The following is a 63,118-nucleotide window of genomic DNA, read 5'->3' on the forward strand; positions in this document are numbered from 1 at the left end:
TTTTGTAGATCCTTTTCTTCAACTGCCTCAAAAGGTTGTGACAAGTTACGATGTTTTAATTCTGTTGTGGGAAATAAAAGAATTCGCCTGAGAGTGACTACTGAGGTCTCTGTTTAAGGAGGAGAGGGTATTTAGACTGCCCCTTTTTGGCAGTGAGCCAAGTACCAGCTCCTGGGTGGTGATGTAGTGGAGTCCCCTGCAAAAGAGTCCAGGGCTGGTAGATGGATGTGACTGGGTGACCAAAGCTTGTGTTTTGGAAGTTGCCAACAGCCCAGCACTTCCCTAAGGTCACACCTAGAGCGTAGTTGTTCTGCTGGACACCCTGCTTCTGCAGAGCAATTGTTGCCCTTTTCTCAAAGGAGGCACTTCAGGGTAGCACAGCTGCTTTGAACTGTTTGGAAGGTACTTGGTACTTGCCTTCCTCAGGGCCACAACTTGAGCACCTTGTTCCGGGAATGATGCAGTCTCTGAATAGTTCTCTTGTCATCTCCCTTGTCTTGACTTGTATGGTCTGTCCTGTCCCTTCTCTAGCACAATCCTGACTTTAGCATGGTTCATGGCAGGGTTGTGTTTGAGAAATTTCCGTTTTTTGGGAAATGGTTTTGCTCCATTTACAGCAGTGGGCTTGTAACCAAGACGTCATTGGTGGTTTAGGGGTTCTGGTCGTAAGGCACGTCGTAACGCTAGGTGGCACTATCTACTGCCAGCAGGTTCTGTAAACACCTGCAAGTCCTTTTAACCTTGAAAGGGGAGCCTCTGCTTCAAAACAAACCAATAAAACTATAAAGATAGAGCATGATTTGGACCAGAATTCAGACAGACTGAAACAAAATAATTTATGTTCTATGCAGTGACTGTATTGATAAGCTGTGTTGTATTGTGTTTCTAAAAAATCCTATAGATAACAGGTTTTGATATTTGTAGAGTTTGTTTTCTCTGTATATGTGTGGTTTTGTGTTTTTTGTTTTGTGTTCCCGCTCTCTTCCCCCTCTCCCCACCTTTCTCTTTGTTTCAGGTTCTTTTCTCTGAATTTATCACTACTTTTTATGTGATGCTGAAATTGAATAGGTGCTCCTTCTTTATCAGTCAAGCTAGGTTTCATTTCCACAGTAAGATATGGCTATTCAGTCGTAGCTCTAAACAGGAGAAATGCAAAAGCATGATAGGGAATGGAGTTTGACAGGTGAGCTGTTCCAGGTGACCATGTTGTTTGGAATGAGATCTTCAAGTCTGTCTACGTGGTTCATGTCGAACTTAGCTGGAGTTGAAGTTAGTTCAGCTGAGGTTGAATTGCTTGGTCATGAGGTGCTAGCATAGTTCTACCCATCCGAGTAATGCTGACAGCTAAATACATATTTAGCACTGTATATGAAGTGACCTAATGTATTGCATTGCTGTGTGAGTGCAAGATGAAGATGGCAGTGGGTGACAGCAACCTATACAATGCCTTATAATCTGTGTCCTGTTACAGGCACAGAGGGGCAGTGGCAGTCCTTGAGGTGCTGTGCCCCTTCAATACAGTCAGCTCCCATTGTTTTAGACCACTTAATGCATTTTCAGTTTGATCAACTCCTTTCTCACTTGTCAGCAGAGGAGGGGTGTAAGTGTACTTATGAAAATAACCAGGTGTAATCTTATCCTCATGTGGAATAAACTACGAAGGTAGGAAAGCAGTGGAACATGATAATTGCAGAAATAATATGAAAAAGAATTAACAAATTTTGTCTGTTCATATATAATTTGAAGTGCTGTAAGCGGCAGAGTTCTGCCGAGTGCAAGAGGCTTAGCAAATCTTTCTTGACTCTTTTTTTTTTTCCTCAAAAGCAGAACCTGGAATGGCCCATGCTGTAGTAAGAATTATGAGTTCGTAATCCATTTAGCTATTTAAGTTGGATTTAATTTGCTTGTAGAAGTTTCTGTTTGCCAAGGATGTCGAGAAAACTGCAAGTTTAAAATCACTTGAACTACTAAAACCAGAATCTGTAACAGAGCAACTTACAAGGATATGGTTCAACTGTATTCTGTGGTGGTATTTTTTATTAATGATCCATTAATTGTCTTAAGCTTATGGTGTTATATTTAACTCAGTAAAATGAAGGTATCAGGTCAAGAGGAAGTGCAACAGTTTTATGTCTGGACATCAGTTAATCATAAAATACAAATAACTTAGGTGCTCTTAGTAGAGAAGTTATTTAATTTAGCTGTTTATCTTTGCAATTTTAATCAGAAATATTTATAAAAAGTATCTGGAAGCACAGTCAGCATCTTCTATAAAATGGAACTGGTGTTTCAGGATGGGGGATGGCATTAGTCTGCATACCTTCTCATAACAAGTGCCTGCATCTCAGAAAAGGGAGGGGAGGAAAAGTGAAGGGGAACACTGCGTAATTGTAACACTGAGAGTATTGCTGTGATTTAAATGGTGAACTAATGTTTAGTCATACACAAGTGTAATTAGAGTGTCCTGTTTTTCTAAATAGGCAATTACATCAGAGCCTGCTCCTATTTCCTTCTGGCATACGGATTTTAAAATCGCAATAGAAGTTAGTGACAATAGCATCATAATGAGTTGCTTTTCCAGTTACTTACTAATATCTTTTCCAGTTGTTAGGCCTTTTGAATTGCTCAGAAACACTTGGGATTTATTATATGGTGGAGTAGAAAATTTGTCTTGGTTAACTTGTATTCCACTGTAATTCTTATTTCTTTACTGCCTGTCCTTCACGTTCCGGTGGATTTTGTTTCCACAATAAAACTCTATAGGTTCCTTTTGTGTGCGCATGTGGGGGTTTTCTCCTCAAATTTTATTTGTAACTTCTTTTGCATTCTGTTTTTTGCTACTTCTTATGATACAGCAAACCAGTTTACTTCTCTGCATAAAATTATTTGCCCGCAACTTTCTCTTTTCATTTATAAAGTCAGTCCATTTCTTTTGAAATACTAATTAAAAGCAGAAAGACACTAAGGGTTTGGATTTTTTCAAACATTTTTATTTCCTTTTTCCCAATAAGACCGCCTCAGTCAGGCTGTGTAGGCTCTTACATTTTTTTAAGAGGGAAACTAACATTTCAGACAATGCGCCCTCCCCCCCTCCCCCAGCCCCGACCACAAGCCCAACAAAAAAATCCAGCCCCATGTTCTTGACAGTGAAAGCAGTTAGGTAATACAAAGATAGATGTGTATGCATGTACACACAAATGTCTTGGGGCTTTAGTTGGTGTCAGCAGGTGTTTTTCAGAAGATCATTTGGCTTTTCTGAACTCGGATGGTTGCAGGCACTAGATCAATATTGTCAGCAACTAAAAACTGCATTACAGCCCTGTCAGCAGCTTAGTGTGACCACAGGATGGGAAGGGCAGGATCCTTGTTGGCAGAACCCAGTCTCTTTGTTCCTGAGCAGAGCAAAGGTGCTGGCAGTAATGGTTAAAATTGATTCTCCAGTGATCATGAGACAAATGCCAGGTACTGAGCGAGTCTGTAGTCAATCCAGGAAGCCCAGGCAATAAATCAGTATCAGCAGGGGACAGAGCTGGACACGGACCTACCCTACAGCAGTGCACAGGGGAGGACAGGGCACTTGGGTTTCAATGGGGCTCTTGGGCCACTGGGCACAGGGTGCTGGACAGGGTCCTGATGAGCCTGGTCAGGGCAGTAAAGGCTTGCGAGTGCACTAAGGGCCTTGACAGTCTTTGGTATTTATTGTGGATTGAGTCTTGGCAACAGTTGTAAGAGGTAGAGCGCTGGTTAAAGATGGAGCTGCATTGCACAGCATGTGAGCAGCCTTCCAAGTGCAGGGTAGTGGTGCATGAAAAGCTGGACATGAGCTGGCAATGTGCGCTCGTGGCCCAGAAGGCCAACCGTATCCGGGGCTGCATCAAAAGATGGGTGGCCGGCAGGATGAGGAAGGTGATTTTGCCCCTCTATTCTGCTCTGGTGAGACCCCACCAGGAGTACTGCGTCCAGCTCTGGAGCCCTCAGCACAGGAAAGACATGGACCTGTTGGAATGGGTCCAGAGGAGGGCCACAAAAATGATCAGAGGGATGGAACACCTCTCCTGTGAGGACAGGCTGAGAGAGTTGGGATTGTTCAGCCTGGAGAAGGCTCCAGGGAGACCTTATTGCAGCTTTCCAGTACTTAAAGGGTGCTTCTAAGAAAGATGGGGACAGACTTTTTAGCAGGGCCTGTAGTGATAGGGCAAGGGGTAATGGTTTTAAACTAAAAGAGGGCAGATTCAGACTAGATCTAAGAAAGAAATTTTTGGCAACGAGGGTGGTGAACCCCTGGCCCAGGTTGCCCAGAGAGGTGGTAGATGCCCCATCCCTGGACACATTCAAGCTCAGGTTGGACAGGTCTCTGAGCAACCTGATGTAGTTGAATGTTGATGCTGTTGCTGTTGATGCTCTTTGGGGGGGTAGGTGTTGGACTAGATGACCTTCAAAGGTCCCTTCTAACCCAAAGATTCTATGATTCCTGAGTGCTTGTTCCTCCGAAATAGGCTTAGATAGCTTGCTCTTATTTTGGGGGTGTGTTTTTTTTTTCTTTTTGTCCTGGCATGGAAATGGGAAACGGGCATATTGATGCACTAAGAATTTACAGAAGACACACCATGGATTGCTCTGTTTCTTAATGATTACTTAGCAAGACACTATAATTAAATACATATATTTTAATGACCATATAAAATTAAGCTTATCATGTCTGTTTTGGGTATTCACACACACACACACACACAATTCTTCATTATAGAATAATATAGGTTGGAAGGTACCTCTGGAGGTCACCTGTTCTGACTTCTACTCAAAGCAGGTCAAAGTGAGTGCTCATGGCCTTGTTTAGTCGAATTGTCAGTCTTTCCAAGGATGGCAGATTTCGTAGCCTCTCTGCACCCTTGTTCCCATGTTTGACCATCCTCGTGGTAAAAAAGTTTTTATGTTGAATTGTAGGTTTTTTGTGTTAAAACTTTTCGGCTGCTTCTTGTCCTAAATTTAAATCTTCAATTTTAATTGCAACATTTTTGCAGTTGTTGGTGGCTGTTGATACCCATTTTAAAAACTGTGAGCAAACTTGATATACTTGGGAACATGAGAGACTGACATCACAGTATGCGGGTCGAGATCTTGTCAAAAGGTGCCCTAAAAGTTCTTGCAGCCAACTTTACCAGTGCGTCTTAAGTGTGAACTGTGACAGTTTGCTATTGCAATCCTGGATTTCTTTTTCTTGAGAAAAATCTGCTAGCAGCAGTGGCAAAAAATACAATGGTACTAAACAAGTTAAGGAGATATTTAAAGCTTGCAAGCTAAAAATAATCTGTCAAGTAGAACATAAAAAATGCGAATTCCTATATGCACTAATCCTTTCTCCATACCCAGGTTGTAACTACCCTGTCTTGGTCAATGCTAACTCCCCACCCCCCACCCCCCTTATTCTTCAATAGGTGAGTCCCTGCTTCTAGAGGCTGGCTTTATGTTCCTAAGAGTATGCCCTTGTATTTTCTGCTAGTAAATAATGCTATTTGGGGATAATTTGTGCTAGTTATATCTTCTAAACCTATTAGTCTCTACCTATTCTTTATGTGCAGAAAAATCTTGCTGCTATCAAAACAAACTGACATCTTTGCTAGCTTGTACGTATAGTACTCAATTCAAAGTAGCTAACAGAGATTGTCCTCTTTCTCTTGCCAGATGTGTGCAATAGTACCAATCTTCCTGAAGTTGAAATCATCAGTCTACTGGAAGAGCAGCTGCCTCATTATAAGCTAAGAGCAGATACAATCTATGGTTATGACCACGACGACTGGCTTCATACACCTCTCATTTCCCCAGATGCGAATATTGACTTAACAACTGAGCAAATAGAAGAGACCTTGAAATACTTCCGTAAGTAAAAAATTCAGAAATTGTACTGAGGAACAAATAAAATAGTGCTATTTTTTGTTACTTTTTCTGAAGTATCTGTGCAATTCTGTTACAACTGTGGAAAGCAAAAGAGCTGTTTGCGACTTATTGCTTTGGACTTCCAAGTTTGCGGTAGATAGAAAACAAAGGACACATTTGATCAAGAACAGCAGTTGTATTTGTAATTTGTGCGTCCACCTCTCCACATTATCAAGTACAGGTGAAACTGAAATACTTCTTTTTGCTTGTGATCTCTCTGGCAAGGGAGTGAAATTTCTGTATCTATACAGTGTAGAAAGCTTAGATCTGTTCCCACATTTGCTTTTTCGAATGTGTTCTTAGACACATTGCACTGTCTGATGGCACTGCCAGCATCACAGCATGACATCAAATAATTTTTCTGCAACTGAAGCTTCTAGGAAAGACTTGTGGAGAACCAAACTCGGCATTTGGTTGTGTTGGTTTGTCCCTTCATTCTTGCTTTTGTTCATATTCATACTATTGGACAAAAAACTACCTTTTGTTCCTGGAGGGAAAGCATGTAGAGTTGTGACCTTCTTGGTTTTTCATTCTTTTGTTTGAACCTGTAGATGCTTTTATCATGGTGAATGAATTCATGTGTCTCTGGGTTCTTCCACTGTGTGTATTGATTTAGCTGTGCAATTAGAGAAGAATCCTGTGATTCTTCCTCTAGTTGGTGATTTATTAAGTAGTTTATGATTAAATGAGTCTTCCTTTTTTTCCCCCCTCTGTGGTTTCACGTGAAGATGCAATTTTGTTGCTATTCTGAATGTGTTGCACATTAAAATAGTCTGCAGAGCATCAAGCCAATAGCTTATACGCTAAAGCTGTCGTAGTTAAGACTCACATAGTAGTGGATTTACATTAGGTTGTAGTAGTAGATGGATTTAGGTGGACTTACTGAGGCACGGTGGAGCTCAGAAGGGATGAGTTACAGGGCTCAACATGAACTCTTGCAAAGATGGCTTCATTGCATTTTGAAGCACCTGGACAATTGACTTTGTAAGAAGCAAGGCTGGTAAGTAAAAGCATTAAGAATATGAAGAACTGAATTTCCACCTGTAATGCTTCAGTGGAAGGCAGTAAGTATTTTGGTACATAGCTTATGTATGCTCTCCACCTCCCCCCAGTCACACACAAAGAGTGGGAAGGGGGGGAGGCAAGCTGAAGCTTGTCTATGGAATCAGTTGTACTACAACACCTTGTCTTATATCAGTCTTAGTGCTGTTATAATGATGGCAGAAGCTGGCTTAAAGAAATGTTTTGAAATGTCAGGTTTCCAAAGTCTTGAACTGTATTGGTCCTGTCTCATGAATAAGAGTGCTTATGTGGGTGGACTGTTGCAATAACCCTGGGAAAGGTGTTTTGCTAGTGGGCCAAGAAAATCCAAAACCCACGTGGAAGCTTCCTAACTCTCCCAACTGGGATGCTGGTGGGACATGTCACTTGCAATGGTGCATGACTCTTGGGGATGGATACAAAATGAAGCTATGTACAACAGAGGAATCAGATAGCAGTAGCTGCCTGGAACTGTGGGTACTTAAACAATTTAATCCAGCTTTTACCTTACAAGCATAATGACTGCACCTTTACCATGTTGCTATGATGGAAGATTTCATCCAATCAACTAGCTGGAATTAAAAATTTTTGAGTGTCATTTGTGGTAATTCCTGCCACAAAGTATCTTTTTTAGCTTTCATTGGGAGATAACTGCTTGAAGAAGAGGAACTGAGCAAGGAGAACTTCCATAAACAAAAGTTTATTCCTTACTGCTTATATACAGATGCTTGTGTGGGGATAGTAGTTTAAGAAATTTAGGCAAATTGGATTGAGCCTTAGACTGATATCCTGGAAACTGAGATCTCTGACTTTACCCTTGTTCATTTATTGTGAACAAGTCATATAATGCATCTATACATGGAAGTGCAAGATCATAGAACTTTGGCATGTTTGGAAACTATAGCATTGATTGCCGACATTGGTTTATGGAAAAATTAACTACCAGAATAAAAATATTATTTACGTAGTTTGGCCAAAAAGTCTTGTGAATTGTACCATCATCACTTTGGAGAGTGTTTTCCAGGGTGTGGCTGCTTGCACAATGATTCATTTTCAGTGCTGCAATTAAGGCACTCCTGTACCTGTTTAGTTTGTTTTAAAAACCTTGATGAGGGGGTGAGCAAATACTGTACCTTGTCCGTTGGAAAATTTTAGTTTAACCTTACAAATTTATGCTATTTTCAAAACAGTGTCGTTGTGGTCTAAGAATTCCATGGATGTAGTTAAATTGAATAAATAACAAAAATTAAATTTCATGATCTGTCAAAGTTTTCCTTAACTGAAGGAAAAATTAATTGATTTTGCTGCAACACGAAAGGATTCACTGCAAAATAAATACTTGTATCAGAATTAAAATGCAGTACACATACAGACTGTTGCTATACCTTCTTCAAGCTCCTTAGAGACACTCAAAGATAATTAAAATTGGTATTGAAACCTGAGTTAGTGCAGAATATTTTTAGGTGTGAAATTAAGTCTTTTGATTTCTTACGGTTCCTGGTGTTGTAGTGTTGATCAACTTCGAAACCAAGATATAATATGAATAGTTAAGTCAAGGAGGGAGGGATATGTTGTGGTTTTATTCAGGAAGTGTTCTCAGACTGAGAAATACTGGACAGCAAGGGGGGATGTTTGTGCATGTTTTAATGTATGTAAATATTCTGCATTGTTAGTATATGTAAATATCATGTCTTTTGTAAGGCTTTCTGTTGTTTAGGGAGAGAACTTATCATACATTCTATAACCTCTCACCACATCAGTTAAAGTGTAACTACTTAGGTTGGAAATAATCAGAATGATAACACAATAGTGACAGTCGTTCACTCTAACTCATTGTTTTGATAATGTTCGAGTACCTACTGTATAGAATTGGAATTAGGGAAGAGGAACACTTCTGTTTTTCTAGTGGTTATAACTGCATACCTGCCCTCCTGCCGTGCAAGGGCAGTGGAGGTTGATTTTGCAGGGGTGGTAATTGAGAGCAGCTTTTTTCCTTCCTTCTACTCTAGATACTGAACACATTTGTGGCCAGTTACCATACTCAGTGACTCTTTAACCTCTGTCTTTATTGTGTTCCATATCTTCAGCTGTGTCACAGCTAACTTTGAGTTTTGAACAAGACAGATGTCTGAACATTTGAACCTCAGTACTGGCTTACTTAAAAATATTTTGAGACCCACAGGATTAGGAAAGTGGGAGGTTCTAAATATATATGTATCCATCTCTTAAAAAGAAGTGTATATATGTATATACAATAAATATACAGTATATGTGAGTCGATGTACAATTGGATTTGTAGTTACCCTTTTGAAAGAATTTTAAAATATAGTGACCAAATTTTAAATTTCTACTCAGTATGAAAATAATTTCTGAAATGCATTTTTGATTAAGTCTAGTAAGGTGCCCTGAACTGGATTAATAAATGTGGCCATCTTAAGCCTAGCAAGTAAACTGATTCTGAAAAGAAATACCTTTTAAGCTGTACTATCGTCTTCATTTTGAAAGGGAAAACATGTTTGTCAAATGTTATGTGAAAAGCTCTAATTGAATTACAACCCCAAAGCAAAATTTCAAGCTGCACTCAGAAAACAGTGCTCTAATTCTCCATGGACTATCTCTGAGAACAGTATTTGCAAAGAATTTATTTGCTGTTTAAAATGTCATTTGTACATGAATGATAGTATGTGATTTTTGTATTAGACATATGCACTTACATGTTCACATATACCCATTGTACATTTTATAATTTGTTCTCATTATCCATCTAGTATTATCTTTTTCTATAAAACAGGCTTGTTAATACGGGCTTGGTGATACTGCATACCTATTTGTGATTTTTAGTTTCATTTATATTTAATGAGAGGCTCTGTGGTTTTTGGATAGATGTCTACAGGTGTCTACAGAGACCATTATCTGTGAAAGAATCAAAATCACTTGTAGTAACAGTATTCTGTAGTTTGAGTTCATCTGTGTTTGTGTTTGCTCCCATGAGAAATATTACTTCCAGGAGTGATTCAGCATGTAAGATAACTGGTAGCTGCATTGCTGTCCTTTAAAGTAGAAGCACTGAAATGATGTAGTTTTCTGAAGAGCTGATGGGTGTTTATAGTGGTGTATTATCAAGCTTTTAAATATACAGATGCATCTTCGTTCCGTTAAAAAGTAGATTAGTAACTAATGCTCACACATACTTGTTTTACTGTGACTGAACAGGTACTGTTTCGGGGGACAGACAAGGATGGGTTTTGTTTTCATCATAGGAAGCATATCACAAAGGAACACTTGGATTTAGGAAAATAGTCAAATCATTTTTGAGTGAAGAGAGAAATTATCTTTTCTGGATTGCAAAATGGAAAGATTGTAGATGCTTTTAATAGGGCCGCTGTCTTAATGGACATCTCCATTTTGGTTCCAGATTTTTGTTGATTGCTTATTTAGGTCTCCTTGCGTTTGTATATCCATCTTTAATAGAGTGTAATGACATATTGGACCGTACTGTAAAGGATGCATGGAGTACAACTGTTCTCAAAAGTAACTTGATGTTCCCAAACTGCTATCTGGTCTTGTATTCTATTATTTCTCCTTAAAATATGAAAACAAGCATTAAACATGTACTAAAAGGTAAGCACAAGGGTGAGTGGACGAAAAGAGAGCTTCAGTGCAAAGATAGAGTAGAGAAGCCACTGTGGTCTATGAAGGTTTTCAGTAAAATGAAATACCTTGTGCAGCTTGTGTATAATAAGAAACTATAAATTAAACTGTTTTGATTATTGAGTTCAGACTAGCAAGACTTGTCATATAAAAGTGTGTACAGGACAAGTATTTATGTTACACTCCTTTCTTGGATGCCCGAGTGCTGTACACCAGTGATGTGCATTTAATACTGACTCTCTTCTGGTTCTCCAGTCTACTGAACGTGTTCTGCTTAATCTTCTAGCCATGTGTACTGGGTACAAATGTGTCAAGATACAACCTATTAAAATAAAAAAGCAGGGAGGTTTTTGAGGGGTGTGGATGTGTGTGTGCATACGTTGATTTCAGTAATTACCCAAAACATAGGTTCTCTGTTGAGCACCTCTCTGTTCTCTGTCAATAAACTAAATTTACAAACTAGTTTTCCTTAGTGTTCAAATGAATTATGCTTTTGCTTACTAGTTCTGTTCTTGTAGGCTTATATAGATGTTGTGTAAGCTGTAATACAAGATAAGTCAAGGATAATAATGCTGCAGAACTATAAAAAGAGCTAAAGTAATTTCTGCAACATCACTTTCAAATTTCTTAAATTCTTTGTGATACTTGGATGATATTTTTGTCTTAACAATTGCAAAGTGTTGATTTCTGAGAAGAATTTTGATTGTCTTATACTGCCTAAACTCCTCTAAATAGAATGTAGGGTGTGCTTCACAAGATATAACAACAGGAGTTGTGGTCTTGCCTAGCATAAACTGAGTCAATTTCTCTGTAGTGGGAAAGAAAACTACATGCTAAGGGAATGTTTGAATCCTTTGTCTTAAATCTGTCTCCACAACCTACATCAAAACTCTTAGGCAAAATAGTGATTGCAGTTGGCTATTTCATTCCTATGGGATTCCTTTTACACAACTCTGATTTTGATTGGAATTCAGATGACTTGACAACAACAGTTAAGCTTGGATTTTTCAAATCTAACTTTTGACTTTTAATAGTATTCTGTTAAGCTTCATAAGGCTTGGACACTGAATGTTGTTATTGTAACTGTTTTGTATGAACGTGTGAGGTTTGAAATCTGAGCAATTAAGCAAGAAGGGCATTTGATTTCTGAATGACTTATGAAAAATGTCCTTGCAGTTTTTGGACTACATGCTGAGATTGATGCTTTTTTATAATCTGCTAGTGGATATGTGATGAGTTTCCCTCTGTGTTGATCCATACAGGATAATAGTCAACAGTGACCCTTGGCTATGCTGCTGTGGCTTGTTAGAGCAGATTTTTCTCCCTTCCTGACTTTTTTTTTTGAGCTTGTCAGTCCAATCCCCAACCACAAAGGCTAGCAGTCACAGAATCTGCTGGGCAGTGTCACTCAGGAACATGGACCCAAGGCTACTTAGCTTTCCTTTTAAATTAATTTTTGAAGATACTGGTAGGAAGATTAATATTTAAATATCCTAGCATTTTAATTTATTAGCAGCTTTAGAGGGGGTACTTAAGCTATAACCCAGGATAAGTGATGACTAATAAGAATTAGTTCTTAAAATTTAGTTGGCTACTGGGAAATGGAGTCTTCACACTTGGATGAAAATACCTTTTGGGAGGAACTGAATAGTGTATTAGGGCTGCAGCTGTTCTCTTACATTCCGAAACTCCAAAGCACATCTTTGTCATTTTCTTCATATGCTTCAGACAGAAGACTGAGCCAGTCCTTACCAAATTAACAAAATAAAACTGATCTGACCCTAAAGCATAATCAAATAAATCAAATGTTGTCTCACCAGTCTCATTAAACTCCTGAGAGAGTGCCTTTTAAGCCAGTCTAAAATGTGCTGCACAAATGTATGATGCAGCAAAGGGACATTGCATCTCCCTGCCACTAGATAAGGCAAAGTCAAGCATACTTTTAGCTGGTGGCTAGGGAGAGGTCTAAATGAGTCAGGCCTAGAGCACAGCTTTCTGAACACAGCCACCAGAGGCAGCGAACAGGCACAACAGTTTGCCCAAGAGTCTGGGTTCTGCCTTGGCAGCTTGTGGGGACAGGGCCCAGGATCATCTGGGGACTCCTGGAAATGCTCTGAGAAACTTGAGGGTGCCTGCTGCTGCCAGGTAAGGGCAAGGCAAGGGAAGCCACAGGGATGTGGGTCTCGGGAAGCCCTAGGGGCTTTTGAGAAGTTGTTACCTGCCCTTGATCCGAGTGTGCTTGGAGCCTTTGTTGCAGCTGCTGCTGATCAGAGATGGTCAAGCACTTTTTCAGCTGGTGCTTGGGAGAGTGCTAGTTAACAGACAAGTCTGGAGCACAGCTCCCAGAGACAGCCAACAGACAGAGCAGGTTGTGTGCAAGGGTGCAAAGAAGGGGTCCTCATCTGAGTTCAGAACAGCCTAAGCCTTCAGATGTGGTGGTGATGTGCATGCCCCAGGTTTTTGAGCACTTGCCCCTGCCAGGGCAGAGACTTTAACCCAGACAGAGCTTCAGATGGTGGATGCAGCCCTGCAAGTCCCGGGCTGCTGAGAGTGCTTAGGGCCTCTCCCTGAGGGAGACATAGCCTTCTTTTATGTGCTGCTGTTGAAGAGCTGTCACCAAGTGGAGAAGTTGAGAGGAAGTCAGAAGGCTGTGCAGCATCAGGTAGGATGAGGGACATAAATAAGATCCAAGAGGAGTGGCTGACACCAGAGGATTGTGCTCCCATTCAGAGGGCCCTTGACAGGCTGGAGAGAGGAATCAAGAGCCCTGTACAATTCAGTGGAGGCCAGTGCAAAGTCCTGCATCTGAGGAGGAACAACCCCATGCACCAGTATGTGCTGGCGTCGCACCAGTATGTGCTGGCGTCACACCAGCTGGAAGGCAGCCTTGCAGAAAAGGATCTGCAGGGGGGTCCTGGTAGGCACCAAGTTGAACATGAGCCAGCAATGTGCCCCTGCTGCAAAGAACACTAATGGTACCCTGGGCTGTGTTAGGAGGAGTGTTACTAGCAGGTCAAGGGAGGTGATCCTTTCTCTCTACCCAGCACTGGTGTTACCAGGCATGGAGCGCTGGGTCCAGTTCTGGACTCCCTGATTCTGTATTTCTTCAGTGTAATGCAACTTGCCTTCCTTTCCTCTCTCAGGAAGCAGCAATCATGACTGTCAGTGGGTTTTTTTCCTTCCTTGTTAGAAAAATAGGTCATAACCATGCTACTGTAATATTTTTGTCTATCCAATCAAGCATAATGTTAAGCTCAACTTCTTGCTGTCTCCAGGAAGTAAATAACCACAAAAAAACAGAGATTGTAGTTTACATTATTTTCAGGTGGTGAACAGTTTACAAAATCTGATTCTTTAAAGCTTTACTCTTAATTTCTTTATGCTGGATAGGAGTGTATTCTCTTAAATGTCTGGCTCTTGCAGTGAGGGCCTCATTTACAGTATTTTAAGTATGCCCAGTGATACCTTAATTATACTATGGAGCTGGTTTTGCAGGTAGGGTGCTGGAGACGACATCAATTTTGATTCTATACAAATGCAACTATAGTACTCTCCAGTAATAATTTGGGGGAAGGGAGAAATAATCTTTTCATGTGGTAAATAGGTTTTTGTTGTTAAGTAATGTAATTTCATGTGTCTGCCCCTGTCTCATGTTAAGTCATCTTGTTTCAGTGAGAGAAGAGTTAGACTCTTCTCTGCATCGTAAGAGTCTTTTGTCTGTACCAGGTGAGGTCAGTGTGCCCTTACCGAGTTCAGAAGGGACCAGCTCTGTCCCATCTGTAGGAAGTACCTGTACCATTTTGAAGCCTGGGATAGTAATCTTGTTAGATGAAGGAGGGTCAATGAAATCTGAAGCACACATTTTTCTAAAGACCAGTTCCAAAAGCTGCTGATACAATGCTTTCTCTACTCTGGTTCCAGTCTTTTGCGGTTAAACAAGCCACAGTAACTTCTTGCTAAGCAAACTACTACACTGGAAGAGATCTCTGTCCTAAGTTGGAAAGTTGTTTGCTCTTACTAAAAGTGCAGTCACAGGATGACTCCTGTTCAATGTTCTTTTAGAAGGTGAAACGCCTGTAACGCTTCAGTAAATGAGATCCCAATTTAGAAATAACAGTTGGGCTTTTAAATATGCTTGCTTGTTTTCCATTTCAACACTTTTTAATTTTCTTTTTTTCAAGTCCATTAAAAAATGTCAGTTTGCGAAATAAGTATTGTGGCAAGACCTGACTGTTAACAATATGCATTGCATAGTGATGGACTGTACAGCTGCTCCTCTGATAAAATGGACTCCAGGTGATGTTAATGGGATAGGCAACTTTATCCTGAGTGGTGGCAACTGTGTTGGTGACTGTAGAAAATAATGAAAGGATGTGGTGTTTAATTATCTGAACATCCTGATGTGATGCTGTAGCCAAGAGAAGAAATGAGACCCAGAGTTAATCAAATGTCAGGTAATACACTGTTGTAGCTGCCATGGAAGCACTGCATTCAGCTCCAGTGTTCAGTTTCAGAGGATTCTCCTGGAATTGGAAAAACTTTGGAGAAGGAAGCTGAGAATGACTAAGCATGGGAACACATGATTTATAGTGACATACTGTGTAATGACATTCTTTGAATTCTTCTGTTTGCCAGCAGACATGACTTGCTGCTGCTTTGCACCCTAGCAACATGGTTCACTGCATCCTTGAGTGTGCTGCTACAAATTTCTTCAGAGACCATGTTTATAAATGGGGTAGTTGAAATTATCTTTGTCAAATTCCCTTCAAACAAGGAAAAGGGTTTGCGTGATTTTTATAACCTGGCTAATTTAGGCAAATCAGTTTAGTGTTGACCAATGGCATGGATTTATTCCAGCGAAAAGGAAGGGAGGGCTCATGAGCTTTTCAAGTCAATTTTTCTGACTAATGAAATCTGTTTATAACTGCAAACTTAAGGGGTGCTCAGTCTAGCTGATCACAGTTGGCTACCAGAACTCTTTATCAGTCTCTTTTGCTATGTGGAGAACAAATAAAAGTGGTTTGTTGGATTTTTTGTTTTGTTTGCTTTAAAACTGAACATAGGAAAATAGAACAAAATCTAACAGCTGGGAAGGAATGCTAGACAAATGCGAATAACCATATTTAGTTTTGGAACAGGAAAAAGCAAGTCCCTTATAGTCACAGATCTATTACCTGAAGTCTTTATTAACCTCAAGTTTTATATGACCTTTTAGGCAAGTAACACAGTAATACCCCAGTCAAATGTAGTGTTGTAATATGGAGTTTTGAATACAGAGAGGCTCTATGTTTGTAGAAGTAGTCCACCAGAAAAATGTACCGTTCCGATAAGTTTTAGATAAGATTAATCCAATACACAGCTGTAGGAAGGAAAAGTAGAGCTGCAGAGATGGAAAATAGGTTCTGCAAGCATGCAGCTGCTTTGTCGGCCTGGTCAGAATTTCATGTTCAACTTGACAACCTTTCTAGCTCCTGCTTTATAGAGCTACAGTTTCTCATGTAACTGAAGAGATGCTTGCATGTGGATACCTGGATATATAGTATTCTGTCTGTCCAGGGTTTCTGTCTTCATACTGGGAAGATCATACACTTATCCCATATTTCCAGGTCTCTTGTTCTGAAATCATTTGACCACACAAGTGATTTTCTCCACAGAAAAGTAATGCCTTTCTGGATTACACCAATATGTTCCCAATCAGATCTGTAGAAAAATACCAATAAAACAAAGAAAAAACCCAAACCCTGAACTATTTTTATTCTGTCTCATTGGAAGGGGTGTGTGTGTGCAGAGGCGAGGACAGTGAGAAGAAAATTCTATCCTGTTGAAATCTCCGTTGTTTAAAATGTCAGGAAATAAAAAGGAAAGAGTCCCTGCAGTGATTTAAGCTGGTAGCCAATGTTCATTCTTTATATTTTAAATTCTTGTTTAATAGCATTACCAGGATGAAATTACCTTTTGGACAAAAATAATACAAGTGGAACAAATAGCTTATATGCAGAGCAATTGAGTTAATGTTGCCATAGGAACCTTTATTTTTCTCTGGCAGTATTTTAATAGTGTAGCCTTAATTGCATTTAATAGCATGTGCAGTTCTTGCCTTGTGAATATGCATAACTGAAATTCTACAAGACTGATCTAGGGCTGGAGTGGCTTCTCACATTTCTCTGTTTTAAGATGGCACATTGTGAGGGCACGATGATTACATCTGGCAAAAATGCTCGTGCTATTCAAAGTACGATTTTTTAAAAAAATAATTGTATGACCTTTGCATGTCCAAAGGCTTTTAGTGACTTTATATAATCCTTGTGGTTTACTAACCTGAAGTTCATGTATACTTACTGTATTGCTTTCACATCAGTATGGGGCATAACAAAAATCTAATCAGCAAAATGAAGCCAAAAATGATGCAATTTCTGTCAAAATGAAAGCAAGTTTTGTTTTTCAGACTCTTGTTATCTCAGTGTGCCTCTTGATTTCAAGAGGGCTAAGATTAGCTTGATGTAAGAACAGCGGCTGGGATAGCCTCTGTCCCCTCTGTGGGGAGATAAGAATGATTTTTGTGTTTTTTATGTATAAGGCTAGAAGCTAATAGGGCACGAAGATTTCCTGGTCTGTGGTGGGTATGGAGCAGCAGAAGCTGAAGACACCAGCCTTCATTCTGGCAGCCAAGCTCAGGTGCAAGCTATTCAATTCTTGTTGACTTTGCATTTTGGTATCCTATAAATGGGAGGGAAGTACCAGTAAATGTGGCAGTGCCTTGGTTAAGGCTGTGGTGTTTTGCTTTGAGTTAGCCTCCCAAGAATAGCAGTGCTTCCAGCCTGGAGCAGGTTGACTGACTTGACTTGGGTATTACACCAACTCAGTTGTCCACCAGCAATAACTGAAGTACACATATTGGATCTCCTCAGCTGGAGACTGACTGCAGGAGAGCTGCAGGCCTTGGCCCCAGGTGGCTAATGCTGGCTTGGGAAGCAGAACGGACAGGGACGTAAGTGTGAAGTTGAACAAAACCAGTGGTTTAGACACAGCCTGTGGTCTGCTGCCCAGCCAAGAATATTTCACAGGGGCAAGGGAATATCTCACCGAGGCAAGGGGGAACTGTATTTGTGGAAGAGCTCTAGCACTATAGTCTCTGTGAATCTTTAAAGTTCACAGTTGTCTGAAACCATGTGCCCTTATTCCTACTGTCTAGGAAGTTAAAAAGAAGTATTTTGTATAATGAAAGAAGTTCAAAGAGTCTTAGCTTGTGGCAATTAAACAACTTAAGTAAATGGGTGGAGGCCCTTGAGCTACAAAATCAGAGTAGCAGAATGGTTGAAGTTGGAAGGGATATCTACAAGTCATCAGGTCCAACCCTGGTCAAACAGGGTCCCCTACAGCAGGCTGTGTCAATGCTCAGTCACCCTCCCATTTAAAAAAAAAAAAAAAAAAAAAATCTTCAGGGTGACCCTCCTGTATTTCAGTTTGTGCCTGTTGCTTCAGATACTGTCATGGGGTCCCACCGGAAAGAGCCTGGCTCCATCTTCTTTGCAGCCTCCCTTCAGGTATTTACATGCATTGATGAGGTTCTCCCTGAGTCTTCTCTTCTTCTGGCTGAACAGTCCCAGCGCTCTCGGCCTCCTCTCATAGAAAGGATGCTTTGGTCCCTTCATCTTCATGGCCTATTACTGGACCCTCCTCAGTATGTCCCTCTCTGTCTTACACTGGGGAACTTAGAACTGGACACAGTGCCCCAGGGGTGGCCTCACCAGTGCTGAGTAAAGGGGAATCTTGTGCATATTGCCAAATAGGTTACTATATTGTAAGATGACTGTAGTGTTGGTTTTTTTCCCCCAGACTTAGAAACATGTTATTTTCCAGTGAAATAATGTACTTGCAGAAAAAAATGTGTTTGACTTTGGCCCTGGTCTGAACTTTGGAGCTGAGTGAACAACGTAGGCAACTGCCGCTGACAGATGTGTGGCAGACACATGAACAGATCTGTTAATCTGTGCTTCAGCTATCAATATATAAAAGGCATGTGGCAATTCCCAACCTTAAAGTTACTGCAGTGATAATTTTTTATACCAATGAAGCTGAAATACTAATGTGGTCATGAAACAGGTGTATTTTCATCTGCATAGCTTGACTATTCCTTACCTGTTTCTGTTACAATAAAGCAAAGTGGTACCAGTCAGGGAGTAGAATAAGTGGTAACAACCTAGAAAAGACGTGAATGAGGGTGAGCATAATAGGAATCTGCAACATCGTGAGTGCTTGGAAAGGAGATATGTCTTGAGTGTTCAGATTTCCAGAGCTGGAAGCATCGAATTAAGTTAGTAAAAGGGAGTTTCAAAGCACAAGGTGAGGGTTTCTTGCATCGTGTATAGTAGATGTGTGGAAGTCCTTGCAAGAGGATGTTGGAGGTGCTAAAAACATACATGGATTCAAGAACAGACAGGATAAGTCCTTCAAGAATTGATAAAATTAGAAACTGTATCAGTCTCAGACTGTCTCGGTCTCTGAAGTGGGAAAAAGTTGGAGTTTGAGAGGGCAATTGAAGTATTGACTAGTTCTCTCTTACCTGCTCATGGCTGTTCTTGTAGATGAAGTCTTTGGCTAGACAGGCACCTCCTTGGTCAGACCTAATATGGCTGCCTACCTAAACTTAATCTATCCCAGTGCTTCTACTGGTGTTCACAAAGAAATACTGTTTCCTAATAAGAGGGGGAGAAAGGGGTGAAGAATATGTGGTAGTTATGAACAAAATGGATGTCAATCCCTTTGGTATCTGTACAGCTTCAGACATGCTTTTTGAATTGCTATGTATGATGATGACTTAATGCCATCTGTTCCTCAGACAGATTCTCATGTAATAGCTTAAACATAATTTTATTGGGTGCTGCAAGAGTGAAGTCTTTCATTTCCAAAACATTGAACACAAATGTTAAGCTATTCTGTGTGATGACCTTCAGCATTTTTAGTAGTAGAGCAGCAGAAGTTTGTCCTAACTCCTTGTTTCTGGCTATGAAGCTTAGGTTCTTCGAAAAAAAAGAGGATCAGTGGTTCATGGAGAGGGCAAAAAGTAGAAGCAGATTAGCTTTATAGCAAGGGGAAATGTGTTGCGCTCCTGATTTTTCTGATTCTTTCATTTTTTGTTTTCCATTTTTGCAATAATAGGATGCATAAAGGATTCTATCATATCATCCCAGAATAGTGTAAGAAAATAGTAACGTAGTTTAATTTTCCATGGGGAAGGCAGGCTTTTATCGAACGGTGTGGAGAAGAGTAGTAATGGACTAGATTTTCATTATTAATGTACTGTATGTACCCAGTGAATTGTGATGGCATGATGCTGTTTTTCAGTGAGCAGTCAGCAGAGAGTTGTATCATCTTTCTGAGCAAGGATTTTTGTTTCCAGTATGGAGGGGTACTTCTACTCTGTAAAGCCAGCAACAGCAAAATGCATTTTCTTCATCTCTGCATTGCCTTTGGAGCCAGCTCGTCTCCATGGCAACGTGTTAGGCTGAAAGAGATGTGGAGACTAGGGAGGGGAGGAATGAGTTAGAAACAGCCAGGCAGTGGTGTGTGTCTCCCACGTCAGCGCATCAGCCTTTTGATAGGATGATTTTGTTAACGCCCATCCAAGGCTCCTGTGCAGAGCTTCTTTATTAGAGGAGCTGCTAGGGCATCTGCTTCTCCCTTCTGCATCCTTTTTCTATTTTTTATTTTATTTTTATTTTTTTCCAAATACACCCTCCACATCCCACTTTTTATTTTAGTTGCGTCCTCACTGAAGATGTGCAGCTCATTTTTAGCTTCCTATGAGCTTCCTTGTGCTGTGGTATTTTGCCAAGGCAGGAAGGCATGGCTGCATTTCACTTGACCTTAGCAGTGAAGTGAAATCTTGTCTATGTTGCTGAAGGATCCTGACTATGCAGAAATTTATTGAAGCAGATTATTATGAACTGGACTGGTATTACGAAGAATGCACAGATGGTAAATATTTTTCTAGTCTCTTGTTGCAGAATTTGGAGCTTCTAAGACTGGAGCATCATTATTCAATGGTTCTAAAAATGAAATACCTTGGAAAAGGCAACACCCCTCAACATCTCTCGTGAGCATGCTACAAGAGATTGCTGTATAGCTTTCTCTTTTTTTCAAAGGGAGTGGCAGAGGAGCATATGCGTTATATGAGTAATCTTTGGGCAGGGGGAGAGAGATTTGAAATGCTAACTGTATGTTTAATAATTGATCTGAATTTAAGTACACTTACTGTAAGATTCTGTATTGTTTTGAGTTTTAAGTCTGTGTTTTTTCTGCATTACCAATATGCTGTAATACGTATATATTTAATGTGTTAATAGGCAGTAGATGTTTTCTGTCTGATTATTGTCTGTGAAACATATTTCACACTAGCTTCTTATAAGTGAGCATGTTAACTTTTTGAATTGGAAAAATTACAAACTCTGTCAAGCACTATCTTCTGGGCCTCTTGCAGGTTTTCTGATGTTTGCTTGGGCAATTATTCCTTTATCAGAGCACTGAATATTTTCATCAGACTTCTGATAGAAGGCACATGAGGAAGGGTCATGAATGGCTAAACTGTACTTTCAGCAGAGTGGAAAAATTTCCTCATTGGTAGCACTTAGTGGTAACCTCTAAACCAAAATGCAGCCTTTGGGAAAGCAGTAGTTGTGTATCGATTGTTATTCTGGTTGGAGAGCTTGGCTTAAACAAGGCAAGTCCAAGATCACAGTGAAGCAAAGAACAGAAAGGAGCAAGGATAGGCCCAGGAGATGTTGTGCATATGTAGTACACAAAGATATTTCATAGTGCCATGATAAGAATATCAGAGGGGATATGAAGAGTAAAGATGTGTTGACAAAATTTGAATGGGTTTTTATGGTCTTTTGGGTGGCATGTGCCTCCATTTGTCTAGATTTCGGAACTGAATGCAATTTCAAAGCTTGTTAAACTTGAACTTCTCTTATGTTTAATTTATTATTCCTGTCCCGGTGTTGAAAGAGGAAAGGTGCATATTTATTTGAAAGATCTGAACCCTTTAAGTTGGATTGAATCCATTATGTAACCTTCATCGTCTAGGTTTAACCCTAGTAAATACTGTAGCATCTGATTAATCCACATGATGTAACAGACTGGGTTGGCCTGGTTTTAGAAGCTTAAGAAATAGAACAGTTGTACTGTCATTAAAAGCTGTAGCTGATTTTTTCCTCAGGTTAAATACAGCCAGCCTTCTTTTTACTGTTCTTTTTTATGGTCCTTTGTCTATTCCAAGTGGCATTATGCAGAACTGTGGCATGCCTGAATGTCTCAGCTAAAAGCTATTCTGCTCATCAATTTTATCTTAAGGTGTGTGCTGCATTGGAAAAACTATGGGAGTGCCACGGTAATGGAATAAGCAACAGGTGTTGGGCAAGCATTTAAATACCTTGTGGGGTCAGGGCCTCAGGAGCACTGTAGTTGTTGGTCTGATTCTGGGCTTACAAGTGAGTGCCGAGCCCCTGCCCAGCATACTTATTCCATGAGCTGAGATCTACAGGGAGTTGGCTAGAGTATGTGCTGGCCGGCTGCTTGAAGTATTTGGAAAATTCTCCCCTAAGAGAAAGCACGGTTTAATGTCCGATAGGGGAAAAACCTCTCCAGTAGGTAAGGCATAATGCTTTTAATTTTTTTTTTAATTGAAATATTACTAGTTACATGATCGAAAGATAGTGCTGTCAGTCCTGTCTCAGCTTCTCAGATGAATGGTAGTCTTATAAGGTTTAGTGGAACTTTATGGGGTTTAGCTGTCTTATGCTTTTCCCAATGGAAGTGTGCAAGAAAGAGAGAAGGATTTGAGAGATGCGGTGGAAGGCATAGTCTTTGGCTTTTGATAGTAGCATATTAATTTGGGTTTATAATAGTGTTGGCATTTCCTGTTGATGGAGAAAGGTATTCTGATTGTAGTGAGAGAAGGCATCTTTAAATTTTAGTAGAAGATGGAGCTTTTTCAAAAAATCTAGAACAGGTGGCATATTATGAGATGCCTGTCTCTTGATGTTTGGTTTTTCTACCATGTGTTTGTTGATACCAGAGTCATTTGCCTGAGGTGCCTTTTATATTCAGTAGAGAGTGATAGGCAGTTGCAGCTCAGCTGACCTGTTTTGAATACCTATTTTAAGACAAGATGAAGCATAGTTAGAGGGCTTATTTCTCTGCTATACAGGGACTCTCTCAGGCTCAGATGTATGTGTGCATTCAATTGTGAATCCAGTTCACCCTTTTTGGTAAATGTAATGTTGGAGGAGAGTCGGTGATACATTGAAACTAATAGAAAACCTCACAAGATGTTATTGTACAGAATTATTTTTGTGATTAAATTGTTCATAAATTCTTTGTCAAAGCCACTGGAACCCAGATTTCCATTTAAAAGGTGTGACTTCATTTGTTTTACTTTTTCTGTTTTAAATAATTATTTTAGTAGTGTATGGTTCCTTGTTTTTCAAGGAAAAAAGTACTCAAAAATTACACCAAGATATAAGATTTTAATGCTGCTATTTAACTTAATACATGCAGAACTGACTCTTACTTTTATCTCGGATTTAATTAACTTCTGTACGGACCAACATTGTAATGATATCTTCAACTTGAATTTGGTGGTGATAATTTCTTTAATACCTTGCAAAAGCAAATGAACAAATGCTCAAAACTTAAAATTTACAAATCTTTACAAAGACTTTCTAATGTTGGAATAATGAAATAATCCCTTTACATAAGGTCCTTTACAGAATTTATTTTTGGTAAGTGTAGATGGAATTAGACAATAAAATGTCACAGTCTATTTACCTGAGAATTGAACTACCTGTATTAATGAACGTTACAATAAATTGAAGCTTCTATAAATAAGAACTATTACACTTTGCCTTTTAGATAAATTTTCAAGTACAATATTTTATAACATGAGTGACAGTTGCCACCTTATTTGGCATTAATGAAATATATAATGTAGGTGGAATGGAGAGGGAGAAAAAGCTTGGGTGAGTGTGTAGTTGAGTAGGAAAGTACTTATTTTCATAGGAGACTTTGAGATTGACAGAACCAATGATAAAAGAGTAAAAGTTGAAATTTTTGCAGACTCTTATTGTGAAAGAAAACAGTATGAAAATCTAGGTTCATCTAGGGTTTTTTAGAGAGAAAAAAACAAATAGATTCTTAAAAAAACACACACAATGCAACTTGGGTGGAAAAAAAAATAAAATAAAAAAAAAAAACCCCACCATCTTACAAACAGCTAAATAAACAGATAAGTATCGTAGAATGATAGAACGGTTTGGGTTGGAAGGGACCTTAAAGATCATCTACTTCCAACCCCCTCCCATGGGCAGGGACACTTTCCACTAGATCAGGTTGCTCAAGTAGATATCCATAGAAATCTTTATGAATAGTCTTCTCCCCCTGCCTCATTCTTAGGCCGATATTTTTCATCCTCTCAATGAACAATGCTTTCCAGAGAAATCCAGGTTGACTTTGGATCAAATTGACTTTACTTGTGGCTTCTTCCATTACTCATTTATTTCTAACTGAACAACTTGAGTCAAATGCCTGAGAGTTCATTGCCTACAATTCCAGATGACTTCATGCGTGTGCAACTTGCTCTTTCCTTCTCCTCTTATTGGCCATAAGTTTCAGCAATTTCTTGTGGAGAAAAATTGTGTCTTTTCCTTTTTTCCGCTGCCAGTCACACTGTGTGCCCTGTTTGTCACACGTGCTGAAGCTTCTAACCCCTTTTATGTTTGCCCAAGGAACCTCATCTCACTCTCCTGGTAGTTCTGGTACCTCTTATCCTGCTTTCGCTTTTCTCTATAACTTTCAAGCCCTGCCTATATTTTCTTCCTGCTCACATCGAAACGTTTTCATCTCTTAATCTGTTTGCAGTTACTGTTTGGACCTCCTATCCTCTGTTCTATTTTCCACACCACTGAAACGGTTATCAGCAGGCTCCCTAACGTTATTTTTAGCTGAACAATAGTTAACAATGTTAATGCTTCTTCTGCTTGGCCTCTCAGCCGTTTTAAGCATGTTTACTTAACCTTGCCTTGCTTGTATTAGTGTGCCTTTGCAGATGTGAGACTCTGTGCTGGTTTTTTTTTTTTTTTGAAACCACTCTTGTAAAGGAAGCATTAGAAGAATATTTAACACTTCCTGCTGCAGCTGTTGGAGAGTTCTTGGTTCTCCATGTTTCTCCTCTGTGCACCTTAGAGCAAACACACATCTGCCAGCTCTGTGGGTGGCGCAGTCAACCTTTTCACTTAAAATATGCTTCTCTTGACACCTTCTTCCTTACAGTAGGAGCTTGGCTGGTGAGTGGGCATTTATGATGAGTCATTGTCTCCCTCATACCTTAGTGTGGACCATACTCCATGTGAACAGAGTAACTCTGGTGTTACTCTGGATGTTAAGTAGATGCTGACTGTGGGTATGCCATCTAAATCTATGAGAATCTTATGAATGCTTGTAGCATGCAGTCTCTGAAACAGTCCTTGCTCTATAGGTAGTCAGCTAAAATGCTCATTTAGGTTGTCCTTGTTTTGCTCCTATGTCCTTTATCTCTATACCTGATAAATATGGTTGAACCTTGTTTATATTCATATAATCATTGATATAATTTTCCTAGTTATCTGATTTTTGCCATGTCACTTCTTTTTCCTCATTCCTCCATTGACCCTCTATTTTTATCCAGTCAGACCTGAGCTACTTCTACTTAGATGTTGTCTTTGTGTAGTTTATATTTTGGTATAGAGGTATTTTTCCTTTTTAATCTGCTTAGCTGCTAAATTTCCAGATAAGCTTTTTCCTGGTTTATCCCATTTCATTCCCTTTTTGCAAAAGTTATGTGCTGTCCCTTTGGTTGAGTGATGGAAGATAATTTGGATGGGATTTCGAAAGAATGGGAAACGTGCAAAACGTGTAAACATTTGAACAAGCACATTAGAAAGCAAATGTTCAATGACCAATTTATGCCCCCTCCCTGAAAAGTTCACTCCAGAACACCCACATTTCTTCATCAACATATTTTAAATCTGAGCGCTGCTGTTTCAGCTGCTGTTTTTAGAACTTGTTTGCTTACAATCTCTTTGTTCTAAATGGAGCATTGTTATTACTAGTTAGTTGTGTTCAAAATTAAGGTGGTTAAGTGTGCAAAAGTCTAGATATTTCTATTGATAAGGGATGGTTAAAATTATTTGAATGCACTGGAGTTCCTTGGAAATAATGAGTCAGGATAAGAGGGTTTGTTTGTATTGTGTCCAGCCTCACCCTCCTTCAAGCTAGCTCCCGGTTTGTGTTTCCTGTTTGATGGCAAAGTTACTGAAGGCATGTGCATCTGTGTGGTTTAAGCATTGCAACTCACTTAGCAAGCTTCCTGAAAGGTGCTAAATGTCTTTAGTCGCTAATTCAGTGTGGTGATTGCAGCAAATATGCCAAATATACTTTGCAGTGGCAACCCATAAAAATGAATGTTCAATGTGGTATGTTCTTTAAGTCCCTGAGTATGTGTTTACAGGAAATATTAAAAATCTTTCAAATCTTTCCTGATTAGAATGTATTTTTTCAGAACTGTATACAATTTAGCACTTTTTTTTCCATAGCTGCTTATTGTTTGGTCTCTGTTGGAAACCTGGCTCTTAATCTTTAGCAAGTAAATATTCTTGCGCTACTAAAAGGGCTTAACACAGAACAGCACTAAAAGTGAGTTGATAGTGTGAGGGTATGGTACACATTCCTTCTCCACCCATTATGAATTTGCATTCAGGACTTATCATGTGCTGATACCAAATAGGCATTGCAACACTTACCTTGCTGTCAGCTTTTGAATGTCAGAGTCCTTCTGTGCAGCATGAGTTGACGTGAGTCACGGTTCAGAAGTCAGCTTGTGGGAATATTCACTTACTCTCCTTATATTGTCATGTACATAGGGCAGCAACATGCATGTTTTCAGTGTGTTGCCCACTGCCCTGCTCTCTTTTATAAGCTAGTTGGTTAGCTATAGTTGAACACTTGTCAGCAATATTAAAACCATAGTATGTCAACACGGTTGGTGGGGTGGACTTCTCTGTCCCTAAGGTTTAAAAGGTGCTTCTTGCATTCTTTTAAAATGACTTACTGTTTTGGTTACACTCTGAATTTCCATTCGCTAGCTATTACCAAAATGGGGCAAATTGACACTGGATGGCAAGTAGGTACCTAAGACTCTTACTGTCTGATTTAAAATTTTTTTTTCAAGAGTTTTGATTTACTATTATAGGGGAGAAATGAGGACACAGAAAAGCTCTAAGGAATCAGAAACTAGAAGTAATGCCCATTATATTATTATTAAAATTACATCTTTTAATGTTATGATATGGGGAGAAAGGGAAAATCTTGGGTTTTTCCCCCAGTTGAGTTTTTGAGGCTTTTGCTGCTGATCAATATTGCAGTCGACTTTGGCAGTCAAAGGTCAAGTTGCTAGGTTTGAGTAGTAAGATCTTTCTTTATTCAGAAATGAGTGTTCCTTTCCTCAGCAAGCAGTTGTGTATATTTCATATCCTCTGGCTATGTTGTTTGTAATCATTGCTATGTTGTTTGTATTTAAATATTAAGAGTTTAAAACTTAAAACAGAATAATTCATCATGTGTAAAATTAGTTCCTTCCCATCTCATATTACCTCATACTTTCACACCACTAGAGAAATGGTAATAGAGCAATTGTTCCTACATGATCCTAACTGTTAATGTTCTGTTGGTTTGTAATGTTTGTCTGTCTCCCTCCCTAGCAGTTATGTCCCCTTAGAGGGTGACGAGCTGCTGTGCCTTGCTGTGCCCCCACTTTGCCTGCAACTGCTTTGCCTCCTGACACAGGTAGGAACGCACTCTGCAAGCGGCAAAGGGAACCTGTTTGCTATTGAAAGTAAGGGAGGCAACTTGGCAAACATTAAATATCTATAGCTGCAAAAAGTTAAATAAAAAAGTTAACCTGCCCTTTGTGTCTAGTAAAGTTTAGCAAATGCAACCTGTTGGATACCATGAGGTCTGAGCACAAGGAGTTTTGTTTATTGTTGGACAGAGAAGAGATACGTATGCCCTTGAAAATGCACTAGGGTGCCATATGTGGACTTGAGGTGGTTTGTTTCCCTTAGCAGACAGAAGAGTAAAGATGACTGTAGAAAACATGGCATTTGACAGCTGATGTGATATGTCAGTTAAATACTTTGTACAAGCATAATCTTTTTTGTAAAAGCAATAAAAAAACCGTTCCCTTCCCCCCAGCCCAGTTCTTCACACAGTGGTTTTAGCGTGTGGTGGGTGCTGTGGTCAGACCATACTACAGTAGCCACATCTTTGAAGATCTCTCCGTTGGGTGGGATTAGCGTGTGCATGGGTACAGGCTTTGGCTGTTCCCTGCTCCTGTGGAATCTTACTTGCAGCATTAGGCAGCTTGAGAGGTGATTTAACTCTGTGAAGGTGCACACCCTTCACCAGCTGTGACAGTTGGAGGCTGAGTTGGACTTCCGTGTTGCTGAGACACTTGTGGGAAGCTACCACTTCACCTGGAAGAGCAGGGGCAGAGGAGAGGGAACATTGTTGATGTGAGGAGTGCTGGGGAGGGGGCTTTCAGCGCACTTAATTTGTCTGAAATATGCTAGTGGAGCTGTTGAGTAAAAACTGGCTACCTTCAGAGCTGGTATGATGAACAACATAAATCTTCTAGTAATTATTAGACAGATGGTCTCTTCCCTCCTCCACCGTATCTGTATAATGCAGAGCTGTTGTGCTAAGGACAAATAATCAGGAGCTCCCTGGCTGAGCATGTGAGTGAGGAAAGATGGTATTCTGCTTTGTGGAGACCTTGCTTTGCTCTCCCCAAAAACACAGCCTCCGAGGGAATGACTTCCCATCTCCTGTGAGACTAAGGCATCATATCGTGGCTGTTTGGGATAACTTTGGCAATGTCAGTAAACGAAGAGGAAAGCTTTGAATATGACTATGAAAAGGAAAATAAGAGAGAACACATATTTAACAGGCAGAGCCTTGATATCTTGGAAGAAGGTACTTTTCACCTTTTGGTTTTAAACTTTTATGGTAGTAGAACATGGCAACATACAAGTGATTTGAGTGATGTTTGTGGATTTAAATATACTAAATTTTACTTTTTTTTTTTTGAACGTGTATCTAGTACATTTGGATGAAAGGCTAAGAAAATACTCATAGCAACAGGATGAATCTTAATTTATGTACACTTATTTACAGAAGAAATACATGACAACAGATGTAGGCTATGCAATACCTTTTTTATGATGAAACTGGATTTGGGAAATTATCTGTCTTTGAAATTATAGTCCATTTTTTATATGTACATCTTGTGTGTGTGTATGTGTGTTATGAAACCGTGTGTGTTAGGTTGTCATTCTCAGGAGGTACTTGTAAAAATGAGTGGAACAGGGCAATGATTTCTGCTTATCCATGAGCTTGAAAGCACATAGACAGAAATAATACAAGTTTTGGGTCTTGTACCTTAACCTTTCAACAAAACAAACAACTCAAAAAGTCTTGTCATACTTTGTGGAAATAATGGACACATGCAGTATTGTGAGCAGCTGGCCCGTTAGGGGGTAATGTGAATGTGTATGCACTGAAAATCCCCCTGTGTACCTGCTATATGGAGAGTGTACCCATTCAAGGGCTGCTTCCAGACAGTCTGGCAATCCTTTTCAGGGCTTCAGGTACCAAAAGCTGAATTGCACCATTTATGTTATTTCATGTGCTGTAAATTTTGCTCTAAAATAGCAGTTTTGTGGTAGAGAACTGGTACTTCCAAATACACTGTCATAAAGCTGTTGTAAGGATGCTTTGAAAGATGTTAGCACAGAGAATGTGACCTGCTGTGAATTTACATCCTTATTCACCTTGTGGGAAAGAGTTCCTGTATCCAAAGCCTCAGCAGATGAAACATGCTTTTTGAATCCTGTTGCATAGGACTTTCCTGTAAAGACTTCCTCAGAATCAAAATATTCTGCCTGGATTTCAGTCATACTCAGTCTATAAACTATCCATCTCTCCTGTTGTGGGTCTCTGAAGGAAGCTGAGAACTTGCAAGTCTGTGCAAAATAAAGGTGCTGGAGAGAATACTGGTAAAAGGAAACTTTAAAACTGGGGATTGAGGTGGGGAGGAAACTTACCAAGAGAGGCCAGCCAACCTTTTTTCGTGTTTGATTCCTTTTTTTAAGTGATTAAAAGGTGGCCGAAACATACATCGTGCTGTTCTTATTCTTCCTGTTGACTTTACGTTTCACGCAGATATAAGTTCAGTCTGAAGCTGTTCTTTTTGATTTAGAGAGGGTAAAAAAAAAAGTGAGTTCCATCTGGGATAAATTTAGCCCTGTCTTTCTATAGCGCCTTCCCCTCGAAAGTACAGTATGTATTTGAAATGCCTTCTATAGATGCCTTCTCTCCTCCATCTATACATTCAGGTCACCTACACAGTCAGTGTAGTAGTGATACAGATGCATAAAAACAATACATTATATTTTTATGTATCTTGCATGTAGGCGCACTTAAAAATGATAGTATTTCTCTTGGGGGTGAGTCAATCCATTCTACAAATAAAACAGATGGAAACACCAGCATGTAACCTTTTTTTGCTGAACAAAAAAACATCTTAGCCATATCTGTCTATTAATCTGGTATCAGAAATGGAAGGTCTGAGAACATGCTTCATTTTAACTGTTTATAGTTATTGAAAAGAAGGGGATAATTATTTAAGACTCCTTAACTGTTTGTCCTATTCAATGAGCAGAATGTGTACTTGCTACTTGTCTATTATTTTTGTGGTCATTTTGATGTAGTAAAGTTTTCCCCTGTCCCAACATTTAGATCCTGTGACTGATCTCAGTCCCGTTTCTAGAGCTTCTGTCAGAGAACTGGAGTTATGCTTGGCATCATTACAGAATCAGCTGTCTTGATGAGTATGGGAAGCACCTTCATAAAGATCTAGGCAGAACAGTCCTGGAATCAGTGCATTGCTTTGGAGTTGTAAATTTGCCTGACAGCAACATACTTTCATTTGTTAAGTTCGTCTTTGAGCTGACTGCAGTGAAACTTTGTGCAGGGGTATCTGTTGATAGTGTCTACTCAGTTTTTGTTGCAAAAAGAACCTGAGCTGTGAAAGGACAGCCTGTCAGCTTTCTTTGGTTAGTGATTTGTTGGGTCAGCTAATTCTGAAATTGGGCTGTTTTGGGTCTTGCTTTTGCACAGAGGAAAAGAGTGTAACCTGTTTAGGATGTGTGATGGCAGGCAGTCATTACTATTTAAATGTATTGAAACTCCTTCTTATCTGAAGTACTGGGTAAATGCAAGCTGAGAATCTAGCCCAAGTTTAATTAAAACAAAAACCCAAGTCTTATGATCACTGTTAAAATGTCAAATTCACGTACTCCAGGGGTCTGACTTAAAAAAAGTAAAATACCTATTTTATCTTACAAAGACATTGACTAAAATAGAGGCTGTACAGGGCTCTGGAATCTTTAAACACTAAAACAAAGTAAATACAGAGACTAGTAATTCTTGAAAGCTTTGGCACAGCCAATCCCTCCCAAAGAGCTGGAATAGGAGAAGGTCACATGTTTAAGAAAGGAAGACAGCTGACAATGTGTGGCTTTTAATACAAGCTTGTCACTTCATTTTAGGATTTTTGAAAGATTTACAGTCAGGATCGTGGTTTAAGCCTTACACCCATTTATTAGTTGCAAGGACTGCAGTCCACACATTTCTTGACAAGAAATTGATGGAAGAGAATGTCAAGACAGTAATTCAATGGCTAGTAATTAAAAATCCTGCAACAGAAGTTTTACTTTTAACAGAAGAGCTGTGCTGAGCTGTATCAGTAAATGGTGTATGTGTTAAGGTGATACTGAGTTCTTTCCAGGTGTTTTCCTTTATCTGTTTAGTTTTACTTTGTGGCTGTATTTTCAAAGTTACCACATTTGATCTGTGTTCATGCTAGTAGAAGGAACAAGTTTGTGATGTTCTTGTTGAAATTCCCTGTAACTTGGTTCTTCATTCACCACAAGAAAATTCGATGCAGTTCATGCCCTGCCTCGAGGAAGTTCTTTGAAATGGCTACCTGCCTGAGTGTTTGGGCATGAGCTTAAAGAAATAACAGCAAAGTTTTTTTCCCAAACCTGAGACTAATAACATAGGTTTGTATGTGAGGCTTTAATATTGGATTTTGTAAGTAATTTGAATACTGCATGAGAGAAATGTCAGTAAACAAACACTCTTCAAACCGTAGCTTAAATAGCAAGATAAAATCTCTTCTTCTAGAAGAATCAGTAACTGCACCTTAATATTAAAATACAAATTTGCAAACTACACCATTGAAATCACAGTAAGCTAGGCTGTAACATTAAGGAAAAAAAAATATTGGCATTGTCTGTTGAACGGACTACAGTAGGTATGTTAGTTATTTTTCACTACTCTAATATGTACTTGCTGACTGAGTATGTGTGGCTCACAACACTATGTTCTTCCAGACTCCACCATGGAGCTTCCCTACAGTGTGACTTGACAATTGTGAAGCAGTTGGAACGCTGTGACCACTCTTCATCCCTCTAACCAGGGTCACAGTCACCTGCTGAATTTCCCATCTGCTTTCTGGAGGGACTGGCCTGCTCCTGTGGTGATGGGCGGGGGGGGAACTACTGGTGTGTTGTGTTAAAACTTGGACTTCTAGCAAGTCGTGCCTCAGAAGCGTGTTATTCAGGCTCCAGTGACAGCAGTCTCTTTTTAAATTTTTAAGCTCTTCAGATGAACATGTTCTTTTGGGGCCATCTCAAATGTGACAGACAACAGCAGACCCGAAGCCTCTGCCCCAGTTTTGCCAGGGCTGCCAAAAACTCCTCTTTAGTGGGGGAGAAGCTACCGTGTTTTATCTTTAAATGCGTAAAATCTTTCTAGTCCGAGTCAGTAACAGAGCTGATGGCCCATTCTAGTTACATTTTTCCTGAGTATATTTGAAAGGAAATATACATAATTCCTTGTGCACTTGGCTCAAGTAGATGTAGTGCTCACAGTAACCAGTGCCAGAGCATAACTATCAGCGGCTCTAGAACTGAAGTTGTGGTTTTTGGCAAGTGCCTTATCCTTGGAGTGCAAAAATAACCTTTCAGAAATTAAACCAATGGGGGCTGAGGAGTCTGAGTCTGCCAGGGTCTTTGATTGCTAATGTTTGCCAATGGTATCTGGCAGTAAGGAGCATGGCTGGTCAGTCAGTGTTACCGTGTCTGCTCTGTATGTCTCAATGTGCAACATTTAGGCTGTGATGAACTTGCCATTTTATCTTCAGTGTTTGAGCAGGGCGGAGGGAGACAGAAGCTACTTGTGAGGCAGGGCTTCTCATGACTGATCAAGAATATAGTAGGCCTTGCCATAGTTAAAGGCTTTGGGAACTGTTAAGAAAAAAAGCAATAAGTTTGTCCCCTGCTGCCACCTTGCCAATAAGAAGCATCTGTATTAAAATTGCCAGAGATATATGCTCCATGAACAGTATTCCCTTGTCCTGATGTAGTTTCTGGGGAAATACGTTTCGGTAGTTGGGAAATCCCCATGCACTAGGGCCTTCCCTGTTAGACTCCATAATTATACAGGTCAGTATTATCTGCCCAAAAAGTGAAACTTTACCATAACATCTTATCCCCCTTCTGTATCCCAGTAGTTGGAAACAGATGGGAGCAGGAGCAGTGGGAGCTGGGCTTTCCTCTTCAGCCATGGTTGCTCTCTTTTAGTTCTTTGGTTTGTTCCTGACTGATAGGTCTCAAAAATGAAGAGGGGGTATGCCTTGAGGAGGAGTGCAGGGGACTGAGGACACCTTTGACTGCTGGCTCCTATGATTTTTTTATATTTTCTCCCTCTTTCTTTTTTTCTTCCCCTTGAATCCCCTGTTTGGTGAGTGGTGGCTCATTGCAGCAGCTCCCAATAGTGGTATTCTTCCTCCTCTTCCCTTCTATGGCTGTTTACTGTTCCTGGAAACATACTTTTCTTCTAAGCAGCATGCTAGATGGCTGTGTGACTTTCAGGGAGCAATCCAGGAAGGTGCATACTTTCCTCCCATCTCCCTGAGCATCTTCAGCTTGGGAATCAGTGCTTTCGTTAGTGCGGAGCTCAGAGCCTGAAAGAAGATTCCAGTCAGATGCTGCATTAAATAGATGATGAGAAATAAATGCAGAGTGCATCCTTTAGGCTTTAATCACATCGGGAAACCCAGGAATGTGGGTACCCATAAATTTCCAAGCTTTAAGAGGGTACGAAGATGGTGCTAGGTACTTTAAGGCAGAGGAGGGATACTTGATTTGTGTAGCATTTATCCATTTGTGTGCTTGGCTGTTAAAAAAAAAAAACAACAACAAAAACACAACAAAAGAACCCACAAATACTTTGAACTGCAAATATATCCCTGGTAGCATGTATTTAATGCTGTCATGAAAATGTGATAGAAGCTTTCTCTGTTCTTTGTTTCCTGTTTCGGATTTGTGACATTAGTTTCAAAGCAGTTACCAAAACATAGTTTCTAACACTGTTTATGGAATTCTGTGGTCCCTACACTTGTTGTAGACTTTTTAAAAAAATTCTGTCTGTCTTTTATTATCTAACAGCCTTCTCCATAACTGAGAGGTGCAACGTGTATTTGTGGGTATTTGCATGCATCCATGCGTTTAGACACTGTGCTTCCTATCACCCTCGAGAAAAAATACTACTGATTTGCAAGTGAGCAAAAAGAGGTCAGTAAATTGGCACTGTAGGTTTTGTATTAGAGCAATGCCCTTCATTTGCTCTTGTTTTATCTCAACAGTAATGTGACCAGGGTCTGATACTCATGAGAAGCTCCAGCAGGCTAGAAACCTACTATGCAAAATCCATTAGAGATGGGGTGGGAGGGGTGGCCCCCCTCTCCATACTTAACTGATTGAGAGCTCAAAATTACTTTTTCAAAATAGTGTGTCTTTTTCACTGGTGGATTTTTTTGAACACTAGGGAAACCAAGTTCACTGTACTAGCAATTGGCCAAATGTTATCTTGTAATCTGTGAAGACTGAGTAAGTATGTACTTAGACACTGTTCTGAGTTTTTTTTAATGCTGCTTCTGAATTCCTTTCTCTCCAGTCGCTTTTTACCTTCTCTTCCTCACAAGCCTTGGTTTCTGGGGGATGGAGAGCAATACTCTTTGCAAGTTTGCCTTCCTTCCAAAAGGAAAACCTTCCTTTTAGTTAGTAGCTCTGGGCTTCTGCTGTGTTGCATGTTGAGTGCTGATAGGAGGTGGTTGAGCAGAGGAAGCATTTTATAATATTTGAAGTTTGTTTCCACTTGGGCATTGAAGAGGAACACGTAAGATAAAATTTCTACTTTGAAAGCCTTCTGCATTGGCAGAGTAATATGTGAAGACCTCTGTTTTAATAGTGACGAACAGAAGTTTGATGGAAATTCTGAGATAAAAACAGCTATTGGTGACCAAGTGGCTACTGCTTTGCTAGTAATGTCTGTTGTGATAAGGCTGTGGTGTTATCCTGCCATGTTAAAGATTAAATGGTAAATTCTGAAGGAGTAACTGACCGAGCAGCCACATTGGTCAACCTTTATCACTCTTTCTCCCAGATGAGTGACTTTATTCTGTCTGTGGGAGCACTGTCCTTTTATCAGCTTGGATGTTAGGAAGGTTATACATTCACCTGAATTAGGATGGTGTGAGCTTTCCTTAGTCATAATCAGTGGTGATTATTCATGCTAGGTACAGAGTTAAAATGAGTTTGCTAATGACAATCTCAAACATCATTTTATAGTAGCGAGGGTATGTTATAACTGAGGGAATTATTTAGTGTACAATTGTTTTGGAAAAGAAACTGCTGACATCAGGGTTTCTGATAAATGTTTTATTGCATGACTTAAGAACTTGGTATGTTTGAAAATAATGGGTTTATGGCAGCGTTAATTTTTTTATTGTTAATAGTCTTCTGGACATGACACCATCTGTCTTTATATGAAGTTTTTATGGAAATCTATTTAGCCCCTTTTGTTTACTGTAGCTGTTCTCTGCAAGTTACTTCAATTTTTTTTCTTGGAATCCTGATTAGTCTGCTTTTGACTGATATAGCTTGTAGTTTACAGATGCTCTATTTTTGCTTGTGCAATGTTATAGCTATATTGCTGTGTAATTTTTGTCAAATCACTACTTTGAAGCATAAACCTTTTACTGTTACCACTTTCAGACTTAATTATTTGCATAAGTGTAATTATCTTTTGAGTACTTTTGAGTGGCATTCTTCGGAGTTCACTGGCACTACTGATGTCACTAAATATAGTAAATGTTTTCAGGATTTGATCCTCAAAGATAGAATATGAGAAACAGGAAAATTAACAGCAACAAATTGTACTTCTTGCTGTAGTTTAAGCAACTTTCTAATGTTCAACAGATTACCTAAGTATTGTTGCACTTGATGTTATTGATGTCCCTTAGTGGTGATCAACTGTATATTTATTTATATGTAGATTGTCTTTTTGTAAATTGGGTAGCGTTGTTTCCTTAGGGTGACAAACTGTCTCCTGGTAATGTTACTGTACTTGATACACTTTTTCTTTTTAGTTTAAATCTTATTAGGCCTCATCTGTCTCTCCCCCCCACCTTAAAGTGCACTAGAGCAACATTAGCTAATCTGTCAGATGGAGCTTTAACTGACACTGTCAAGGGTAAAACCCCTGAAGAACAATTTGTGCTACAGCAGCCTGATAACCGGTAGTCCACACGATCAACTCAACTTCACTAACAATCCCTTTTTGCAGAATTACACTGTTTGAGGAATAGGTGTGTAGCTGAAAACAAAAAGAATATAAAGCTCGAGCAGAAAGAGCTGTTGTTTCCTCTGATTATTGGTGGATTTTTTAGAAAACTTGCACACTTCTAGATAAGTTAGTGTAGCTACTTAAAGGATAGTGGACTAAACTCCTGCATACTCTCTTCATCCTTAACAAAACTCCTCATTCCACCTTAGTAATTGATAATCTCATCCAGTCTTAGTAAGTATTTTTTATGAGTGATACTGTGGCCACCATGGTGTGGTCTGGGTATTATAAGAATCATTTATTATTTTGCATGCATTTTTATTTACTTTGCTGTCTGATACCATAGAACGCAGTTCTTATCAACTTAATATGACGTCGTATCTTTATGTTGAGCAGTGTTACTAACAACATTGGAGTTGTTTATTCACAGAATAAATCTGCTGCACGTAATACACATACTACAATGACTAGGTGATATGACAGAATCCTAATTACGTGTGTAAGAACATCTGTGTTCACTTGTTCCTTGATTATTTTTTTAAAATCAAGACATTCCTTTTCAGAGAAGAAACTTTTAACATTTTAATGGTTTGTTCTGCCACTGACAAAACAAATACTCACTACAAAAGAGAAACACTTCTATTTTCAGCTTAACTTGAAGTTCTGTTTTATTTATTATTTTAGCTTTTGAGGTACTTACCCAAAAGTTGACATAAGATGAAAACTTATGCAAACCTAAACTCTTTAAAAGATATTTTCCCCCAGTAGTATTGCCAATATGATTCATGTTTTAATTTATTTCCTTGCAGTTTTATGTGCTGAAAGAGTGGGCCAGATGACTAAAACATACAATGACATAGATGCTGTTACACGTCTTCTTGAAGAGGCAAGTATTACATCTCTTTAAGGATGCATACACAGTATGAGAAAGTAGTAAAGAAATTATATGGTACCACTACTAAAGACTGTTGGTAGACTGCCCTCAGATGAGGAGGAATAAGTGCTCTGAGTGTATTGACAATTTCTCTCATTGGTAAGGTAAATACAAGTAGAGGTCATTTGTTTACCTCAGTCACATGAATTCATTATTGTGCTTATTTTTCAGTTGAGACTTTCTAATTTGCTCTTAGCCAAATATTTGCCACAATAAATTAGGAAGTGGGGGGAAATAATGTTAAAATAACACATTTTTATAGTACATGTAAAGCTAATAGTATCATTATTGATTGTCCTGGTTTCAAAAACACTGGCTGTGTGGTGCTTAATTGCTGGCTGGGGCTAAACCACAATATTGATCGATTTATTCTCTTTTAAAATAAAAAAAAATGAAGTTCACAAATAGTCTTCTATCTGTAGTTATTAACTCAGGCAATGTCTTTCCAGAGAAGTACGTAGACACAAAATTAGAAAATATCTAATGCTCCATTTGTCTCCAAGCCTTTTCTTCTTCGCCTTATATTTATTTGGTTGGTTTGGTGTTTTTTTTCTTTAATACTATTATTATGTAAATTGTTATTACTGTAATCCTTGGCATTCAAGAAATGGCAAAAAGCAATCATCAAGCTATGATACTTACATTCAATAAATATAATGATAAATTGTTTGACTGAAATTAGCTGCTTTTCTGCTGTAAACTTTAGTAACAATTTTCCAAATAATGTTTATGAAGAATTCTTCAGGTAAAAACTGTTACAATTGTATTAGCTTGTGGCTGAGTGTTTAATCCTTCATATTTATTTGCTTAGTTATTGGAATAGCAATGTCAAAAATGAGGTCTGTCTAGCCAAGATACATTGAGTGGTCTGTTCTTCCTCTAATTCTGCAAGGAAACAAACATGGGAATGCTCACATCTCCCACCTATGCGTGATACATCTGATCAAAGTCCTGCATTTTGTGCTTTGCACTGAACTCTTTTAAACAACTTTCTATGAAAGATCAGTTAAAACTGATACTTTACCTAAAAGACTTGTCCTGGAATAATGCATTAACTTGTAGTAACAGTCTCTTACCTGTTTGTGTCTTGTTCCCTCTGTCTTGCTTGGCTGAGATTTACTTGCATTTGTTTCCATGGCTCCATCTAGTAATGATGCAGCATTCTGCCAAACTGTTTCTTCCCCTGAGTCCATGTAACCAAATGTCTATAGATCCAGAAATCATACTCAGGAGAGCAATGCTAGAAGGACTTGCTAAGCCAGTGTTTTAAAGCTTCTGGTGTACTTTCCTGTCTGGATGATAGCAAAGGGAAAACGGGAACATGTAATAGGTGAACCTTGCTTTCAGTGAGCTTTTTTGTTTTATTTGGTGATCACTTCTGATTGAATCACTCTATTCCTAGGCAGGCATGCATTTACAGCTTCTTTCTCTGTTCTCCAAGTGATGGCTATCTCGAGAGATAACTTCTGCTTGTAGAAGTTAACGTGTAACTACTTCTGCTACCTTCACACACAAAAGCGAAAAACAACCCCAAAACCTACGCCTTGTCTGTCCTCCTTGTTGTCAAGCTTCAAATGAATGTATTATGAAGTTGGCAGGGTGAAAGGTACAGCCTGGGGAACAGGGGGGACACGACAGAGGACACAGGAGAGAAGATTTTAAAACAACATGCATGCAGATATTTTTAAAATATGTGCCTGTTGCCCAGAAACTAAGCAAAGGGAGTGACACCAGGCCTGCTTGAGTATGTTGTAAGAATAGAAGATTCCTCTCTGAACCTGCTTTCTCACACCTTTCTAATAATAGTGTAAATGTGTCTGGATTCATTATTTTCTTACATATTGCTGTAATAAATCAATTGCTTATCACTGAGTAAGAGGTCTGACCCCAAACTGAGATTTAGAGCTGAATTGCTGAAAATTGTGTAGGAAGTCTAGGGAGGTTAATTAAAGAGCCTGGACATTCCTCAACTCTGAGATTAGAAACCTTGCTGCTAGATACATTTTCCGCTGTAGAGTCGAAGCTGCAGCAATATATTTTTTCCACTTCGTATTTATGAAGAGAGCCAAATACTGAACAATAAGTTGGCTCGATACGTAAACCAGAGGTTTTTTGGATAACTGTGTGACCTATTGTTCTGAAAGATTGTACGTAAGATTATGTAAAGATTTTATGGCTAGATAATGCCAATAGCTTTCAATGCAAATATAAGCCTGACCTTTAGAAACCATTTGGAAAATGCTATTTGTAGATACAGCAGTGATCAATAACCTGTCTCTTTATTTACTGATTATTATGTTAACTTCCTTTTTTTTTCTCACTATGAAAGCTTCCTCATTCAAATTCATTGACTTCAAATCCAGGTGATCAGTAGCTGTAGGTTTCATAGGCTTTGTCATAAATGTATATATGACACAAGGCAGCTTTTAGTAATAAAACCTGGATGGCTGTTGGGGGTGGTAAGTAAGCCCCAAACAGTATTTTTCAGTGACAAAGAAAACTGCCTCAAAAGTAAGTGGGGAGCTAACCTTAGCTCCATTTTCCTACTATAGTAAAGATCTAGTAATCAATTAAGAAAACTATAAATAGAAATGCTTTGAAATGGTGCAAGGTTTTAGGCAGTTTATTATCCTGTTCCAGGCAGATTACAACTCCATGTCTCAGTTTTGCAGAAGCTGTGCCACACATAGGTACATGTCATCAACGGATTAAGCTTCTAGTTTTTATTGGTATGTGTGGTGAACTGTCTAGACCAGTTATTTCCAATTCTGTGCACATGGCGGGGGGGTGAAGAAGGAGGCAAGTATGGTATGAGAATAACCACATAATGTAGATTTGAGCGTCTGCAAAAAGGAGAGAGATAGGACTTGGTTTTATATGAAAGCTCTGATGGATGTACATACACAAAGATAGGAGCTGAACATTCATTGTGGTGGAGTTGGCTTCTGCTTCTGCACAGCTTACTGCCTTTCATTTCAAGGTGGAGCAAGTAGAAACTGAAGGATGCCTGGAAATGCCGGAGTTCTTTGTTATTTTCCCTGTGCTGCTTTAAAATTCTTCCAAATGGAACCTTTAAAGCTCTGTGATTGCATTCTGCAGATGGTATAACAAGGTGATGGAATTGTTTCCCTCAGTAGTTTAACAAACAAAGTTGTAAATAGAGAATCAGATCTGGCTTCATATACCTTGTTCTATATAAAATTTTGAAGCTGTGCTTTCATATGTGTGGCTCAGTAACTCTATATGGGTCAATCTTTTCTGAATAATGTGGGTGTAACATAAGCAGGAATAGAAAATGAAAATTAGCCAAAAAAAAAAAAATCAACCAAACAAACCCTCACAGAAGGAAAAAGTCTTTTTATTGTTGAAGTACTTGTTCCTTCCCTTTCATGACAATTTTGCAATCAGAGGCTACCTCCCTCTGATCCTTTGGTGAATAAAAAAGTTGAAATTAACTTTCTCCTCTTAATGCTTCACAGAAAGAACGGGACTTAGAATTAGCTGCTCGGATTGGCCAGTCGTTGTTAAAGAAGAATAAATCACTGACAGAAAGAAATGAGTTCCTGGAGGAGCAAGTAGAACACATCAGGGAAGAGGTAAGATTTTTATGCCAGAGTGCTGTATCTGCAATGATGGGGAGAATAGCCTCCTAGCTTCACCTTGTCCCTATTTAATTTTTCTTGGACATCTGTCCATAGCAGGTCAATCTTTGTTGCAACAGTTTGGTCACCCATTTTTATAGCATGTACACTTTTAGAAATGTGACCAAGGAGGTAGTTGGACCCGTTGGCTCAAATCAGGTGACTTGCAGGGAAAAAAAACCCTCAAGACATTGAATTTTGCCCTGCCTCAGATTTCGTTTTCCTCTGAAACCAGCTGCTCTTTTTGAGTCATTATACCCACTGTTTTCTTCTACCGGTTTTGTCTTTGTTCCTCTGGTTTATGTGTAATTCCCTTCTGTTTTGATTGTCTCGCTAACCACCCTTTCCCTTCTACCTCCCTTTTTGTGCAGCTCTTTCTTTTTCTTGTTTCACCCCTGAATCGCTCTCAGTCCTCACTTGTTTCTTCCTTGCCAACTGATGTTTAACTGCTTTTTCACAAAATGCTTTTCTATTCATACCTGAGTTGAATTTTGGCTCTTAGAACATAGCATTTGAATGCTGGGAGTGCTTCCCTTTGCTTCTGAAACTGAATATAAATATTGCATATAAAGTAAATCACTTTTACTATTTATGGAAATTTCAGCAGTGCATGCTCGCTGCAGTCATGTGCATTCTTCCTTTTCCAAGCTGGGCCAACTGTCTAGAATTGTGTTAAGCTTCCATTGCTCAGGTGGGTCAGGATATATTTTAGTGGTTGGTAATCGCTATTCAGTATGCTCTGTATGTATGAACTTGTCAATGCTGGGAAGCATTGGGTTGTGCTGGGAAGCAGATGGTTGTCGGCCGAGACTTGCTACCTGCTATCTAGATTGCTAAGATCCTACAGCTACTTTTGATTTTGCTGTATCTCTTGCCAGGGAACTGTGATAGAATCTGCTGAAAGCATGGGTTGGTAGCCTGCTGCAGTACATACATTTGTCCGAGTTTGCAGTAATAATGTCTTAGACATTTGAACGTGTTTACAATATAACATGATGGAGCATGTGTTTCTGAATTGGTGTGATCTATAGAACATACCTGAAAACTTAACATTGTTTCAAGTAACACCTTATGTCTTCCACGTATCATTGAGCTTTTAACCAAATATTTATGTGGTTGCTATTTCTTACTGTATTTCTCAGAATGGGGAGTTGGATGCGATAGGTACTGGCAGATTCTTGATGGATATATCGTGGATGCAACTGTACAGGATGCTTTAAAAGAGCTGTTTCTATATACTGCAGGTGTCACTAAACTCTGGTGACTTACTGAGCTGGAGGCAAATGTTGCTTCTCCTATTCTGGGACAATGACCTTGGTTTGTGAATCTCATCCATATGTGACTTTGGGCAAGAGAGAGAGATATATCTCACAGTTTTCAGGCGAGCAGGAAAACAGTGGACCACAGTGGATTAAAAACATTTAAAAAGGCTGCTAATAAAAATGCTCAGGGATGTGGCGTGTTGAATTATATCAGAGATGGGATGATGAATAAAGCATGGATGGAGGGATCCCAGTTCTGCAATAAATGGTGGTGGAGCGCACACACAGAAGTAATATCCTTTGATGTGGCCTACCCTTTTTGGCAAGGAAAACTAAATCTCTTCTGTCCCAGAGGAGTGCTGTTGCTTGCTGCCCAAGTCCCATCATGTGGCAGACCAATTTATTTGTGCATTAGGTGATAGGGCATTTTCTAGGCTTGTGCATACTAACTGGGCAGGGCAATGTATTCATACCATACACCTAGAATGGAAGATTTGATTGAGGAAAGTGGGAGACAAGGATGAGCTGCCTCTGCCCAGGTCTGTTTTTCTTTAAAGGGACTCAGGAGCAGCATTAGGAAAAGTGCCACCAGAAATAAGCTTGTTCCTAGGTGGCTTGATATGTTGGGCCGTGTGTTCTATCAACACCCATCTTTCACACTGTCATTTTGGCTCCTTGAAAAATTGATGCTTCTGAGGCAGAGCTCATCAGGCTTTAAAGTCACGACATTTTTGTATGTTGAAAATCTTTCTTTAGTAGGTTTCAGATCTTGCATTAATGCTGCATTTTCAGTATTTGAACAGAAGAGTAACTAAGACAACTGTTGCTATGGGCAAGGCATAAAAGAAAAGAATTGTACTGGTACCTTTCAGATTCTGTAAAAATTGCCTGTCACAGTGCTCAGTCACCCTCACAACAAAAAAAAAGTCATACCTGATGGTCACGAGGAACCTCCAGTGTTTCAGTTTGTGCCCATTGCTTCTGGTCCTGTTCCATTAAAAGGTCACCCTTTCTGGCTGTTCACCCTCCTTTGGACAATTGCAGTGCTTGGAAATGGCAGTAAAAATAGTATCCTCAATGTCTTTAATTCATAGAGAAAAAAGTAGAGCAAAGGCTGGTGATGATCTAGTAGTGCCCACTCACTGACAGTGTCTTAATCCTTGCTACTTAAAGAGACTGAGCCATAATGTGCTGAGGGAAGTAAATTGTTATTTTTGGCTCAGCTTTTTAGCTCTTCCTGAAATGGTGAAAGTGAACCTCCCAAAATTCATGCATGGATTTTGTTTCATGGTTTTCTAAAATGTGGTTGGTTTGGCTTTTTTTTCCCCCTTGCATTTTAGAACCCATGTCTCAGAAGGACTTGCTGCCTTAGCACATCTGATTACACAGAATAGTCTTAGTAACCTTGTTTGCTTAAAATTCTGCACAGTTTAAATGCTTTATTGCATTGAGCCTGCTTTTTGTTTGATGAAAATGCAGCTTAAATCTATTTTATTGATATTGTCTAGGGTTTTTTTGCCAGTAATAACTACAAATATAAGTATGTCTCCAATACAGAAAGCAGAAATCTAATAAAAACAAATGTGCTTTGCAACTTGTGCATTGGAAAACCGAGGGCCAAGTCTTGCAGTGCAAGTGGAAGGGAACAGATCTGTCTGATCAGTTAAGCTATTTATAGCTATGCAAGGCAAATAAAAATTAATCTCTTGCCACTGGGGTCTTAAATTGCAGCTGTGGTTTAAGTGCTACTGTGTATAATTGGGCTTTTAACCGTTTTATTGGAGAATTGCAATGTAAATTAACCAAGATTAAGTTTGTGGAGCTCACAGTTACAGAGTATCTTAACCACCCAATTTTGATGTTTAGTTCCTTTTTGATACATGTATATACTAAGCATGGGACTCCTGCATACTACTTTACTAGGCTTATGTTTTGGAGTCATCAAAAGCCCAAACTACACTCAGAAGCTGACTGCGGCCTCCACTGTTGCAGCAACCTCAGAATGGTAGCCTGCAGCTGTGTGGTGGTAGTCTGCAGCTGAACAGGCAGTTGAGTCCCAAATGTAACCTTACTACGCAAGCTTTATAGTAATTTTATCTAAAATCTCTTGGAGAGGAAGAAATATCTGTATCTGAGGTCTCAAGGTCTGTAGCCAAGCCAGAAAGTGATAGTCATCACATAAAATGGGTAAAAGTGATGTTTGGCTCGATTGTGACAGATTAATTTCTTGCAGTATCATTGCAATGTATCAATTTCTGTGGATGTGAATCTAGACTAATGCAATAGTGAATCAGGATTGCTCATCTTAAAGAAGGTGAGAGACGTGTCTAATAGCAGTGGATAATGGCATTTTTGAAATTCCGAAAAAGAACATTTAATGGCTTATTTTAAAAGATACACTGTTCCTTGTTTCTAAGAAATTAAGGAGCTGGTTCTGGTCTGTTCCAGTCTTGGCCTCCTTGATTTGATCGTCTGAAGATGATGCTTGGAGGATGACTAACTAGCTAATTTGTAGTGGGTTTACCTAAGAATGTGCCTAGAAAATAAACTTGCTGATCTGCAAGCTCTTTATTTGCGCAGGTTTCTCAGCTGCGGCATGAGCTCTCCATGAAAGATGAGCTGCTCCAGTTCTATACGAGTGCTGCTGAAGAAAGTGAGCCGGAGTCTGTCTGTTCCACCCCGTAAGTTAACAGATCTACAATGTTGAACCTTCATATGGTACTAAGCATGGGTAGTTTAGACAATTTAGTAACTTTGAAAAGTAGTAAAGTGATCCCTGTATCGCCTGGAACTGTAAAAGGGACTCTGAATGTGGTGTATAGCACCAGCTGGAGGGATTTGCATTGGATCAGCTGGCTATCCAGATGCCAACAAGAGTTCAGAAGGGGAGAGTGCATAGGGAGGCTGCTGAGGTAGTGCTGTAACTTTCACAGGAACTAGATCACAGTGGTGATGAGGCAGACATAGGTCCCACTTACAGTACCCCACTACACCATATACCTTTGCACGCTGTGCTAGAACGTGCTACATGTGTGACCTTTGTGCTTGAAGGACCTGAAGACACTATGGAAAAATTCCAAACAGAGGGAAGGAAATAAAGCATGGCTTATAGCATGGGTTCCAGGCAATTAGCTGGCTGAACAGCATCGTAGGCTCTGAGGGGTTGTCTGCCCTTGCTTGCAGAGTTATTGCTGCCTTCTGGTGAAGCATGTGCAGCATTAATCAGGAAGCTATTGGGTTGCTCCCTGTAGTAAGATGGCTTGCTTTCTCATAGTCTTGGCTGAATAACTCTTCCACAGGGAATGTGTGGAATAATAAATAAAACGTTATCTTTTAAAAATCACTGCAAATATATTGCTGCCCAAACATCCTGGCATATATAAGCTGTATTTCATGTGGCTCTGGCTGGTTTTGAGACCTCTGTTCAGTCTGTTCTTCTGTGAGATCGGCCATAATACAGGTAAAAACGAGTTAAAAACTGTTTTTTCATTACAAGGCTGAAGAGGAATGAATCTTCCTCCTCTGTGCAGAACTACTTTCATTTGGATTCTCTTCAAAAGAAACTCAAGGACCTTGAAGAGGAGAATGTTGTACTTAGATCTGAGGTGAAATTGCTCCCTTTGTGTTTTGCTTAATACAGTTGTTCATTTAAATGCCAGAAGACAAGTATTGAGGAGCGTGTATTAAAAGTTGAGAGAGTCTATATTATACATCATTATATATGAATTATTATATAATTATATATTAAGAGTCTATTACATACTCTGAAGTATATAATTCGACGTGAGACAGATCTCTTTTTAGTTGTTTAATCACCATTCTTTATCCTTCTAAATGAAGGAAAGGCTGAAACATGGAAGCTACATGCGAAGCGGTTTCCTTGCCAAAAGAATGTGCGGGGGCATGGACACGTTTTGGAGTCCAGCACTGCTCTTTGAAATGGATCTTAAAGGGTTGACTTGGTAGATATGGGTGACTTTAGCTGCAGATCTGAAGTTTGTAGGCTGTCATGGTCTCTCTGGTACAAATTCAACGTTTGTCAGAATAAAAATTGCTAGCCTATATTTGCATTAAAATATTTTCAATTTGTGTTTCAAGTCAGGCTGTTAATATTTGCAGGTGAATACATTTTTCTTGCCTCTTATTTCTCACAATATTTTGTTTCACAGGTGACACGGTTTTAAAAAGTTTATTTACTGTTCCCTGTCTCTCACTTCATAATTGAATATCCTATGAGTAATTTTATATTTTCAATGCAACTTTTAAACTCTGGGAGCATGTTACCATTTTGCAAACATGTAGCAGAGAATAGCAGAAGAAATACTTTTGAAGAATGAATGTATGAAAACAGAATATTGTTACCATTTTCTGCGGCAAATGCAGGGCCCATTGCAAATAGGTAGTATCGCATCTTTGGACAAAACACCACGTAATGGAGAATGCTGTATATTTCATTGAAAAGTTGTGCAAGGAAGATGAGCAGTAGATGGTTTGAGAATAATGAAGGTAGGGTTAGAACTGAGAGCGCCATTGTGTCAGGAGCTGATAGGAGAACCTCACATAGCACTGGCATCCCTTCCAGGGAGATTCAGTCTGTGCCAGCAAGGCACAGGATGGAGCCAAATCTTGAACCGCTGAGCTACACAGTTCTCCACAAATGCAGTCTGTGGGTGTCTGTGCATGCCTCCAGCGCTGGGAATAGATTACAGACCCACCGAGGTTATGCCAGACGGAACTAGCTGGGTGTAGCCACGTTCCTCTTTGCACTCCTAGAATCAGAGCGGAAAAGACAAAGCAGGGAAGGAGGTAGCACTAAGGTTTTTTCTGGCACTGTAACCATATATCCCACAACTTTCCAAATACTGTTTGAATGTTTTTTTAAGATACTTGAATGTTTAATTGTTACTTAAACCAAGCATTTAATTAGTTTTTGATGATGCCTAGCTTTGTTAAGGTGACCAGATCAAGCTCTGCATTCTAGTCTCTTGTATGTTTGGGGCCTTTTTTTATTTTTAGTGCAAAACACGCAGGTGACATCTAGTGGAGATATGGGGGTAATGATGCAAGTTTCTCCATACAGTAATGTGTCTGCTGAATGTTCACCTGGCCTCGTTTTCCAGAACATGAGGGAAGGCAGGCAAAAACTATAGTTTCTCACTGTCATCTTGGAGGAGTGATTGGAAAAAGCTTGTCTTTCTGAAGCAGATGGAAATGCAGCAACAGACTGGCAAAGTACAAATGTGCTAATGTAGCATATTTGATGTGGATTTCTTAAATAGGCCTGTCAGCTGAAGACTGAAACAATCACTTACGAAGAGAAAGAACAACAGCTTGTCAATGATTGTGTAAAAGAGCTAAGTATGTCCCTGTTTCTTTTCACTTCTCATTTGAGATAGTTCAGTGTGTTAAAAAAAAAAAAAGTCAGTCAGTCATGTTTTTCTGTGGTACTTAGTTTCCTTTATATAAATGGTTGTGAGGAGAAAATTTCTGGCTGAAATTTCACAGCAGAAAATTCTGACTGTAAGCTAAATCTTTCTCAGTTGCAGAATAGTTTTGCATTGGAAATATTAGTGTTAAAGGAAAGTACAATCTCCTTTGCAGCATGAGCACTTTGTGTTTTCCTGTTTCGGGGTCCTACTGTTGTTTTTCAAAAATACCGTGCTGTGTATTGGGGCAGCATTCTGCTGAATCAAGTGATGTTCCAAAAGAACATCTTTCTACTTACTTTTCAGCTTTTGGGTTGGTGATGTTAATTGTAATTGCTTATCTTAAAGGGGATGCAAACATCCAGATTGCCAATATTTCCGAAGAGTTAGCAAAGAAAACCGAAGATGCTGCTCGGCAGCAAGAAGAAATCACCCATCTTCTCTCTCAGATAGTCGATCTGCAGAAAAAGGCAAAAGCTGTAAGGAATCCAGTTGCAAGACTACTGTTGTCATTTACTACTATTGTAGCTGGAGGACAAGTTACAATTCTTTGCATACTAGAGCCTAAAGGCAATTTTCCACCCTCCTTATCTGGGTGACCTTGTTTGGTGTTTAATATCTAGCATACTTGACTAGAAAGCATAAATTTCTTAAAAGATGCATATCTGACATATCAAATACAAAAGTTAAATTTATTTTAAATATCAGATGTCAAATTCTGCACTGAACTTAATGACTTCGGTAAGACAAGAATGTCAGCGCAAGTATTTCAGTGGGAACAAACTCATTCATTTTAGGGTCTTGGAGGGTCATTTAGCGGGGCACAGCTTGATGCTGGGTGTTCTTGTGTTAACATTTTAAATGTTTTTAAGCTACCATGTGTGGCCTAATATTACTGCAGCGAGGGTCTTGAGAAAAGTTAGAATTTTTCTACTCGCCTATAGTATATGATACAGACATCATCACAGGACAAAACATCATAGTATTTCTGTCATTTTTTGGCATATTTTAGTGTGCAGTTGAAAATGAGGAACTCGCCCAGCATTTGGGAGCAGCTAAAGATGCCCAGAGACAGCTCACAGCAGAGGTGAGTACATAACCTGAGCTGGATCAGAAAAATTAAATAATTTTGCCTATGTATATGAAGGAACATATGTGTTCCTGCCAGAATTCAAAACCTTTTCCTTCCTGTTCTCTCTACCTTCAACTGGCACAAGGTTTGAAAAACTGAGGCTCACAGGCTATATAAGAACCCCTTTACAGGTTGTCTTCTCTAGGCTGGTAGTTTAAGCCTATTTTGAATAGTGAGCTAACATGAAAGAGCTCATTTGCACTGTATTTGTTCAGTCAATAAACTAAAGCCTGTCCAGGATTGCTAGCTGTCTTCTGGCTGCTATGTTCACATGAACAAAATGGACAAAATAGAATGAATAAAGCTTGATCCCCTTAGGATGTGTCTTGTACTTGGACGACTTGGGGTTGAAGGTGGGAATGCCCACAGAAGCTTCTCCTGATGATCGGCCTTTTGTATCTGTGGTGCTCCACAAAGATTGAGCTCATGCTTCTCCATCCCTTTCTTAGGAAAGACATTAACAGGATCTCTGTTTCTAAGTCAAGTAGCATATTTTCATGAAACTTGTAGGAATGTGGTATTTCAGACTTCTGCCCATCTTAAAAATTTCACCTGAATTTCACAGCCCCTTTGCCAAACTTGGTTGAAGTGGCTGGTGGACTCAAAAATGATAAGGGTACAGAGAAGTCTGCAGACAGAGTGGTTACCTAAGATGTGCTTCCTGAGAAAGTCAAGCTAAAAATCAGGCATGGTCTTAGGCTGTTGGTGGTTTTATGTATATTCATGTATGTATGCAAGTCTTGTTTTTAAGATTCCTACGTCCTTTGGAACACTGAAATGTGTTGTCCATTTTCCATGCTGTTTGCCACTGTGATCATCATGGTAGTAATTAGGCAGTATACCTGATCAGACTAAAGGTACTTCTAGCTCTATATCTTCTCCTTGACAGGGACTTTATGTAGACACGTAGGGTAGAAAATGGAGGAAGCAGTTTGTTCTTGCATCATGCCCCTCCCCTGCTGCCTTCCCATTACTAATCCATGTTATTAATGATTTTCAATGATATTCACTCGTTGGGATTTCCCTTCCTTTAAAGTGGAATATTCTTTCTGACACACATTATCCTTTACCAGTGTTAAAAGAATTTGCAGGCTTTTTGTGATGATAGTGCAGCCCATAACATTTTGGACTGTTTTCTGTATGTTACAGTTGCGAGAGCTGGAAGACAAGTATGCGGAGTGCATGGAAATGCTTCATGAGGCTCAAGAAGAGCTGAAAAACCTTAGGAACAAGACTATGCCAAATGCCATATCACGTCGGTACCACTCTCTCGGTCTCTTCCCCATGGTAAGCAGATTTAAGAAAAAACACCGGTACACACCAGAAAACAACCAACTAAAGGAAATGTATTTCCATCTCAGTTATAACTTCAGGGATAGGATGCTAGGCTAGACATAAGTATAGGTGAAATGTGTATTTTTTATAATGTTAAAGGATACCCGAGTGATCAATTTTGCTTACCTGGTTCTGAAACAGTGGTGCTGTGCAGTCACTTGTTTTTACTGCAGTATTATATACAACCTGCAGCTGGCTGTGCTTATGCTGTGTATCTTGGGTAGGATTAATAGCTTGTTACACGTTTCTATACATCTTTGTTATGCATCTCTGCTATGATGGCTGATTTTCAGTAGGAGCTTCCTGTTTTTCTTCAGCATCCTTGGAAATGTAACTTCCTGATAACATAACTAATGGTTTCTGGACATGGCATCCTTCTATAGTCAGTTATGACATATATTCTAGTCCTTCAGTACTTGAATAGGTTGCACATATATTCTTGTTTTGGGGTCGCTGAAAATTCAGTGGTTCGTTAAAAAAATATTTGTTGCTAAGAAATATTATGGCAACATCAATTATGGCAGTGTCACTGGTGTTATCAACTTCATTTTAGTTTCATTTGATTATGATATTGTGTACATTTAAAGCATAGGGAATATGCAGTACCCTCAACCAAATGAGGAAAAAAAGGGTGGATAAGAATGTCTAGGTAAGTTCAATGCTTGGTTCTGCTTGCCTGTGTATCTCTAGAATAATTTCATTACTTCTGAGGGCAGTGATATCAGTGAAGTTTCTTCTGAGTTAATGTAATTAAGCAGCAGAATGTGGCCCTCCTCTTTAGCTACATCTCATCTTAACTGCTGAGGAAGAACACATTATATTTGTGCTCATGAGAAGTAAATTGTCAGCGAAGTCTTAGCTTGCCTTTTTGTGTTCCCTTCTGAGACTGAGCACAGGCCAATTTAAAGTACAGACATTTAATAATACAAGTTGTACTTGCACAAATGTAGTTGAAAGCTGCAAAAAGTATGCTTGTGCTGAGATAGTTTTATCTGTTTTGTATAAACATGATTTTCGACTGTTGAATCATGCAACCAAAGATCTTTTAGATTTGTAAATGTTTGACACTTAAACCCTGCACTTAACTAAATTTAGACAGTAAAACTTACCAGCAGTGGAAAATTGATAGCCTGTCATCTTTAACCCTATGGGGGAAGTATGTAATGCTTTATGCCACGAACCATGTCTCTTTTGTGGGTGGGTGTGAAGAAGAGTGTTTTCTGTTTATTTTAAATGAAAACAAATTAAGCAAAACTTTATACATGAAAGGTGGGTGTTACTGAGTAGGAAATTTAGTCTGGAAAGTTGAGGCATCTGAATTTTGTTGTTGGCTGTGATGGGGTTTTTTTAGACTTTTTGACACGTTACATGTCTTCAGATGGTAAGGTCTGTAGCAGTATATAGCTACGCCATAATTTGTCAGTGATTTAGATATATTCATTCATCTTTCAACTTTCCAGTCAACTTTCATTTTTAAACTTTTCTTCTTTCTAGAATGACATCTTATTCGTTATTACTTATTTTATATAAGTCATTATTTTTTGCAATTATTAATACTATGATATTTGGTTTTCTTTTTTTCTTATTTTTAACAGGATTCTTTGGCAGCAGAGATAGAAGGGTCAATGAGGAAAGAACTGCATTTAGATGAACCCGACTCTCCTGACTTGGCGTACGACTGAAAAGAATTGGTTCCTAATTGATTGATCATATCTCACGTTAATTATTATTTGATGAGAAAGGGAAGACAGGAAATAGCTGGGCGAGGGATTTAGAAAGAAACATTTCTGGTAGAGTGTGAATGATAGAAAGGAAAATAAACTGTCTGGTTGTTGGGGTAGTTATATTTTCTGCTAAAGCTACCAAAAGAAAACACTTCTATGTATATAGGTTTTGCCTTGTCTTACAAACTTTTTGTCCTAATTTTTGACTGCTGAGAATGAGAAAAGGTTTGTTTTCTTGTGTGTTACTATGCTAGGTTTCTTCAGTTAATGATTAGGGGATGAGTTCAGTTCCTCAGCTTCTTTTCAGGTTTTATAACAGACGTTACCAAGTAATTATTTATCTAATCCAGTTTTTACAGGGAGAATATCAGTGCAGAAAGGGATTCAGAGTGTTTGGGTACTTAGTGTGATGCCTGTTACGCCTGTGCTAAAGTTCTCTTGAATTAAACCAGAGTGGTTTGAAACAAGTTAAGTATTTGTGACAGTCCAAAAGCTATAGATAGATACAGCTTAGCAGAAATGGCCTTACTGACGCCAGTTGCATGTATACTCCAATAGGTTTATCTCACCTACTTGTACAAAGCATGGACTGGTTAATTTGAAACAAGTTAATCCTATTTAGTGGGTCTGTTAGAGTTTGCAAAGAAAGGACAGTCAGGGAAGGTACAGTAGCCGCTTTGCAGGAACCTTCTAAATATACTTACAGAAAGCTTGACACATACTTAAACCTTCTCTGAGCATGAGCCAAGAGTTGTAAATAAGGCTTTGACAGAGTGAAGTGTTTAGAAAAATGTAAGATCAGAAAGATGTGAGCATGCTCAAACCCTATAGAATCCTTTCATCCTTACAGAGAGTAACATAACTTAAGGATAGTTTAACTTCTTTAGCATGTCTTTTATATTGCTGTGCATATACCAAGGAAGGATACCTTTTTTTTGGTTTCATGGCTTTTGGCTTGGTTTTATTTATTTGCTCAGCAGTGGTAGCTGTAACCTCTGTGGGATCGTTTGTTGATAGATGCTCTTAGATTCAGCCTCTTAAAGATATACAGCTATAGACTTGGAGCCTATACACAAAGATTGCAACTGTTGAGCACCTGTGGACAGAAGGAAAGAAATTTGAATGACATTAAATAGCATAAGGCATACTGTTGTTATACCCTGGCGGTGTTACATTTAAGCTGGAAGGGATGTGCTGTTCTTGTGTTCAGCCATTGCTGAACTGTAAAACGAAGTGGCAATGGCACTTCTGTAGCATGATGTAGGGCAAGTTGATTTTGCCAAGATTTCTGCTGAAGTGCCATCTGATCTTAATCTTGACAGATGTACGATGTTTGTTATGATATCAGGACAATGGTGATAAAGAATGAGCTGTAGAAGTAGGTCAAAAATCAGGTTTCCAACCATAACAGCCTCTCTCTAGACTCTTGGTCCATTATATTTCTCTTTTTTTTCTTTTTTTTTTAAATGCTATTTAAGGGAGTTGGAAATTGGTTTCAAAAAGACAAGATACAAGACTTGCTTGAGTAAATTCAAATTCTTTTTTAAAATGGATTAGCCAGTTCATAGTGAAGAATTGAATGGAGATCAATTTTGGTTTTTAAACTCATTTCCACACAATGGCTTTAAGGCATATTTAGCTCATGTACTGAAATGTTCTTTCGCTTAATTTTTATTAATATTTGAGAGGGTCCGTGTGCATAATTCTCAAATGTTCTGTCTAAAATATTCTAGGATGATGGAAATATTATGTTGATGGATTGAATGTAATGGCCAGACTGTAGCATGTATGGATACTGCTTTACAGAAACTATAAAGACAAGGTGGTTGGTGGAGCTGGGAATAGGAAGAGTTGTTAATGAGCTGTTACCTGTTTCTCTGTTTCTTCTTAAGGTAAGAAGGCACTGTTTGATTATTAACTGTGTGTATGTCTTACCAGTCATCAGAAGCGGGTCTTCGAGACGGTGAGAAATGTTAACCAAGTTGTCAAGCAGAGATCCATGACTCCGTCGCCAATGAATATCCCAGGCTCTAACCAGTCTTCTGCTATGAACTCAGTCATTTCTAGTTGTGTCAGCACTCCACGTTCCAGTTTCTATGGGGGAGACATCTCTAACATTATGATAGACAACAAGACCAATAGCATCATCTTAGAGACAGAATCCTCTGACAATGGGTCAGTACTGTAGCACTGGACTTTGCTTTTGCTTTGTTTGACATAAAGGCAAAATGTTTCTATTTTCCTATTTTTGTCTTAGATTGTGCAGTTAACAGAGTGAAATACATCTTCAAAAGTTACTTTATTTTGTGCTTGTAGTTCTTGAGCTCTTGAGTTTATTGAAAAAAAGGAGGCTTTTTGATAGTACTGTGTATCAGTGTCTGCAACTCACATGTGTTCTCAGATGCAGCATCACCAGATAATGTAAAACTACCCTTTGTCTTTGGAGCTGTGGGTCACCACTTACATTTTCAACATTTTACATTAATGCCAGGAAGTTCTGATCTAAGTTGCAGCTACAGCTAACTCTTTTGATCCTAAAAACAAATAAAGTGTGTGTGGGGGGGGGGGGTTACCTAATATGAAAACTTGTGAACGAAACCAATCAGAACTTGGCTCTTCTAGCTACTTGTCTCTTCCCCCAGTACAGCTCCACACTATGCTGTGTCTACTTCCTAGTAAAAACGATTTAATATCTCAAAACAATTAATATTTGTAAGCATAATATATTCTTGTGACTCATTATGGTATTCTTGCAGCGTTGGCCTTGTAAGATATGGCCTGCTTACTTGACTTTATATAACTGTAAGAGACACACAACAAGTAGACATCTGTCATCTCTTCGTAGGGGGAAGCTCTTAAGTAACATGCAGATTTTCCATCTAGGAGTTTCCAGGCAGGAACTAGGATTCAAAACAGTTTTAGTATGAAAGAGAAAGAAAATACTGGTGTTTGCCTTTGAGCTCTCTGGATGAGTAGCAAGTTGTTCCCAGACATAGTAATTTAAAGGTATTGGTGAATGTCTCAAAACAGTCATGTGGAAGTTTCAAGCATCTCTAAAAATTTTTTCTCCCTGCCTCTCCTTTTTTTTTTTTTCTCCCCTCTTCCCTCCCTGCCCTCCTCCTTCCCCCCCGCCATGTGTCCTCTGTTATATTTTAGAAATGAAGACAGGATGAAGAAGCCTGGAACTCCGGGGACTCCAGGCTCCAGTGACCTCGAGACTGCCCTTCGTAGGCTGTCCCTCAGGCGGGAGAATTACCTCTCAGAGCGGAAGTTCTTCGAAGAAGAGCAGGAAAGGAAGTTGCGGGAACTGGCAGAAAAGGGTGAACTCAACAGTGGTTCTGTTACTCCCACAGAGAGCATCATGTCGTTGGGAACTCACTCCAGATTTTCAGAATTCACTGGGTATTCAGGAATGTCTATCAGCAGTCGCTCCTACCTGCCAGAAAAGCTTCAGATTGTGAAACCACTAGAAGGTGATAACAAAGGGCCTCGGCCTTTATCTGTTCTTCTTAGTGACTCTTTGTGGTCTCTTATCCATCACCAGAAAGCAGGAAATCTTTGCAATACATATTCTTTTTACTTTAGAGACAGTAATCCACGCTGTTGGTTTGAAATCTTCTAGCTACTACAGTTTTCCCCAAGCCTTAATGTTAGGAAACTATTCCAGCCAAGGCAGTAAAATAAATGTCACGGGCCACACATGCATCAGCAGTGCAGCTTTATATCTGACCTAAATCTCAATGTTGCTGTTTCATGCTTAAAGGAAGGTGGTTGAGTACCTGTAAGTAGCAAGAGTATTAGTTCATCAAATCTCAGTTCTGCAAATAAGTGTCTGGAAAGACCTCTGCCGACTTCAGATAGTCCAGTTGGTCCAATAAGACTATTTTTGTTATTAAAAATGACCTCTGGACTTTAGTTGGTTGGTTGAGTGGCCACACATGAGTCTCTGTGGCTTTGGGTATCGTGTGTGAAATACTAGCTTGGTATTTTAAAGTCCAATTTCCTCCACATATTGTCCCAGAAAAAGGCAAGATACAGGTAGATGGTAGTCAGGGATAGGGCTTTACTTCAAAGTGCATTTCTGTAGTCTGTCTAACAAAGCTGACAGAGCACATATAGTATAGTCTGCCTGGTTTTCTTCAATCACTTCAGGTTGTTGCTGGAAGTTGAGTAAATCCCTTCAGGTTTGAAACAAAATGAAGCTGTTTTCTGATAATACTTCACAGATATGCTAGTTACATAATTCATCTTTGGTTTCTGTCTCTCTTTTCCTTTAACAGAACTCTTGTGTTACATTACATTGTCTGTGTGTGTTTTAATTGCAAAAGTTCCTTTATAGAACAAATTTATTTCATCTCTAAGGAGCATTTAGCATGACACATTCAGAAGCAAAAATAACCCATCTTGTGTCCTGAAGAAAGTGATGTGCTTTACCTATTCAATAGAAACTATAGCCATAGCACACAAGTCCATGCTGTTTAGCAGATTTTAGTAGTTTGTTTTCATGACTGCTTTTAAATGGTCGTAAAAATTCTTGTACCACATGAGGGAAGGGATGATCCAGCTTTGTCTCACTTACTGGTTGCTACCACTGTAATAGATTTCTATCACCATCCCATTATATCTGCTTTTTTCTTCCAATAAACTCTTGAAGTCTCTACCATCTTTCTATCTGTCTGGGTTTTTTTTCCTGGTTTTGTTCATTGTTCTCACTGGATCATTTTTTTCTTAAAATTATTGCACCTTTTGAAGTACTTCTCATGTTTGTTTTTAGATCTCATTTGTAGTATGTTTGTGTCTGCCTGTTTCATAAGTTTAGTGTTTGTTATCTTTTATTAAATACATGTTTATGATTCTGTTCCTCATTTCAGCTTAGGTTCTTCCCCAAGTATTTTTCATGAGAATTTTTTAATTATTATTATTTATTACTTTCAGAATACTGGGACAAAATAGTCTGCTGTACCTGCAGACTGTTACAGTAGTTGTGCCTTTGGTTTTTTTACTGTTTTCTTAAGGGTGCTCATGCTGTAAAAAGGAAGAAATAAAAAGTCAGTTCTATAATAATTGTCAGATTAATGGCTTCTCCTCCTTTAAAGCAATCTTTTAAATCCCACAGTAAAATAGGCTGACAGAAGCACTAAGAAATTAATCTTCTTTTGTACCTTAAAAACCAAACAAAAACCAAACCAAAACAAATAAAAAAAACCCCAAACAAACAAACCAAACCAAAACAAAAAAAAACCCCCACACACCAAAAACCAAAACCAACCCACACTTTCTTTTAGTTGAATAGCATGATTGCTTGATGTGACTTGCTTTAGTTACAGTCTAGTGGGGTTTTTGTTTTGGGTTGTTTTTAAACTGCATCTGCAGCTTTTTGTGCCATAAGAATGAAATAGCATTCCCTGTGTCTTCTAGGGAAACTTGAACCTTAGAATTTTTTCTTTAACGTTTGTCTTCTCCCACTTTCTTGCAATTGTGGCATCAACATATCATGAATTTCTAAGCTTTCTCTGACCCCCATAGTATACATGCAATCATGCAGATATTGGGAATAGAAAAACAAATTTCATTTACTCTACTCACATGCTTACTTCACTCTTACATTTCTTCTTGCTTCAGCTTGGCAGTCCCACTGTTGCACACTAATTCTCTCATGCCAACCTCTTCTGATAACATAATTTACAAAACTGTCTAGTAGGAGCTTGGGACTGAATTTAGGCCAAGGTGTTGTATTCACATGTTCATTTGACTTCTGCTTTTTTTTATATTTAATAACCATAAGGATGTTTACAACTGTTGCATTGCTTTCTGTATTTGTGTTAATTTTCTGTATTTTTTGTTAATTTTTTTGTTAATTTTCTTTATGGCAAAGTTAAAGCTCCCTTACACACATTTTGTGAAATCCAAGATTAAACTCAGATATTCTCCTTCTTGTGATGAAGCTTAGGCCACTTTGATTTCCAATTTCCAAAAGAAACTGATAACATATAGTGTCCATAGAAATGTTAAAGCTCAAAATGCAGATACCCTGGTGAATATCTTTCCATAGGAAAGATATTTTTCCATATATCTTTAGAATATGGAAATTATTTTTAGAAAAAAAATAAAGAATATCTTTAGATATCAAAATATCTTTCCATAGGAAAGATATTATATGTTATCAATTAAATGCTTGTACTCTGCAGAGGTTTTCTGAGTATAAGTTTTGATGAGCTTTAAGGGGAAAAAGATTACATCTTCAGAAGCTTGCATGTAGAAGTTAATTAGCAGTAGGATTTTATACTTACAGTGCAGAAAGAAATTTTTATTTCTGTTGTTCTTTAATTTTTGAGGGTATTGTCATATAGCAAAGCTTTAATCCTTGCTTAAGGCTTGACAATATTTGGCACTTCTCCACATTCAGGAATATTTCTTTTATATGGAAGCAAAAAACTTGACCTTTGTGACAATTCAGAAATAACTACAAGTTATAGGGATGTCTGTTCCCTAGAGGTACTTATTTTGGGGTTGTAGTGGTTTCTACATCTTGAGCCTCAAGGGTGCCAATCCTCTGCAGTCCCTCAAATCTTACTTTAAATAAAAGAAAAAAAAATTTAAAAAGAAAAGATAGAGTCATTATCCAAATTAATCTAGCAGACCCATTTATTCTGAGCTGAAAATTACAGATTTTAGAAAGTGAGATAGGCGTAATTAAAATGCTACTCACTGATCCCGGTCATTCTAAAGAACGACATTTTCCCCTCTTCACTTCCTATTTACAATAAGCTTCCTGTAATCCAGAGTCCTTATTGAGAAATGACAAATTTTCTCATTCCATGGGATTTTGGTCAGATGCAAAATAATGTGTGTAAGAGCCATCCCTTCCCTAGTTATTACAGTGGTTTAGATTTTTTCATATACCGTAGAACAAATTGAACATTCTTGGTCTTTGAATACTGGTGAGACATTTGTATCAGCTTGTTGAATGAGTCAATGTTCTGCTTTGGTGAGAGGGGACAGGAACAAGACAACAAAAAATGCTTTGATTTGAGCTGGCAGAGGTGAATGATGTTCTGTTTGTGTCATATGACCTGGAATGTATAGTTTTAAGTCACACGTTACAACACAGTAGTGATTGGTGGACATGTAAGAAAACATAGAGCCTTCTGACTGGTGTTTAATCACTACTTGAGGAATCAGATAAATCCTCCCCTGATTTCCATGGGCCCATCTCAGTGTATATATCAATTTAACATGATACATTGCTGTTTCTGATTCATTGTCTCCTATTGAACACTGAATATTGAATGCTTTTATTTATAAAATGTACCTCTTTCCTCACTCAAAACATTTTTCTGCCAAGGACAAAGCTACAGGTACAGTAGCATTTAGTTATGTAGTAGTTGACTTCCCGTAGCATAGGGGCTCAGGTAGGGGCTATACAACTATTTAGACTTAATGTGTGGGTCAGAAGTATTATCTGCTTATAGGTGCCTGGAATTGATGTGGCTTTCTAATGTATGGTAGAGTGATGGAATTGCTGTGTAATCTGTGACTGCTGCCCTCCTGTTAGCCTCTGGTAGTAAATTCTAGAATGTTTCGAGCACTTTTCTTAGTGTGAGCTTATTGCAGGAATATGTGGTATATGTTCTTCTTGGAGCTTTCTGTGATGGTGCTCAGATCAACTGTTAAATATAAATTCTTTTTACTGCTGCTTAATCCCATGAATTTAGCAGGGATAAGGCTATTGATGGGGAGGGGATGTGCATGTACACAAGTATGCCACATCTTGCCACCAGGCTTTGCCTCTCTAAGTGCTGATGTGATCGGTTTGTTTCATATTTATCTGGAAATGCTGAAGAGTAGGTGAAGCAGTTTTGCCTTGTTGCTTGTCTTCCTAGAAATATTAAAGCCTAGAAATATTAAACCCGGAAGTATTAAAGGTTTGGGAGCTCCCAAACCTTTGGTCTTCTGGATAAACAAAGTGGGATTTTCTGCCTTTAGATCCTGAATTTATTACTGATTTATTTTGGTTGTCTTTCTGTTCCCTTTCAAGGTTCTGCCACTTTGCACCACTGGCAGCAGCTGGCTCAGCCTCACCTGGGTGGGATTCTGGACCCGAGGCCTGGGGTTGTCACTAAGGGCTTCAGGACCCTGGACCTGGACCTGGATGAAGTGTACTGCCTTAATGACTATGAGGAAGATGAGACAGGTGACATTTCTTACAAGGGCCTAACTACCTCGACGCCAGTTCAGCACACAGAGACCTCAGGTGAGAGGTCACAAGCACAAGTGACTGTTTCAGACAACAAGAATAACCCCCGCCAATCTCAGGCTTTCACAGAGGAGATGCAGGAGCCCGCGACTGACGATGATGAGGGGTCTGGTGAGGGAAACTCATTAAGTCCAGTAAAACTGACATCTTTACAGGATTTTGATTACTGGGCCATTCTCGCATCTCTCCAGAACAGCATCCATAGTGTTGCTTTGTGTGTAGCATCTGCACGTTAATGCGTGCAGTAGTTAGAACATAACCATTCTAACATTGGCTCAAAAATCCTTTCTTTAATAATCTTTTAATTTGACTTTTTTTCAGTAACATCATCTATGGTCAATATTTTACTCTATTTTGATAAGAGAAGGCTGCTAAAAGGAAATGGTTCGTTCACAAACCTTTGTGTGGCATGTATGCAACTAGTATGTGTATTTAGTGCACACTTTTCAGTGTATATATGATGTATAGCCGATACATATTTTGTATGCCTATAGTGCAGGTATTCTTCTGACTGTTCATAAGAGGTGATGCCATGCTTTATATTTTTGTACTTTGGGAAAAACCCAAAGTCTAAATGGTGACAAAAAGCGCATCTAAGTTACCTTTGCTGAAACAAATGGAAGTGCCTTGAAAATCAAGCAAGGAAATTCTGCAAGTTTAATTCGGTTACCTCAGATACAGTTGCCTATTTTTAAATTCCCTTTGAGATAAAGAATTAAGAGGATGTTTTTATGCAGAGAATAATGACATTTCCCTCATTCCCTCTCCCATCACACTATTAAATTCTATCCTTCCTATTTATACCATATTAAGACTTAAACATTTTTAAGTGATGCAGTACTGCATGAGTTATTAGATACTCTGAGCTGACATTTGCAGTCTACTATTGCACGAGGTTACAAGTTCTCAGACTATACATGTGTTTTGAGTTTGTGTGATTTCTTTTTTGTTGGTGGTTTTTGTGTTGTTTTAATAAGCTACATAGGAGTGTTAGTCTTTGTTAAGATTTGCCACTGGTAAAGAATTAGATTTAGTCCAGAATCAGAAAACTACCAGGACTCCTTTTTCTTCAGACTTCCTGATTTTACATAACTGCTTTAAATGAAGACACTTCGATTCCCCTCCTTTTTCTGGAGTAAATCATAACTTATTATTCGGCTGGTCTTTGGAAGATTAGAGTGTCTCAGGGCTAGACAGTAACATTTCTGTTGTTTTTGTGAAGTGCAGAGTATCCTCAGATCTCACTGAAATGGCAGTTCACTGCTTTCATCTGTTGCATATAAGCTATTTTTTTGCAGTCAGTTGTATTAAGATTAAACTTAGAATCATAGATCATTTAGGTTGGAAAAGACCCTTAAGATCATTGTGTCCAACTATTAACGTAATGCTTCCAAGTCCACCACTAAACCATGTCCTTAAGCACCACAACCACAGGTCTTTTAAAAATCTCCAGCGATGGTGGCTCAAGCACTTCCCTGGGCAGCCTGTTCCAATACTTGAACATTCAAACCCTTCAACTTCCCTTTCCATTGGCAAAAGTTGTCTTTAGTCTGAGATCTATTGCCATGGAATAATGATTATATCAAATTTTCATATTAATATGGAAATAAATAATGCCTCTGCAGGAGCTGTGCACAGCTTTGGATATTACCGAGCTTTTTATCATTTTGAAGAGCCTGAATAACAACAGCAAGAAAAGCTGGAGTTTTAGGAAACATGGACTGAAATCATCAAAGACTGAAATAACTGGCATTTTTTAGGGTCTATGGAATAAAAGATTCAAGAAAAGATAAGATTCATTTTAAAATGTGTTGCTGCAGAGAGGAAGGGAACAAGCAGTTCTCGGGATACAATAACTGTGCAAAAAAAGCTGTTTGGGTTACGGTTTGGGCAAATAATTTTCTAATTCTAAGAATATTCAGCACAGGAACACATAGAAAATTTGGAAATCTTATTGTCATGGACTATACATAGACAAGGATATAGATATAGTTTAGTTCTTTGGGTTTTTTAGGAACAGATTAGTAAAACATCTGTGGGTAATGATTTGGAAGAGTTCTTTCTTTGGAGTAGAAAAATAAATGTAGACCTGTGCTGTGATTACAAACTGGCAAGAAAGTCTAATATTTCCTTCCATTTTCTTTCTCCACTACAATTTGAATACAGGTCACTGTTATTAACCAGTTATTCCCTGGTTACTACTGATTTTGCCTGAGAAAACTCTAGTTATCTCAGACAAGGTTTTTAAACATATTCCCTACCTTATAAATTGGCCAAGTAGATAAAATCTATGAAATTGTCCTAGTAATCTTATTTCATCTTGTATTGTTTGCCGAGTAATTTTAATACAATACAGAACTAGAGAAATTGGTCAAAGTGAATAACTTTGATGTATAAAATGAACAAATGCACTGAAAACTTTAATCTCCCATTCTTTATCCAGCTGCTTAGGATTTTGGAGCATCCACGAGCTACCACATCATTATTGGTTGCGTTGCTCAAATGAAGCAAAGGCACTGCTGTATCTGCTTTTTGTTAAAGCAATTGGTCAGGTGTGCAAGGAGAAGATAATAGTGGATGTTTTCAGAGTAGGCACTTACTAATGTGGCAGTGCTTCTTAGGATCCGCAGTCTGCCCACTGAAGAATACCTTTTGGGAGCAGAGATGCGTGCTTAGCTTATGAATTTATTTCGTATTGAAATATTGTACTGCCATTGCTCCTCTTGAAAAAACCTCTTCAGCACTCCTCCTACCTCTCCTAGATTTCTCTGTAAGAAAAGTAGTGCAGGTAAGGGTGTATATGGACATGCGGTTACTTAGAGCACTGTCACAGGCACAAAGTTATGACCTCATTGCTTGCATGATTCCAGGGAAGATTCCAGGCAGCAACATACAGAATAAACTCTTGCTAAAGGATGTGGAAGTAAAAAGGGAAA

At 38.9% G+C, this 63,118-nt stretch overlaps 1 protein-coding gene across 1 annotated transcript; it reads left to right on the plus strand.

The window, feature by feature from the left end:
• Window positions 1-20,540: 20,540 nt before the first annotated feature.
• TRAK1 (trafficking protein, kinesin binding 1) lies at window positions 20,541-60,418 on the plus strand. The gene is made up of 13 exons (XM_010294273.1): window positions 20,541-20,604; window positions 37,281-37,357; window positions 40,885-41,001; window positions 44,889-44,989; window positions 45,805-45,913; window positions 47,588-47,666; window positions 48,083-48,213; window positions 48,747-48,821; window positions 50,016-50,153; window positions 51,797-51,873; window positions 53,864-54,100; window positions 55,082-55,398; window positions 59,964-60,418. Exons 1-13 carry the CDS (start codon window positions 20,541-20,543, stop codon window positions 60,416-60,418), a joined length of 1,977 nt encoding a protein of 658 aa, XP_010292575.1.
• Window positions 60,419-63,118: the final 2,700 nt, after the last annotated feature.

The sequence above is a fragment of the Phaethon lepturus genome, unplaced genomic scaffold (assembly GCF_000687285.1).
Source record: "Phaethon lepturus isolate BGI_N335 unplaced genomic scaffold, ASM68728v1 scaffold9, whole genome shotgun sequence".
NCBI lineage: Eukaryota > Metazoa > Chordata > Aves > Phaethontiformes > Phaethontidae > Phaethon > Phaethon lepturus.

Excerpts from the sequence above, each read along its gene's own strand:
- TRAK1 (XM_010294273.1), top strand. The coding sequence starts at position 20,541 with ATGCAGAAATTTATTGAAGCAGATTATTATGAACTGGACTGGTATTAC. Across the intron at positions 20,605-37,280 it reads TTACGAAGAATGCACAGATG|TTTTATGTGCTGAAAGAGTG; the intron begins GTAAATATTTTT and ends ATTTCCTTGCAG. Across the intron at positions 55,399-59,963 it reads GATTGTGAAACCACTAGAAG|GTTCTGCCACTTTGCACCAC; the intron begins GTGATAACAAAG and ends TTCCCTTTCAAG.